Raw genomic sequence first — 72089 nt, forward strand, 5'->3', positions numbered from 1 at the left:
TTACCCGGGGACTTCGGCATCGCTCCAGCGCCGTGATTGCAAAGTGTGACCGCAGTCTACGACGCTGGAGCGATATTCATACGACGCTGCGACGTCACGAATCGTGCCGTCGCAGCGATGGAAATTTCACTGTGTGACAGTACCCTAAGGCTAAGTGCACACGTTGCAGAATTGCAGCGGAATTTTCCGTGGCAATTCCGCAACTCCTGCCGCGTGTATATCATATGCGGAATTGGCATGTGTATTCCCGCTAAACACTAGCGTTTTGCAAGAGTAATTAGCTTGCAGAATGCTAGCGTTTTTCAAGCGATCTGTAGCATCGCTTGGAAAACTGATTGACAGGTTGGTCACACTTGTCAAACATGGTGTTTGACAAGCGTGACCAACTTTTTACTATTGATGCTGCCTATGCAGCATCAATAGTAAAAAGATCTAATGTTAAAAATAATAATAAAAAATAAAAAAAATGGTTATTCTCACTTTCCAACGGCCCTTGATCTCCTCAGCGGTGCACGTGGCGGCTTCCATTCCCAGGGATGCTGTGTGCGAAGGACCTGGGATGACGTCATGGTCACGTGACCGCGACGTCATCGCAGGTCCTTCACACACAGCATCCCTGGGAATGGGAGCCGCCGTGTGCACCGCTGAGAGGCGGGAGGACTCCGGGGGCCATCAGAAGGTAAGTATATCAATATTTTTAATTTTAATTATTTTTCTTAACAATTATTGGTTCCCAGGGCCTGGAGGAGAGTCTCCTCTCCTCCACCCTGGGTACCATCCGCACATGATCCGCTTACTTCCCGCATGGTGGGCATAGCCCCATGCAGGAAGTAAGCGGATCAATGCATTCCTATGTGTGCGGAATCCCCGTGATTCCGCAAATTAATGAATATGCTGCTTTTTTTCCGGAATGCGTTTCCACTCAGGAAAAATGCAGCATATGCATACAAAATGCAGATTGCATTCTTTTAATAGGATGCTTAATGTGAGCGTTTTTTTCGCGGTTTATCACATTTTTATCGCGAAAAATCCGGAACGTGTGCACACAGCCTTAGTCTTGGGCAAACTATTTGTCCAAGGCAGATTTAGGGAAAACCTGCTCTTGGCTTTTGTGTTTTGAAACAGACTACAGGACTGTAGTGGTGCAGTGCATTTCATTCCTGGCCGGGTTTTCCACAGATTCTAGTTAAAAATACTGCAGTAAAGGGTTTGGGTGTGTCAGGTACAGAGTCAGTGTCAGTCTGGTGTTGGCAGGAGTACAGAGCAGGAAGCTCTGCAGAGCTCCACCTATGTGAGGCAACACAGGCAAGTGGAGCCAAACAGCCAAGGCAGCTGAAAAGCCGGGCACCCACAGCGTACACAGCGGTGCAGTCGTCCACAGCAACTAGTCTCAGGAGGAGGACTGGCATGTTTATCAGTTGCAATCCAGAGGATTTGGTTCCCGGCTGTGATCCAGAGGATATCGTGCACTGTATAATGCTGTGAGTTGGACATTAATGCTGTGAGTTGGACAATAATGCTGTGAGTTGAACATTAACACGGTGGTGCAGTCGGCCATGGCAACCAGTCATGAAAGTGGACTGGCGTGTTTATTGGCTGTTATCCAGAGGATATGGTTCCTGGCTGCGATCCAGAGAATGTCTTGTGCTGTGTTTTTGTGAGTTGAACATTAAAGATACGTTTTGCTTTGAACTTTCCTGGGTCCCTGGCTTTTCACTGCACAGTGTGGATAACGCAGCACTACATCCCTTAACAATCTTAGAAGTGCAGGCCGCACACCATTATCTCCCATATGCTTCTGTGCCTCTAGTAAATTGACATTGCGGATGGCACATCTCTTAAGTTACCGTGAAGCCTCCCTGGTCTTCTTTTAGGTGCTGAGACTGTTGCAGTAGAAGCTCCCCTGTCCTAAAAATACATAGAATGGGTACACTAAGTGTAAGGGTCTCCAGGGATAATAACCCACTATTAATTACTCACATGTACCAGGGTCTGCTCTGATGGGGTGTCCAAACAGCCTGAATCTTCCATTACCCCTGTCAGGACTCTGAACATTTTTTATTACCTTTTTGTGCATTACTGCACTTTTCCAAGATGGCGTCTTTGGTCTCATGTGCACTGTGTCTTCCTGCTATAAAACTCCACCCCAGCCTTCAGTGTGCTAGAGTATTCTGCCTTGCATCCAGCTCCTGACCTCTGGTTACTCCCTGGCTATATACCTGCTCCTGTAAACCTGTGAGGTTATCCTGCTACTCTGCTCTGAGTTCCTGCTGCATACACCAGTTCCAGTAATCCTCCTTCATCTGCTGCTCATGTTTGCTTCCATTTGCATTTGCTGGACATGTAAGCTGTTTCTGCTCTGCAAGAACCTGAGACTATTACCCAGACCTCCCTGGTTGAGCTAAGATATTATTTGAACTGCCTTATAAGCATATCTATCTGTGTTGTGGACTAAGCAAGGACTTATTCGTGTCAAGTATCCTCAAGAATAATTGTGCTTCATAGACTTTCTGCGTGATTGCATTTCCTCTGCAGTTTGCTATAGACTCCTGAGCTGCATTTGATAGTTGCACCAAGTGTTGTGGACTTGAGTTTCTCTCTGCACCTGTTTGAATCACCGTGTGATTATATAGACTTTACCACTTATAAAACTGTGTCCTGTAGTTGTCTTGTTCCACGCAAAGAGTCTCCTGAGTTATCCCCTATAATTATTACAGGATACTCTAGCCTAAAAAAAAAGGAGACTGCTGGAACAATGACTGCAGAAAGCAGACTAGAGCAGGTGTTTTCCATAATTAGATAACTGCAGAAAGATGTGGAAGGTCTGCAAAAGAAGTTTGGAAGCTTTGAACTCAATCAACAAGTGTTTGGACAGACTTTGCAGGACTTAAGCACCCGCATGGCAGCCCAGGAAAACAAACTTGCTGGCATAGAGTCCCAGTATGGACGGGCTGTTCAGGACATAAGCACACAAATAGCTGCACAAGCGACTTTTCCCTCTGGGCAACCGCCACCAGCTAGCCCACCTAAGTTGCCCCCATTCAGATTTAATGGTGATCGCGACAAATTTTGTGGCTTTGTGAATCAATGTATGCTATATTTTGATGTGCATGTGTCACGGGAGTACTGGGTAGACTAAGGCTGGTTACCCGGGCCCCTGCGATATCCCTCAGGCTAGGGAAACCCTCTCTCCCTTTCCCAGAAGTTACACTAAAGGTGTGCATGTCTGGGCCGCCAGGCCTGACCCTGTCTCTTGTTTCAGCCCTAAGCTGAAACCACCACCCGCCACCCAGTGAAGAGACCACACACCAATCCCCACAGAAAGCACAGACAGGGAAAACTGAAAAACGCACCACGCCGCAGACACACCGGAATACACTATAATTTGCACAGGGCAAAACAAATACAAATATAGGAAGGAGGAATATGACAAAGGATAATACACCACAAGATACGATATTCCTACAACAAGACCACCACTCCAGACCGGAATCGCTAGGCACAAAGCACAACCTATAATCGGCGATGCCCAAAGTCCAGCACGACTATTTGAAGGCCGTGGGCGTGACCCAGCCTCCAACCAAATTACCAGCTAGATTAACCCCGAGCAAGCTGGATAAAGTCTAGCCAACGCCACTGAGCGTGTAGTGGACGTATGTGGAATTACCGCTGTCTGTCAGACGCCCTAGTGTGAACAGCGTCCGACATGACAGCATGCTGACCGTTTTCCTAATGATAGATCCAAAGTATTGTGTGTAATAATGCTGCTGACCGCATGAGCGCTCGCCTGGGCGAATACGATGATTGAGTCTCGTGACCCACGGTTAAATAACTTGGATGATTTCTTGGCCGCTATGGCATTAATGTTTGATGATCCTAATCGCTGGGCAACCGCTGAATCTGCTTTATTGTCTTTACGCCAGGCAAAACGTTCTGTTATTGAGTATGCTACTGAATTCAGGAGATTAGCGGTAGATACCAATTGGGACAGTTATGCACAATTGCCTATTTTTAAAAGGGGTCTGTCTAGTATTGTAAAAGATGAACTAGCTCGCTCTGAGTCACCACAAGAGCTAGAGACATTTATACAGCATTGTGTGCGCATTGACATTCGCCTTACTGAGCGTAGGCAGGAGAAGTTTGCTGCATATAACCGTATTTCTAACTTTTCCCTTCCTTCCAAAGAGCCTGCAGGTAAAACATCTCGGGAGGTGGAAGAGGTGCCCATGCAAATTGATTTTGTTCAGAGGCGTGAGACCAATGAGCGCCGGGAGCATCGCCTTCGTGAAAGTCTATGTTTCTACTGCGGACAGTCTGACCATTTCTTGATCAATTGTCCTAAGTGTCCTAGACGGCCTAACAAGGTGCTAGCAGCAGTAGGGGAGTATGACAACTGTGATGATGAATCTGACATCTCTGAATGTAGCCTGCCTTTAAGCGCTGTATTCCATTCACTTTCTATGACTTCACCCCCCAAGGAGCTTAAGGAAAAGAACTCAATGTTCTCTCCCTATTAAGATCCTGTGTTCAGGACAGTGGATTTCCAGTGCAGCTATGATTGACTCTGGTGCAGGTAACAATTTCATGGATATCGCATTTGCCAAGGAATATGGTATTGCAATTCATCAAAGAGCCTCTCCAATTACCATGGAAACAGTGGATGGGTCACCTTTAATCTCTGGGCCTGTGGATCAGGAGACCGTACCCCTTGAAATTTTTTTGGAGCCTAATCATCAGGAGCAACTTTCTTTCTTGCTAATTTCTTCTCATTTTTCTGTGATTTTAGGCATTCCTTGGTTGCGTTCTCAGAACCCAATTATCAACTGGGAGACCAAGGAGATTATCTTTCCAACAAGGAGCAACTCAGCGTTAACAGAAGCTGTCCCTGAGTCCACGGCTACGGAACCACATGTACAGGTATTTTCTTTACCTCCAGCATATAAAGAGTTCTCGGACATCTGTGACAAGAAGAATGCAGATCCGCTTCCTCCACACATGCATTATTACTGTCCCATTGAGTTGCTTCCTGGGGCAGCTATTCCTTTTGGTAACGTATACCCTTTGGCGGCACCTGAGCTTCAAGCCTTAAAGGAGTATATTGATGAAAATCTGGCCAAAGGCTTCATACGTCCTTCTTCCTCACCAGCAGGGGCACCTATCTTTTTTGTAAAGAAGAAGGATGGGACCCTGAGACCCTGTGTTGAATATCGGGAACTCAATAGGGTAACCGTACGAAACCGTTACCCTTTGCCTCTTATTCCGGAATTACTGGAAAGAGTCCGCCATGCTAAGGTGTTCTCTAAACTGGATCTTCATGGGGCTTATAATTTGGTGCATATTCGTCCAGGGGATGAGTGGAAGACAGCATTCAGATGCCGGTATGGACACTTTGAATCTCTTGTGATGCCCTTCGGGCTTTGTAACGCCCCTGCAACATTTCAACACCTTGCTAATGATATTTTCAGAGATTTGTTGGACCAGTTTGTAGTGATCTATTTGGACGATGTACTAATCTTTTCTGACTCTCTACAGGAACATGAAGAACATGTCAAAACTGTTTTAAGACGTCTGAAAGAGAACCATCTGTATATTAAGCCGGAGAAATCCGAGTTCCATTGTTCTGAGATACAGTTCTTAGGTTATATCATCTCTCCCCAGGGGCTGAACATGGAATCTGGTAAGATTCAGGCTATCCTTGACTGGCCGGTACCCAAGAACGTTAAGGAGGTCCAACGTTTTATTGGTTTTGCAAATTTCTACAGACGCTTCATTCGAAATTTTTCTGATATTGTCCGTCCCATTACTTCCTTGACAAAGAAGGAAAAGCCTTTTAAGTGGTCATCACAGGCTCAAGAAGCTTTTGATCGGCTTAAGATATGTTTCACGTCAGCACCGCTGTTGATACACCAAAGATCCAACACTTTCTTTCATTGTGGAGGTGGACGCTTCTGATAATACTTTGGGGGCTATTCTCTCCCAAAGAACTGGAGAGAAGGGTCTGCTACATCCTTGTGCTTTCTTTTCCCGTAGACTAACCTCAGCAGAGAAGAATTACGACGTGGGAGACAAGGAATTGCTGGCTATTATTGCTGCTTTCAAAGAATTGAGGCATCATCTGCAAGGAGCTGCACAACAGATCATAGTGCTAACTGACCATCGCAATTTAGAGTTCCTTAGATCCGCTAGATGTCTTTCTCCTCATCAGGCTCGTTGGAACTTATTTTTAAATCAATTTAACTTTGTTATCTCGTACCATCCAGGTTCTCGTAATGGGAAGACTCATGCTTTATCCCGAATCCATGCTGCGGATTCCGTACCTGGAGCCCCGTCCAAGACCATTCTATCTGATGCCAATTTCACCGGAGTTATCCATGATCAGGACTTGTGGAAGAAGTGCAGGGAGGCCTATGACGGTGATGTATTTCTGGCCAACCCACCTGTGGATATTAATCTTGTCTTTAAGGGTGGCATGTGGTTCAGAGATCGACGTATCTACGTCTCTGAGGTCGTCCGTCTGCAGATCCTCAAGATGGTACATGACTCCAAGTTGGCTGGTCACAGGGGGGTACAGAAGACACAAGAGTTCCTGAGCCGATTCTTCTGGTGGCCAACTTGCCTGAAGGATTCCAAGGACTATGTTCTCTGTTGCGAGGTATGTGCTCGTTACAAGACTCCTCATGTGGCACCTACGGGTCTTCTACAACCATTACCTGTTCCGTCCCGCCCTTGGGGGTCTATATCAATGGACTTTATTTTGGAGCTGCCTACATCGGGGGGCATGAATACAATCATGGTGGTAGTTGATCGCCTGACTAAAGCTGCTCATTTCATTCCGTGCACCGGCCTCCCCTCAGCTAAAGATACAGTGAACTTGGTTATACAGAATGTCTTTCGGTTGCATGGGGTTCCGGATGAGATCATCTCTGACCGTGGAGTGCAGTTCACTTCAAGATTCTGGAAGGGGTTTTGCTCTGCACTCAATATTAATGTCTGTCTCTCTTCCGCTTACCATCACCAGACAAATGGTCAGACTGAGCGTACCAACCAGACGCTGGAACAATATCTAAGATGCTATGTCAGCCATCTCCAGGATGATTGGTTGGAGTTGCCGAATTTTCATATAACAATTCTCAGAGTGCCTCCACTAAATTTACACCTTTCTTTGCCAATCAAGGTTATCATCCATGTATCTTACCTAGGTCTCCAATTAATTCTCCGGTTCCAGCAGTGGAGGAAAGGCTGACTGCGATGAGGCAAAATCTGAAGGTTCTGAAGGAATCCCTGACCACAGCTCAAGAACGTTATAAGAGATCGGCTGATAGATTCCGTAAATCTGCACCCATGTTCAAGGTAGGAGATTCCATGTGGTTAGCAACTAAGAATTTGAAGTTAAACGTTCCTTCACAAAAACTTGGACAGAAATTCATTGGGTCTTTCAAGATCAACGGTATTGTGAGCTCTGTGGCCTGCCGGCTGTGAAGGTACACCCAGTTTTTCATGTATCTTTACTAAAGCCTGTATCTCCTAATACCTTCCAGGGATGTGTTGTGCCACCTCCGCAGCCTGTGGTGATTGATGGGCAAGAACAATTTGTGGTGGAGGAAATTGTTGATTCCAGGATTCGCAGGAATCGGCTCCAATATCTGATAAGATGGCAGGGATATCCCCCTGAGGAAGACTCTTGGGAACCTGTGGAAAACATCAATGCCCAACAGAAGATTTCTCGTTTTCATCAGAGATTCCCTGAGAAACCAGGTCCAGGATCGTCCTGAGGCTGCTTCTAAGGAGGGAGTAATGTCAGGACTCTGAACATTTTTTATTACCTTTTTGTGCATTACTGCCCTTTTCCAAGATGGCGTCTTTGGTCTCATGTGCACTGTGTCTTCCTGCTATAAAACTCCACCCCAGCCTTCAGTCTGTGCTAGAGTATTCTGCCTTGCATCCAGCTCCTGACCTCTGGTTACTCCCTGGCTATATACCTGCTCCTGTGAACCTGTGGGGTTATCCTGCTACTCTGCTCTGAGTTCCTGCTGCATAGACCAGTTCCAGTAATCCTCCTTCCATCTGCTGCTCGTGTTTGCTTCCATCTGCATTTGCTGGACATGTAAACTGTTTCTGCTCTGCAAGAACCTGAGACTATTACCCAGACCACCCTGGTTGAGCTAAGATATTATTTGAACTGCCTTATAAGCATATCTATCTGTGTTGTGGACTAAGCAAGGACTTATTTGTGTCAAGTATCCTCAAGAATAATTGTGCTTCATAGACTTTCTGCGTGATTGCATTTTCCTCTGAAGTTTCCTATAGACTGCTGAGCTGCATTTGATATTTGCACCAAGTGTTGTGGATTTGAGTTTCTCTCTGCACCTGTTTGAATCACCGTGTGATAATATAGACTTTACCACTTATAAAACTGTGTCCTGTAGTTGTCTTGTTCCACGCAAAGAGTCTCCTGAGTTATCCCCTATAATTATTACAACCCCTCAGCTGTGCTAGCAAGCCTCATAGACACAGGTAATGCATTTATACTACTTTGTCTTCATAGCCAGCCCAGATTCCTCTGCATTCCACCCTGGAATGCAGGTCTCCGTTTCTGGAAGTGTGCACCAGGCCTCTGTCCCACCCACCGCTTGCCTTGATGATGTCACAAGAAGCGCTTTCCTCTGCACATGGTGTTCGCGCATTGCCCGCAACAAGTGGAGTGTCGGATGTATGCACCGTAGCCAAGAGCCTCCCATGGGAGGGAAGGGGCTCAAAGACTAGGGGCTCTCCCCGCTAGACTGGTTTTGGCTAAGGGACCTCTCTTTTAGAGGTGTTGGCCGCTTACCACTTCACAGGGAAAAAGAGAATCCTCCCGATCCACCTGAACCCGAATCCAAGATAATCTTCGTGTCTAAGCACCTTCTCTTGTGCCTGTCCTCATAGAGACAGAAAAAACACAATGGTGTGAAGGACTTTTTAACCTCTCTTGTGTTTCCTGTTCCTATAAGGATAAGAAGGATGACCTCCATTGTGCTGTCAGGAGGGACATCCTAGAAAAAAGGTTTTGTTAATCTTGTATTGAAAAAACGATTTATGAAGAGACTCTGTTCTTTCTAACAGATGTTGGATCAATGATCAAAAAGGAAATAAAAAAATCTCTTAGAGGGAACCTGTAAAATCGTGGGCAGCATGAATCAGCCTGGCTGCACGACTACAGCCAGGTATTTTACGATCTGAAACGCTCCAGCCTTTCAGAGAAAATAAACTTTGAAGCTCTTCCCAGCGCTAGTAGGTGTTTGAAAGGTCTCTCCCAATGTAAGTGATAGGAAGAGACCTGTCGTTCTCCTCTAGCAACATTGGGAAAAACCATCTAGTCATCGATTATGGATCTTTAAAGTTGATCTTCTCTGAAATGCACCTCATTAAATGCATAGGTGCCTCGTGTTTCCATTAAATCTTATACACTTTTCTTGAACTATTAAACACAATAGATTTTCTGCAGAAAAGAAAGCACTGCAGAAAAAAATGTTTCCTCTATGTGATAACGGGGGCTAAATGTAGTGGTGAATTTCCTGGTCATATTATAAATAATTGCATGATACAGTTTAATATGCTAAAAGCAAAAAATATATTTATTATTTTGTAACACAAGGATTCACATATTAGTTCAGTGAATTGAATGTAAATCCATATACAACCTACACCCTGCATGAGAGGTTACAGAGCAGTGCCATTGTCCTTAGTATTAATGGCGAAAGTCAATGAAACACTCATCGGAAGGAACTTTGATGATTCTGTAGTCATAGATCTTTCTCATCATGTGCACCTAAAATATTTCCTATTATTACATTGCCAGATTGTTGCCTTGATGCACTGAAAATTAAGTCTATAAGCATTAATGTAATAGAAGCCGGAATGTTGAAGAAAACTCCTTTGTGCCAAGGCAGATGCTCATGTATGATGGCTATATTAATTACAGGCTTTTATCGCTTGATAATATTTTACGTGTTCTCTTTGTTGTGATGCTGAACAGTGTGAATAACTACGAAGAATTTCTGTTCTTTTTATTAGAAATCTGTATTTGTATGCAATTGCTAATATAGCACATATGGATCATGTAGCAAGAAAAAAGCAATGTATATTATATTTTTAACAGCAAAGCAGAATTAGACCGATGAAAGTTCTTGCAGAAAAGATCCGTACAATTTTGTTCCTTCAATGTAGTTGTACCTAAAAAGAAAAATATGTGTTATACAATTTAATTAACAGATCAGAAAAATGTAGTCTAATCTGCAGACACCATGGTATAGAGCAGGAGGAACGTGGCAGTGTGATCTATAGTTTTGTGAAAAGTGATTCAGTAGAACTTGGGGTCACTTATGGGAAGTTTCCACTGTTTAGGTACATCAGGGGCTCTCCAAACACGACATGGCGTCTGCTCTCGATTCCATCCAATTTTACGTTCAAAACCACAAATGCGCTCCTTCCCTTCCAAGCCCTGCCATGCGCATAAAAAATGGTCTTCCTCCACACATGGGGTATGGGTGTACTCAGGAGAAATTGCACAAACAAACATTGTGGTTCATTTTTTCCTGATACCACTGAAAAAATAAAAAAAAATTGTGTCCGAATAAAATTTTTGTGAATAAAAGTTAAATGTTCATTTTTTCCTTCCACATTCCACAATTCTTGTCAAGCGCCTGAAGGGTTAATAAACTTCTTGAATGTGCTTTTGAGCATCTTGAGGGGTGCAGTTTTTAGAATGGTGTCACTTTGGGGTATTTTCTGTCATATTGACTCCTCAAAGTGACTTCAATTGTGAGGTGGTCCCTAAAAAAATGGTTTTGTAAATTTTATTGAAAAAATGAGAAATCGCTGGTCAAATTTTAACCCTTATAACTCCCTAACAAAAGAAAATTTTGTTTCCAAAATCATGCTGATGTAAAGTAGACATATGGGAATTGTTATTTATAGAGTATTTTGTGTGACATATCTCTCTGATTTAAGGGCATACAAATTAAAAGTTTGAAAATTGCAAAGTATGAAATCTTTTTACCATGTTTCTGTTTTTTTCATAAATAAACGCAAGTCACATCGAAGAAATTTTACCACTAACGTGAAGTACAATATGTCACGCAAAACACTCTCAGAATCAGTGCGATCCGTTGAAGCGTTCCAGAGTTATAACAGCATAAAGTGACAGTGGTCAGATTTAAAAGTTAAGGCCTGGTCATTAACCTACAAAGTGGCTTGGTCCTAAAGGGGTTAGACCTCTGATCTTTCTCGGATTTTTGGTCCAATGTGCAGTCTTTTCAGTGAATGATAGCTTTCTTTGACAGATATTGTTGTATGTACTCTTATGCAATCACTGATAGATTTGGAAAAACCCATGCTTAAAACACAGTTAAAGCCCTTTCACACAGCCGTTGCTGCTATGTTTAGTGGCCCCATCAAGGCTTACGTCTGAACCCCAAGCAAAATGCGATGAGGCCATATGCGCCGATGGGGTCATTGACTAGAATGGTGCAGATGGAGTCACCATGTGCTTTGTCGTGCATCATTTTTGGCCATGTAAACTTATTGGAGGTGGATGCTTAGAAGTAGTCTACTAGCCAGTAGTGGTCTTCATGTAAAAATTGTTGCCAAAAAGCCATACTTTCAACAAGAAACAAGACCAAGAGAGAGATTCAACTACATAACCATGGGAAATGGGGTGCAGAAAAATATCAGCAGGCGCTCTGGACTGATGAGTCAAAGTGTGCAATATTTGGCTTTAACAGAAGGCACTGAAGGCTGGAGAGCTGTAGAAGAATCAGTGTCTGCAATCAACAGTAAAGAATGGTGGAGGTTTCTTGCAAGTTTGGGATATTTCAGCAAATGAAGTTTGGCATATGGTCAGGATTAGTCATGCCCTCATTGCTGACAAATACATGCCAATACTTTTCCAACATACAATGAAATCAGAGAGGCATCTGATTGACTCCAAATTTGATTAAGTATACCTCCGAAGGAGGAGACAGTGATGCAAGCGCTGATTGGGCACAGGGGTCATGTGTCATATCATCACTTCCAGGCCATACCAAATATAGATGTAATTTTGATCTATTGTTTTGTTCATTCGCTTTGCACTTTGTTAATTGCTAAATAAACCAGTTACACTTTTATTTTTGAAAGCATTCATACTTTGCAGCATTTTTTCCACATCTACCTAACATTTTTGAACAATACCGTACATGTGAAGAAATCGCTTATAAGACACTTCATATCATGCTTTTTAAAAAAAAACATCACTTTAACATGTATAAAATCCCAAAACTTACAGGCTTATCTTCTCATTCTGGCCATGAGGAGCATCATCTGGTCCCCCAACGCCAAGTAACATGACACTTTTTCCTAAAACGTCCTCAAAATGTTTTGCTATTGGAATGGTGCCTCCTGCCCGGATCATGTCCGCATCAACGTTGAACACTAGCGGACAGATTACAAAAATTGAACAGAACTTTAAGCGTTCAGCAGTGTGAAATGTGATTACACTAGTGCGCTGCAGCTATGATCGTTACAGTCGTTAAAGGGATTGCCCCAAGAAGCATTATAATGTCACTGTCATACAGTTTAAAAGTGAATATTGCTTATATTCAACTCTTAAGGCTAAATAATGGTGTATTGCTAGGGTATGTTATATAACTCTGCCATTTCTGGGAATAAAAGGGTTGCAGCATTGATATAGCTTATAGTATTTTCTCCAGAGTAGCGCTCCTGGATAAACACAGAGTCTACAGCTCTGGCAAAATTAAGAGACCACTGCAAAATGTTCAGTTTCTCTGATTTTTCTCTTTACAGGTATATTTTTGAGTACAATGTAAATTGTTCATTTATTCTATAAACTACTGACAACATGTCTCCGAATTTCCAAGCAATAAATTTTGCATTTTTTTTCTGAAAAGGTGAAATGGTCAAAAAAAAAAAAAAACCCCAGTGCTTTCAGACCTCAAATAATGCAAAGAAAACAAGTTCATAATCATTTAGAAACAACAATACTAATGTTTTAACTTAGGAAGAGTTTAGAAATCAATATATTGTGGAATAACCATGATTTTGCTTTCATGCATCTTGGCTTGCTTTCCACCAGTCTTTCACACTGCTTCTGGTGCAAAAGTTTAAGCAGTTCTTCTTTGATGGCTTGTGACTATCCTTCATCCTCTTGATTACATTCCAGAGGTTTTCAATGGGGTTCAGGTCTGGAGATTGTGCTGCCCATGACAGGGTTTAGATGTGGTGGTCTCTTAATTTTTGTCAGAGCTGTATATTATTAGAGCATAAATACCTCTACTATGTCTATAACATTTTTATCTTATGTATCAATTGTGATGCAGCGATGTCCTTGCTGTGCAGTGAGTAGGCAGTGACCCATATAAAGTTCAAAATAAGTCTTGTTTATTTCATAGCATACACACAAACCGGAAAATAAGCAAACACGTCCTTCGGTATGCAGCCGGGAAAAGTAAGGGTACCGTTACACTAAACGATTTACCAACGATCACGACCAGCGATACGACCTGGCCGTGATCGTTGGTAAGTCTTGTGTGGTCGCTGGGGAGCTGTCACACAGACAGCTCTCCAGCGACCAACGATGCCGAAGTCCCCGGGTAACCAGGGTAAACATCGGGTTACTAAGCGCAGGGCCGCGCTTAGTAACCCGATGTTTACCCTGGTTACCATTGTAAATGTAAAAAAACAAAACAGTACATACTTACATTCCGGTGTCTGCCACGTCCCTCGCCGGCGGCTTCCCGCACAGTGCCAGCCGTAAAGCACAGCACAGCGGTGACGTCACCGCTGTGCACTGCTTTTACTTTACGGCCGGCGCTCACAGTCAGTGCGGGAAGCTGATGGCGAGGGACGTGGCAGACACCGGAATGTAAGTATGTAGTGTTTTTTTGTTTTTTTTTTACATTTACAATGGTAACCAGGGTAAACATCGGGTTACTAAGCGCGGCCCTGCACTTAGTAACCCGATATTTACCCTGGTTACAAGTGAACACATCGCTGAATCGGTGTCACACACACCGATCCAGCGATGACAGCGGGTGATCCAGCGACGAAATAAAGTTTCAAACGATCTGCTACGACGTACGATTCTCAGCGGGGTCTCTGATCGCAGTAGTGTGTCAGACACAGCGAGATCGTATGTATATCGCTGGAACGTCACCAAACGCGACCAAAGTGCCACTGTGAGACGGTACCCTAAAGACAGTCCACAATCTGTTGCCGTGAATGTATTACACCACCATGTACGCTGGGATGTCAAGCTTTTTAGGCTCTGCCTGGCCCGTGTTGCTCCACACGGAAAGAGCTCCTCATAAGCCTCCTGCTAGGTCTGACTCCCAGACCAACACTGACACACCCAAGCTCTCTTGCAGGGTTTTTTTTTCTTTCCTCCAGATTCTATGGCCATGGGCCACTATAAGATCTGGGCTGGAGGAAACGGACCGGCCCCACTACCTTCCTGCAGTCCGTTTCAAAAATAAAAGCCCATACCGGGTTTTCCTGAATAATTTCTGGGTCAAATAACTTGACCCAGTTCACACTCACTTTTATTCTTCCTTGTGTCTCACAGGCAAACCTGCTGTGAGCACAGGGCACTCCAGCGGATCTAATATGCTTCTAAGCACATCCTGGGGGATACATAGCGACCCTGACATATGACACTGGTCACTGCCTTACACAATGTACTACTTTATAATTATTAAGTACTAGATGGTGGCCCGATTCTAACGCATCGGGTATTCTAGAATATGTATGTCCACGTAGTATATTGCCCAGCCATGTAGTATATTGCCCAGCCACGTAGTATATTGCCCAGTTATGTAGTATATTGCCCAGTTACATTGTAAATTGCCCAGTGACGTAGTATATTGCCCAGCCACGTAGTATATTGCCCAGCCTCATAGTATATTGCCCAGTGACGTAGTATATTGCCCAGTGATGTAGTAAATTGCCCAGCCACGTAGTATATTGCCCAGTGACGTAGTATATTGCCCAGTGATGTAGTATATTGCCCAGCCACGTAGTATATTGCCCAGTTATGTAGTATATTGCCCAGTGACATAAGTATATTGCCCAGTAACATTGTATATTGCCCAGTGAGTGACGTAGTATACAGCACAGAGCCACATAGTATATTGCCCAGTTACGTAGTGTATATTGCCCAGTGACGTAGTATATTGCCCAGTGACGTAGTATATTGCCCAGCCACGTAGTATATTTCCCAGTTATGTAGTATATTGCCCAGTTACATAGTATATTGCCCAGTGACGTAGTATATTGCCAAGTGACGTAGTATATTGCCCAGTGACGTAGTATACAGCACAGAGCCATGTAGTATATTGCACAGCCCAAGTAGTATATTGCCCAGCTACGTAGTATATTGCCCAGCCACGTATGACACAGGTTAAAAAAATAAAAAATAAACATATACTCACCTTCCGCAGGCGGGTTGTAGCTCTGTCGCCTGTGTGGGGTGCAGGTGGCAGCTTCCGGTCCCAGGGTGTGATGATGTCGCGGTCAGGTGACCGTGACGTCACGGCAGGTCCTTGTCGCGCATGACCTGTGATGACGTCGCGGTCACATGACCGTGTAGCGGTCACATGACCGTGACGTCACGGCAGGTCCTTTCCGCGCAGGCGCGCAGGACTTGTGATGATGTCGCGGTCTCATGACCGTGACATCATGGCAGGTCCTTCTACCAGACCATCCTTGCCACCGGAACGTGCCGCTTGCATCGCGAGGAGCGGGAAAGGCGGCATAAGTGAGTATATAATCATTTTTTATTTTTTTATTATTTTTTAACATTAGATGTTTTTACTATTGACGCTGCATAGGCTGCGTCAATAGTAAAAAACTTGGTCACACAGGGTTAATAGCGGTAACGGAGTGCGTTACCCGCGGCATAACCCGATCCGTTACCGCCGGCATTAACCCTGTGTGAGCGGTGACCGGAGGGGTGTATCCGGGCGCCGGGCAGTGAGTGCGGGAAGTAAGGAGCGGCCATTTTCTTCCGGACTGTGCGCGTTGCTGATTGGTCGTGGGCGTTTTGCCACGACCAATCAGCGACTTGGATTCCATGGCAGACAGAGGCCGCGACCAATGAATATCCGTGACAGACAGAAGGACAGACAGACAGACAGAAAGACGGAAGTGACCCTTAGACAATTATATAGTAGATAATTAACAATATGTATGTTGCTTTACATTCTATTAATTCTATTATAATGAACACCTTTACATTTTTTTATATTACCTCTTTTCACTGCATTCCGAGCAGCCTGATATTGGGGTTCATTCATATTTGCTAACCAGGGCTGTGCACCTATGACCATGGTAACCTTCATTTTGTTAGGGCTCTTCCGCTCTGCAAATTTGGTTTCCAGGTACTCAGATACCTGGTAAATTGGTACAAATATTACATTGTGAATGGCAGTTTGTCAGAGATCACTTTCATTTGTAGAAATTTGGACTGGATCCTACTTGTAGTGCTATAAAGTATTAGATCATTTTTTACCCAAACTTTTCTAGTTCATCACCTATATATCTATAAGTAATTATATATTCTAAGAGAATCAGATATTGTGGTGTTCTGCGGGTAAATCACATTTAAATTATGTCTGGCAGGCTTATGTACTTTATTATACTCACTACTATAGCTGTTATGACCCCAGTGGACAGGGTCTCAGAGGAACGTGTAAGTCTGCAAGATACAAAAATCCAGCTCATAGGGCTGTGGTAACTGGGTTGACCAAATAGCTACTCCTAACGCCAACACTAGAAGTAGCCGGGGATCATGCCTACGGTGATCGCTAGATGACTCGCGCCAGCCGGAGAATCTAACTATCCCTAGGAGAAGAAAACAAAGACCTCTCTTGCCTCCAGAGAAAGGGACCCCAAAGCAAGATACAAGCCCCCCACAAATAATAACGGTGAGGTAAGAGGAAATGACAAACACAGAAATGAACCAGGTTCAGCAAAGAGAGGCCAGCTTACTAATAGCAGAATAAAGCAAGATAACTTATCTGGTCAACAAAAACCCTATAAAAATCCACGCTGGAGATTCAAGAACCCCCGAACCGTCTAACGGTCCGGGGGGAGAACACCAGCCCCCTAGAGCTTCCAGCAAAGGTCAGGATACAGATAGGAACAAGCTGGACAAAAATACCAAACAAAACAAAAGCAAAAAGCAAAGAAGCAGACTTAGCTTGAAAAACAGGAACCAGGATCAGAGGACAAGAGCACAACAGATTAGCTCTGATTTCAACGATGCCAGGCATTGAACTGAAGGTCCAGGGAGCTTATATAGCAACGCCCCTGAACTAACGGCCCAGGTGAGGATATAGGAAAAGACAGACGCTCCAGAGTCAAATCACTAATGACCACTAGAGGGAGCAAAAAGCAAAATCACAACAGTACCCCCCCCTTAGTGAGGGGTCACCGAACCCTCACCACGACCACCAGGGCGATCAGGATGAGCGGCGTGAAAGGCACGAACTAAATCGGCCGCAGGAACATCAGAGGCGACCACCCAGGAATTATCTTCCTGACCATAGCCCTTCCACCTGACCAGGTACTGAAGCCTCCGCCTGGAGAGACGAGAATCCAAGATCTTCTCCACCACGTACTCCAACTCGCCCTCAACCAACACCGGAGCAGGAGGCTCAGCAGAAGGAACCACAGGCACAACGTACCGCCGCAACAAGGACCTATGAAACACGTTGTGGATAGCAAACGACACAGGAAGATCCAGGCGAAAGGACACAGGATTAAGAATTTCCAATATCTTGTAAGGACCAATAAAACGAGGTTTAAATTTGGGAGAGGAAACCTTCATAGGAACAAAGCGGGAAGAAAGCCACACCAAATCCCCAACACGTAGTCGGGGACCCACACCGCGGCGGCGGTTGGCAAAGCGCTGAGCCCTCTCCTGTGACAACTTCAAGTTGTCCACCACAAGATTCCAGATCCGCTGCAACCTATCCACCACAGAATCCACCCCAGGGCAGTCAGAAGGTTCCACATGACCCGAAGAAAAACGAGGGTGGAAACCAGAGTTGCAGAAAAACGGCGAAACCAAGGTGGCGGAACTAGCCCGATTATTAAGGGCAAACTCAGCTAACGGCAAGAAGGTCACCCAATCGTCCTGATCAGCAGAGACAAAACACCTCAAATAAGCCTCCAAAGTCTGATTAGTTCGCTCCGTCTGTCCATTAGTCTGAGGATGGAAAGCAGACGAAAACGACAAGTCAATGCCCATCCTACTACAAAAGGATCGCCAGAATCTGGAAACGAACTGGGATCCTCTGTCTGACACAATATTCTCAGGGATGCCGTGCAACCGAACCACGTTCTGGAAAAACACAGGAACCAGATCGGAAGAGGAAGGCAGTTTAGGCAAAGGAACCAAATGGACCATCTTGGAGAAGCGATCACATATCACCCAGATAACAGACATGCCCTGAGACACCGGAAGATCAGAAATGAAATCCATGGAGATATGTGTCCAAGGTCTCTTAGGGACAGGCAAGGGCAAGAGCAACCCGCTGGCACGAGAACAGCAAGGCTTAGCTCGAGCACAAGTCCCACAGGACTGTACAAATGACCGCACATCCCTAGACAAGGAAGGCCACCAAAAGGATCTGGCCACCAGATCTCTGGTGCCAAAAATTCCTGGGTGACCTGCCAACACCGAGGAATGAACCTCGGAAATGACTCTGCTGGTCCACTTATCAGGCACAAACAGTCTGTCAGGTGGACAAGAATCAGGCCTATCAGCCTGAAATCTCTGCAACACACGTCGCAGATCTGGAGAAATAGCTGACAAGATAATACCATCCTTAAGAATACCAACAGGTTCAGCGACTCCAGGAGCATCAGGCACAAAGCTCCTGGAAAGAGCATCGGCCTTCACATTCTTTGAACCTGGTAAATACGAGACAACAAAGTCAAAACGGGAGAAAAACAATGACCAGCGGGCCTGTCTAGGATTCAGGCGTTTAGCAGACTCGAGATACATCAGATTTTTGTGATCAGTCAAGACCACCACACGATGCTTAGCACCCTCGAGCCAATGACGCCACTCCTCAAATGCCCATTTCATGGCCAACAACTCCCGATTGCCCACATCATAATTTCGCTCCGCAGGCGAAAACTTCCTAGAGAAAAAGGCGCAAGGTCTCATAACAGAGCAACCAGGGCCTCTCTGCGACAAAACGGCCCCTGCTCCAATCTCTGAAGCATCCACCTCAACTTGAAAGGGAAGCGAGACATCAGGCTGGCACAAAACAGGCGCCGAAGTAAACCGACGTTTCAACTCCTGGAAAGCCTCCACGGCAGCAGGAGCCCAATTAACCACATCGGAGCCCTTCTTGGTCATATCCGTCAAAGGTTTCACAATGCTAGAAAAGTTAGCGATAAAACGACGGTAGAAGTTAGCGAAACCCAAGAACTTCTGAAGACTCTTAACTGACGAGGGCTGAGTCCAATCAAGAATCGCTCGGACCTTGACTGGGTCCATCTCCACAGCAGAAGGGGAAAAAATGAACCCCAAAAAGGGAACCTTCTGTACACCAAAAAGACACTTTGAGCCCTTGACAAACAAAGAATTTTCACGCAAAATTTTAAAGACCATCCTGACCTGCTCCACATGCGAGTCCCAATTATCAGAAAAAAACAGAATATCATCCAGATAAACGATCAGAAATTTATCCAGATAGTTCCGGAAAATGTCATGCATAAAGGACTGAAAAACTGAAGGGGCATTAGAGAGCCCAAAAGGCATCACCAAGTACTCAAAATGACCTTCGGGCGTATTGAATGCGGTTTTCCATTCATCCCCTTGCTTAATGCGCACAAGGTTGTACGCACCACGAAGGTCTATCTTGGTAAACCACTTGGCACCTTTAATCCGGGCAAACAAGTCAGACAACAGCGGCAAAGGATACTGAAATTTGACAGTGATCTTATTTAAAAGCCGATAGTCAATACAAGGCCTCAAAGATCCGTCCTTTTTAGCCACAAAAAAGAATCCCGCACCAAGAGGGGAAGAAGACGGACGGATGTGTCCTTTCTCCAGAGACTCCCTGATATATGAACGCATAGCGGTATGTTCAGGTATCGACAGATTAAACAGTCTTCCCTTAGGAAACTTACTGCCTGGAATCAAATCTATTGCACAGTCACATTCCCTATGAGGAGGCAATGCACTGGACCTGGACTCGCTAAAGACATCCTGATAATCAGACAAGTACTCCGGAACTTCCGAAGGCGTAGAAGAAGCAATAGACACAGGCAGGGAATCCTCATGAATACCACGACAGCCCCAACTAGACACTGACATAGCCTTCCAGTCAAGGACTGGATTATGGGTCTGTAACCATGGCAGCCCCAAAACAACCAAATCATGCATTTTATGTAGAACGAGAAAACGTATCACCTCGCGGTGTTCAGGAGTCATGCACATGGTAACCTGTGTCCAATACTGCGGCTTATTTTCTGCCAATGGCGTAGCATCAATACCCCTAAGAGGGATAGGATTTTCTAATGGTTCAAGAATAAAACCACAGCGCTTAGCAAATGAGAGATCCATAAGACTCAGGGCAGCACCTGAATCTACAAACGCCATGACAGGATAAGATGACAGTGAGCAAATCAAAGTTACAGACAGAATAAACTTAGGATGCAAATTACCAACGGTGACAGGACTAACAACCTTAGATATACGTTTAGAGCATGCTGAGATAACATGTGTAGAATCACCACAGTAGTAGCACAAGCCATTCCGGCGTCTATGAATTTTCCTCTCATTTCTAGTCAGGATTCTATCACATTGCATCAAATCAGGTGTCCGTTCAGACAACACCATGAGGGAATTTGCGGTTTTTCTATCACATTGCATCACATCAGGTGTCTGTTCAGACAACAACATGAGGGAATTTGCGGTTTTGCGCTCCCGCAACCGCCGGTCAATTTGAATAGCCAGGGACATGGTATCATTCAGACCTGTGGGAATGGGAAAACCCACCATAACATTCTTAATGGCCTCAGAAAGGCCATTTCTAAAATTAGCGGCCAGTGCACACTCGTTCCAATGTGTCAGCACGGACCATTTCCGAAATTTTTGGCAATACACCTCTGCCTCGTCCTGGCCCTGAGACATAGCCAGCAAGGCTTTCTCTGCCTGAATCTCAAGATTGGGTTCCTCATAAAGTAAACCGAGCGCCAGAAAAAACGCATCAATATCAGCCAATGCCGGATCTCCTGGCGCCAACGAAAAAGCCCAATCCTGAGGGTCACCCCGTAAGAATGAAATAACAATTTTTACTTGTTGAGCAGAGTCTCCAGACGAACAAGGTTTCAGGGACAAAAATAATTTACAATTATTCCTGAAATTCCTAAACTTAAATCGGTCTCCTGAAAACAGTTCAGGAATCGGAATCTTGGGTTCAGACCTAGGATTTCTGGTAACATAATCTTGTATACCCTGCACACGAGCGGCAAGCTGGTCCACACTTGTAATCAAGGTCTGGACATTCATGTCTGCAGCAAGCTTAAGCCACTCTGAGGTAAAGGGGAAAAGAAAAAAAAAAAATAAGAGAGGGAAAAAAAAACCTCAAAATTTTCTTTCTTATAATCCCACTTCTGCAATGCATTAAACATTTAATACTGGCCTGGCATACTGTTATGACCCCAGTGGACAGGGTCTCAGAGGAACGTGTAAGTCTGCAAGATACAAAAATCCAGCTCATAGGGCTGTGGTAACTGGGTTGACCAAATAGCTACTCCTAACGCCAACACTAGAAGTAGCCGGGGATCATGCCTACGGTGATCGCTAGATGACTCGCGCCAGCCGGAGAATCTAACTACCCCTAGGAGAAGAAAACAAAGACCTCTCTTGCCTCCAGAGAAAGGGACCCCAAAGCAAGATACAAGCCCCCCACAAATAATAACGGTGAGGTAAGAGGAAATGACAAACACAGAAATGAACCAGGTTCAGCAAAGAGAGGCCAGCTTACTAATAGCAGAATAAAGCAAGATAACTTATCTGGTCAACAAAAACCCTATAAAAATCCACGCTGGAGATTCAAGAACCCCCGAACCGTCTAACGGTCCGGGGGGAGAACACCAGCCCCCTAGAGCTTCCAGCAAAGGTCAGGATACAGATAGGAACAAGCTGGACAAAAATACCAAACAAAACAAAAGCAAAGAAGCAGACTTTGCTTGAAAAACAGGAACCAGGATCAGAGGACAAGAGCACAACAGATTAGCTCTGATTTCAACGATGCCAGGCATTGAACTGAAGGTCCAGGGAGCTTATATAGCAACTCCCCTGAACTAACGGCCCAGGTGAGGATATAGGAAAAGACAGACGCTCCAGAGTCAAATCACTAATGACCACTAGAGGGAGCAAAAAGCAAAATCACAACATATAGCGTCATTAATTGCCACAGCGCTGTACAGACAATGTCATCATTATCCCCATTGTTGCTCTCAGTCTAAATTCCCTATCAGGATGTCTTTGGCCTTCTGAAGTAGCGGTTATAGGGAGAAAATGAAATTATATTCTCCCTGTAGGCACTCACCTCCAGTCATCAGGGCGGTGCCAAAAACTATTAGTCACCATTCTCTACATAGTGAGTGCACAGTAATCACTCCCCTGTACATTTATTGACAGTCTGCTCTGCACACACACACTACTGGGGAGTGATTACAGCTCCCTTACTGTGTGACTGGAAGCAGGTGGCTGCAGGTAGAATATAACTCTATTTTCTCCCTGTAGCCGCTGCTCCTGACAGACATGATTTAAACGCTATTTACGTGCAGATCACCACTATATCTGCAGGTAAGTAGTGCTCTCTCTCAGTGCTCATATGTAAACCCGTTCTTCTCAGTTAGCCATACAACAGCGCATAAAGACTAATTGAACTCGAAGGACCGAGGCCAGAGAAAAATAGCTTATTCTGCTCACTTCGCCGAGGACCTGTCTTTTTTGTCTTCTTTTTCTACAACCCTGCTTTATGGCTGAGTGAGTAGATCAGGGGTAGATCAGGTCAAGGTGCTGCTCCTCTGACAGTTGAGATACATGTCTCGCGATGTTTGCTCACGTGGCAATTATTCCTGACACGTGACTAGAATGGGTTGTAGCTTGAAATATGTTACAGCAGCAATTTTTATCACACTCTGAGGGAATCCCTAGTATCTATCTTTTGATAATATAGATATGGCACATAATGAATGTAATTTGATAAATATTATATTATAAACATACCTGTTTCTCAACAAGAGATGGGTTCATTTTAGGAACTTGACGAATTGAGAACTTCCCAATAACCTTTGCAGGTATAACAGTTTTAGTTCCAGATCCAGAAAAAGCTCCTTCAATGCCATGGATTGACAGAGAAGGAAACCGCCATCTGTACATCAGTAAATCTTCCTGAAAAAGAGGAATTATTAAATTTGCATTGTGGATCCAACACAGGCCACTCCATGGTTTGCACCATCACTGCGAGTGATAACATCACTGTTTCCTTCCCTGCCACTGGACCACTGCTGCCTGTGACTAGCTGCAGTGGTCAGTTGACTTGACAACCCTTTTAATGTAAATTTATAATATAAAAAATGTAATTTTTATGCCACATATTCTTACTACATTTTGCAACTTGTTTATTTGCATGTAATTAGCTTTTTTCCTCTTGATAAACTGTATATTAATTAAGATCTAGAAATGCCACTTTCTTACCTTTGTGCTGTGTAAAAATGTATTTACTCCTGTGTCTCTTTTCAGATCTTTCAAATCAAATACAAGATCTTTGTATAATTCCTTTTCTTTTTCGGTAACGGGTAAAACATCGTCATAAATACCTGGAATCAGGATTTTGCCATTCACATCGGCCAGCACACCTAGAAAAAGGCAAGGACAAATTTGATCGTGCCATACCTATATCGATTGTTAAAATAATTAACCCCTTCCTAACTGGTGGTCGAATTTTAGCATTTGCATGGTTTTTTCCCCTACCCTTCTTCCAAGCACAATATAGAGACTTGCTTTTTGAGAGCCTGAATCGTAAAATGCTGCGGAATATGATGGCGCTATATAAATAAAGATTACACTGGTCAACAGCATTTTTGGTGCCAAAGATATTTCATCGAATTTAGGGTATTTTTGGGGTGCTGATTCTGAACATGTCATCAGTTTTGCCAGATTGGCTCAAGTTTTTGAGATTTTTGGTATCTTATTTATAGCACTTGTTGGTAAATGCGACGCATCATCTCATTAATTTCTTTGGATTAGTACTTGAACTGAGCAGTTCTCAATATAGTTTTGTGTTAATTAGTGTTCTAAAAGTTTGTTCATAGCTTGATTTTTGCACTAACTTTATGTTGTTGTCTGTTTTCCAGTGAAAAGCATGAACTCATCAAGAAGAAGTTGTCTTAACGATCCAGACTCATTCTGTTACATTTGTGGTGAATACACACTGCCAAAACATAGAAGAAACATAACAGACTTCGTAAAAAAAGTGTATTTTGCCTATTTTGGGGTTATGCTTGGGGACCAAGACAAGTTTTGGGCACCACACATAGTGTGCAAAGCATGTATCGAATTATTACGAAAATGGAGCAAAGGACAAAGAAAAAGCTTCAAATTTGGTGTTCCAATGGTGTGGAGAGAGCCAAAAAATCATCATGATGACTGTTATTTATGGTAAACACAGGTACAGGCACATCTTCACAATGAGGGACAGGCCTTCTTGCAGATTCCATGTTACTCCCATTTTCGTTTCTTATGCTTATTGAATCCTTGCACTTGCACTGCACAGAAATAACAGTCATCATGATGATTTTTTGGCTCTCTCCACACTATTGGAACACCAAATTTGAAGCTTTTTCTTTGTCCTTTGCTCCATTTTCGTAATAATTTGATACATGCTTTGCACACTATGTGTGGTGCCCAAAACTTGTCTTGGTCCCCAAGCATAACCCCAAAATAGGCAAAATACACTTTTTTTACGAAGTCTGTTATGTTTCTTCTATGTTTTGGCAGTGTGTATTCACCACAAATGTAGCAGAATGAGTCTGGATCGTTAAGACAACTTCTTCTTGATGAGTTCATGCTTTTCACTGGAAAACAGACAACAACATAAAGTTAGTGCAAAAATCAAGCTATGAACAAACTTTTAGAACACTAATTAACACAAAACTATATTGAGAACTGCTCAGTTCAAGTACTAATCCAAAGAAATTAATGAGATGATGCGTCGCATTTACCAACAAGTGCTATAAATAAGATACCAAAAATCTCAAAAACTTGAGCCAATCTGGCAAAACTGATGGCATATTCAGAATCAGCACCCCAAAAATACCCCAAATTCATTAAAATATTTTGGACACCAGAAAAAAAATTTTTTTTTGTTGACCTGTGTTATTAGTAGTAGTAGATATAGTTTTGAAAAACATCATTCACGTTTAAAAAAATCCAAGTTTGGTAAAATAGGAAGAAACACATAATGCCTCCATTTCTTTTTTAGATTTGTATTTTTTGGGTGTTCATTGTGCGGTAAAAATGACCTGGCAGCATGATTCTTCAGGTCAATTATTTTGAAATAAAAGATCAATAAATGTTCTGACCTACATTAATTAATCAAAAATACCTAAATTCCGCACTCATAGCCTGGTAGCTGTCACTTTTATTTTTGTTATGATGAGGCATCATACAAATTTGGATTTTTTTGCAATTTAGGTGCTGTTTTATATTTTTATCTTTATTGGTTTTTCTATCATGGGGCTACCAATATTTTGTATATTATTTATTCTTTTAGGCTGTTTATTTAAAAGGTACCTAATAAAAAAAGACTTCTGTCCTGTCATGAAATGAAATGCCAGAAGTTTTTATTGCTGGGGTGGTGTTTTATCCATTAACCCCTTCACCTGCTGGCCATTTTCCTTTTTTTTCTCATTTTTGTTTTTTCCTCCCCTTCTTCCAAGATCCATAACTTTTTTCTATATTTCCATCAATATAGCCTTAGGAGGGCTTGTTTTTTGTGGGATTATTTGTACTTACTTTTGAATGACACCATTCATTCTACCACATAGTGTACTGGAAAACGGTAAAAAAAAATCCACATTGGATTCTTTCATTTACCATGTTCACTATAAGTCACCTTATGGTAAATCTTGTCTGGCAGTATGATTCTCCAGATCAGTAAAATACACAGATACCAAACATGTATACTTTTTTTTATTTTTTATTTAAGTGGTTAAAAACAATTTGGAAATTTGTAAGAAAACATTTTCCGGGGTTGGGTGGGAGCTTATCTTTTGCGCCCAGAGCTGACGTTTTTACTGATATCATTTTGGGACAGATACAACGTTTTGATCTCCACAGATTGCATTTTATTGCCTTATTGCAGAGGCCAAGAAAACGTAATTCTGGCGGTTTTAATTTTTTTCCACTGCACTGTTTACAGATCGGATTAATTTATTTTGTAATTTGATGGATCAGAATTTTACAAACACAGCAGAACTAAATATGTGTGTTTTTTATTTTATTTTTTTCAATGGGGCAAAAGTGGGGTGATTTGAACTTTTGTGGGGGCTGTCTTTTTTTAAATATTTTTATTACTTTTTTTTTTACTTTTCACTGTATTTAATAGTCCCCTTAGGGCAGAGGTCCCCAACCGCCGGTCCGCGGACCAGGACCGGGCCGTTGGGGTTTTTCAGCCGGTCCGCGGCGCCGCTGACAGACTGTGTGGATTTATAATGTTTTCTGCCGTAGCCGTGACAACTCGCAGCTCCCGGCAGAGAACATTATGCAGGACGGGGTGGGGCGTCGGGCGGGTCTTAGTGACGCAGCCCTCCACATCCACAGCACAGCATGGGGCGGGTCACGGGGCGGGTCTTAGTGACGCGGCCCTACTGCACAGCGTGGTGTGTTCCTGACGGGGTGGGGCGGCAGGCTCTCCTCACTGGCACGCCCCCGGCATAACATGTTATGTGGGGCTTGCTGGGGCAGCAGACTGGCTTCAGTGACGCGGCTCCCGGTACCGGTGTTCAGTGTGTAGCGCTGCTAAGCAGCAGCGCTTGTATACACTGACGCTCAATGTACAATGCTGCTACTTAGCAGCGCTGTAAACCGAGGTCCCGCCAGCATCCTCCCCATACAGCGCTGCTCAGGCAGGAGCAGGGACAAGCAGGTCATGTGTGTCCAGCGCTCCTTCCCCTCCTGCTAGCTGCGAGTTGGAGGGGGAGGGGCCATATGACCAAAGCCCCGCCCCTGCCCCACCCCCACCGGGCCATGGAAAACTGGTCTTGCTTAAAGCCGGTCCCTGGTGCAAAAAAGGTTGGGGACCTCTGCCTTAGGGGACTTGCAGCTGCAATCATCTGATCGCTTGTGCTACACATAACAGTGCACCATCTCTTCTATGTATAGCTAAAATCATTATCTCCTATGATCCTCAGGAGGATCAGTATGGCAACTATGAGACCTGCAGACCCCCGGCTGTCATGACAACCCATCGGTGCCCCACAATCATGTCACTGGCGCGCTGATGGGAGCGTGGAATAACATGTACCTTCAGGTAGTGTGTCAAGTCACTCTGTCAGAGATTCACAGCGGGATTTAACAAGTTAACGGACGCAAGCTCTGCTTTTTGGCTGATAAAGGGACATGATGACTGATTAAATCAGCTGTCATGTGCTGGAAAAGAGGCAGGCTCAGCGTGTGAGCCCGCATCAAAGGCAGGGAGACAACATATTACTTAAATGTACGTCATATGTTGTGAAGGAGTTAAACAGCCAAAATAGAAGGTTTCTCACATTTTGACCAACTGTTGCACCCATTGAAGTGAGTAGCAAGCCTCCATATTTTAGCCAAAATATTAACTAATACCTCATATTTTTCATCTTTTCAGGATGCAGCCAGGGCCAGTAGTGCTGTTGGGGAGAATAGGATGTTTGTTCTTGTGGGCTGCACTCACATAGTGCTGGCAACCCACCTGATCTAGCGTGGGCATTACTAATATCTGTATAACAACATCAACCCCTTTTATCATGGGAGCCTGCTGCATTCTGCAGTGTACATCTACTGTGACCAGGTATTGTAATGGCTGCCTTTTGTGCTTGGATTTGATGTCCTTTTTAGTGAATTGCCAGCTGTTTTACCCCATACAATCCCTCTAATCTGTTCATACACATAGAAATGTGAGAATTGCCATTAGCTGTCTGTGTAAGTTTGCAGAAAGAAGGCCAAGGACTGAGTTGTAAAATCGTTGTTAAAGCAAAGTCTTTGTACATTACCAAGTAAATATACTAAATCACTCATAGCTTCATGTACTGTTCCTCCAAAACCGCCAGAGTGGAGGTCCCGTCTTGCACCTTCAACCTGCACGATGATAGGAGACAAATAGAGATTGTATTGTAATAATTGTGCATGATGTAACGTTTCGCTTACTACGTGTCTTGGGGGACAGTCACTTGGCACGGGATTCAAGCACTCAGGCACGGTTTCCTCATATAAATCAGTCTGTTTGGTTTATTAAACATCATAAACCACATAACGTAAAGTTCATTTCAATACATCCAAGAACATGTCATGACCCCCAGTCTGTTCATGTAGCAGATAAACTTTTCTCAGGTATATTACAATCCCCTTGTCCAGGGTTACCTTCCAGGAGCTCCTGCTTCACAGGCTGACTCCTCGTCAGTCCAAGGTCCTCAACAGGACGGTGTCTTTCTCAGCGTAGGGCCAACCCAGGCTCTACACACACATGTGGCCTCTCCAGATGCTATTCAGGACGCTCGTCCAACACCCAGGCCACCAGGTCCAAAGCCCCAGCATCTGCTATTCAGGGAGACCGCACTCCCAACACATAGGCTTTTCCAGGACCTACAGCACAGACCATTCAGGTCCAAACACTTTTAACTATGTGACCCACACCCTGGTTACATTACATACTTGTAACCACTCCCATAGGTGGGAGGTGTGTGTGTGGCTAGTTTGACCTGCCCAGCTCTCAGAACTAGCCCTGCAAGCCTCCCTTGTTAAACAATACAATTTACTTGTAGGACTACAGGTCCCAAAACATCCTTACTTCAGGCTGACAGTGCAGAGTGTCTTCCTCTGCGACACACATATCAGCCATTCACAATAACGCCAGACTTTTGTCTTATCACCAGTTATGACTGTGACCGCCATGCATTCCTATGACCTCAATACACCTCCATGCGTATTCTGGGGAGATCATGCAGCGCCCCCTACCTGTAACAGGGGTCACTGCACCACAATGGTTACACATAAGCTATGGCACAGAACAATAAAGCACCAGTTCATTAATGGTGGGTTTTTAAGGCCCTTTCTCTCCTGTGGTTTTTGTTGCCTTTTTGGTGCCAAACTTTTCCAAATTCATGAATTTTGCTCAAAATCAAAGACGCTCATTTTGTTGTTTTTGACCCATTTTGGACATAGGTCCATGAAATTCAGTCTTTCTCCACCAGTTATACATTTCGATTGCTAGATTATTTATAACCCACAATGCTATTTGTTGTGAGAAAAGCATCCAGCCCTCTTTTTAATGTTGTTATAGTATCTGCCATTACTACCTCGTGTGGAAGTGCTTTCCACAGTCTGACTGCTCTAACTGTGAAGAACTCTTTCTTATTAAGCTGCGGGAATCGTCTTTCCTTCCACTCGTAATGAGTGCCCCCTGGTCCTTAGTACGATCTTCCTTCCATCTTTTTTCTAAACTAAACAAATCCAACTTTTCCAATCTCTTATTATAGTAGATGCCTTTCATCCTAGGTAATAATCTAGTTTCATATTTTTTAAAACATTTTTTAAAATATTTAATTGCATTTGTTAGTCCCTTTAGGGGACTAGATTTTGAAAATGATCTGATCCCTTGTGCTATATACAGCAATACTACAGTCACCTTGCCTGTCACGGCAACCCATAGGTGACCCACAAAAGCATCACGGGAGCACTGATGGGCAGATAGAACAGCACGCCCTCCCTGCAGACACATTGTAAATGCCAGTGTCACAGATTGAAGGCATATAAGAGGTTAACAGCACCATATGATGGCTGAATAACTCAGATATCATCTGCCGGCAGAGATGCAGACTCCGCATCAAAGTCAGGGAGCCAGCATATGACACACTAGTCCATCTTATGATGGTAAGGGGTCAAAGGGAATCTTTAGAGAGCAGCATAATATAGAGACAGAGAGTGCGATTCCAGACATGTGTCACTTACTGGGCTGCCAGGTAGTCCTCCATATTCAGGAGCAGGGCTCAGCATTCAGAAAACTGATAGAAATGCAGCAGATAAAACACTGTTTTTATCAAAACTACAGCAAGCAGCCCAGTAACAGCGATACATCGCTGGAATCGGGTTCTCCAGTCCTGCATTATGATGGGATAACAAGCACTGGTGACAGATTCCCTTTAAATAGATGCCATATGTCTATTTTTGTACCGGCCAGTTCTTTTTTTGTTCTGTATTGTTATTTTTGCTTGACAAAGGCCACATTTTTCAGAAATGTCATAACATGGTTTTTAAAAAGACGGTATAAATACAGATTACATTTTTAAGCATAGTTTCTGGTGCCTCTGATTCGGCTATACACATTGTGTAGGATGGGCGCAGGTAGACAGGTGGCGCACAGGGGAATCTTACATGTGCTTGTACCTTCAGTCTGATGCCACTTTTACAGGCATTGTTATACATCGGTATTTGTAAGCTAAAAGCATGAGTGGGCCCAACACACGAAAGATGCCCAAATCCATTCATTATCATTTGTGTCTTATGGGCCATTCCTGGAATTGGCTCACAAATATGGGAGCAAAACACAGACCAAGGTACTGTACATGTGTATTAAAGTGGCACTATAGTGACAAAGCTGAGGATAAGTTGGATTCTGTCATTTAAAGGGATGAACAAATATTACCTCTATTTGTCCTATTCATAGAATGTAGCATGAGTAAATTTGACATACTTATAGGATAAAATCTCAGCTTTCTATCTAACACATGCGGCTATATTGTTTAAGAATAAACATTTCATGTTGTCACTTCCTAGTGTTATTAATCGCAGACAGAATGTATGGAATAATATACCTCTATAAAAAAGTAGCAATTCCCCCTGGCTCCATAGGTGATGCCTGGTTTTGTGCTAAGCCAGGGGGTATCCGTTACCACAATATAGTCAACATTGGAGAAAAACGTGTCTTTTTGCTCTTCCACAAGTCGTTCAAGACCATTTGACCCCACTTCTTCCATTCCTTCGATGAACAACTTCACATTTACAGGAAGACCCTGAAACATTAAGTATATATCAGTATACATAACGAAAAACATTCAACCATACATTTTGCAAACATCCTAAAAAAGAAATCCTTATTTTCCGGGACTAATATGTGTCTATGATTAACTGTAAAAAAAGTCATTCACCTTTTTACTATAATACATCACTTTTCTAAATGATCAGCTAAAAAATATACTTTCTGAGGACATATACTTGTAAGTAAGACTTGCTGTGGGGTGAATTTCCACATCTGCCAACAACTAATGAAGAATAAAGACCCCCATGCACATTAGATAAAAGACGGCTGATTTTGGGGGATCGGCCAACTAATGTGTATGGGGCCTCCTGAATGTCCTCTGACAGATTGTGTTGGGGGGGACATGAGAATCGGGTAGTTGGAATATAATGGTCTTAGCAGCGGTTCTCCCGCAGAGAAGCCAAGCATTCCTATATATGGGGGAGTCGGGAGAGAGCTTTTCTGTATGGTTTCTATCAGGAGCAGGCAGCTTTCCAGTGTGTCATTGAGGAAAATGGCGGAAGGATTTGGAGAAAAAATAAACCCTGATGTTTTAAGTGTTAGTTCAGCAAATTGGATGTTATGGAGCAGAGCAAAATATGCATGTTAGTGGGGACTCGGGCATGAAGTTCTGTCATTATTCTACAAATCTTGCCTTGGACACCAACAGAGATCATCCCATCTCCGAGCAGCAGTAATGAAGACCTACAGAAGAACTGCCATTGGGAATCAGATTAGATCTTGGGGTCCATTAGATTCGAGCATGGGATTACAGACGTCTGATATATTAGCCCATTACCTCCACATAACTCAGTACTGTTATATTTCCCTACAGTATATTCTAATATAACAGGCTGTAAAGGAACCAAATGACATACAAATTTCAGAACAGATTCCACAGCATGAAGCAAGGCCAAAACTTGTCCTTTGTCATCAGAAGTTCCTCTGCCAAAAAGATTACCTTTAAAATAAGAGGAGATATACATGAGTAATCAGGAAGTACAAAAACAATAGGTCTCTAACAATATATAGTACTTTCTATTAACCTGAGCTCCAGCATTATCGGGGATGCCCACTACTATGATAAAGTGGGCCTACCTCTAGGGTGGGTCTTCAGCATCAGGGATATGTGGGTCTGGTACTGATCAGCTGTTCCCTACCGGCACAGACCAGTCGTAAAGAGTGCACAGAGTGGAATACTATCCGGCCGTACACTGTTTAGTGACGTCTGCCGGGTACTCAAGCTCCTATTTAATTGAATATTTAATCAATACCGTAGTAAAGGAAAACCCCTTTAAATCATTTGTCTCATCATCATTAATGGGTAAAATTGCAAATTGCTTAACTTTACAGTTACCACTTATTAACAGCCCTCCCTGTTCTCAGGATCAGAGGGATTTTTTATTTTATTGAGAACAAATTATTGCCAGGTTTACAGGCCTCTATGCTTGCCACCTGCAGGTTTTAGGGTTTTCAAGCATAGGTAGAAAGCTGGCCGGACCACTGACGCTGCCCCTGTGCTTCTCTCATGCTGCAGAGGCAAAGCCGCTTGACAGCACTCATTATGGGCAAGCAATGCCACCATACGGCTTGTACAAATAGACAGTATTCATTGCCTCCCCAGGCAAACAGGAAACCGGAGGCAGAGGACTTGTGCGCTCCTGATAAAGGATGAAGCAAACCTTTCAGGAATATATGCTGTGATCTCTTAGCATAGAGACTAGATGTGGGCTAATAGAGTCTATGACAATTCCTAAATTTTGCATGACTTGCCATCTTTCTCTGTGAGGGTGTAAGGTTCTGTACTCCAGCCATCATCTTTCTTTGCAGGTTGTACATCCATATGTCCATAGAAACAGACAGTTGGCTTGTTGGTGTCATTTCCAAACTCTGCAAGAATCACTGGTGGCAGAGGAAGCTTTATTCCAGGTGAATACTGAAATAAATGTAAGTAATAATTAGATGAACCATTATTAGCATTGTCCACTAATGGCAGATGGCAGCATACTGACCTCTTGCTCTCCGAGTTCTGCCATCTCTACTTTTCCACCTATCTTCAAGATGTAATCCTTTGTCACTTGCATCATGTGGTCAACCTTGTCTCTTTTGGATGGGTCACTGGAATCACTCTCTATTGCCACCCATTCCTTCAATCTCTGGAAGAAATTTAGATTAGTAAAATGTTGGTCTTGTTCTTGGTGTAATGTTCTGGCTTTGTTATTGATTTTTATGATTAGGACATAGATTATACTGCATATAACATCAACCACACTAATACTAGGTCGTATGGTATTCCCCATTCTCAGCGGTCATTATTCAATTTCAGGTGGAACCTCAGACAAAAACTGAGCTTTAGTCAGCTTTAGACAAAGAGTCATCCCTAGTACCTAAACATGGAGGTTGCCGAGATCTTAAACTGTGTTAGACTGTAATTATTTGCTTGAAAGTCCTTTCTAGGAAATACTTAAGCTGCAAATTGTCCTGGAGGTTGGAATATTTCTAATATATTGCAGTCAGGCCATTTGATAACTACTTCTGAACTTTTCATGTCTTCTCCAAGCTCCTTTGTAGGTTTTACATGCCTTTCTTATATACATAGACTATGTAATACGTTTTATATGCTGCCAGCCTGGTGATTTTCCCACATGGCCATTGTAACAAAGGGCCCCCAATATACAGTAGCATTTTCCACATGGCCAGCAATAAATAATGTCTTCATCGTCTATTCCTATCGCTATACAGTCCGGCAGGGTTCCTCCACTTCTGCTAGTCTAATAAATGTATATTTAGAGATAGGGGACAAATATGCGGAAGTATGACTGTGGGAGCAGATTATGGGGGGTGTTTGTCATCTGTTACTGTAATTATGGGTCCACATGTGAGTAGATGACACAAAGCAGTGGGGGTAATTGCTGTAGGTTTGTGGTTCAACCTTTGTACCTCAATTTAGTAGCAATTTTTGAGTAGTCTACTTGTGGATGGGGTTTTCAATATCTAATTCCCAGCAAGGAGAAAAGCAAAAAGTTGTCATCATGCAATGCAGAGAAAATCATCAGCATGTAAAACAAGGATTTTATTGTGGAAAACCCACTATATTTTTACACTGCAAAATTCTCTGCTAATTCTGCCATGTCTGAACATGGCCCAACTGATAACTTTGTCCTTAGATTGCATTTTGTTTATTTTGTTTGTGGACAGCGATTATTGTGTTATGTGCGACCAGAACAGTCTTATGAAAATAAATAATAATTAATAAAAAAAAGTGACCATAACAGTCACTTAAGAGGCTGACTGACTGCGATCTACACTAGCTAAGTATCCCCCTTCGAAGTATGTACATGGGCTGTGTTACAGAAGGGGGCTGGCTTAGCTATTGAAATTAGCAGTCATCTGGCCACCTTCATAAGGCGGCCAGGTTACAGAAACAGGCAAAAAATAGTGTCACCGGGGCTATCAGGACTATATTAGTGCATTATCTAACTTACTATGTAGGGATTATTTCGCTATACTTTTATTTACTGGAAAATCCCTTTTAAATCTATGAAAATATAATAGTATAGCCTAAAAAGAGATTCATGAACCAAACCACTTACATGAATATATTCATCCTTATGATTGTCAATGTGCTTAAATAATGGATCACTTGGCACAGGAGATAAGAATGCGTGACCAGACAGCAAACATACCATGTACAGGAGAAAAAGCTGTAAAACAAGAACAAAGAAGCCCCCGAAAGTGTGAGAATTGTCACAGGTAAAGAGCTATCTCCTACTTATAGGATAGGGAATAATTTACTAATTGGAGGTCTGACCACTGGGACCCAGCAGTCCTGAGATTGGGGGTGTGTAGAGCATACTCCACCTCCACTCCAGTCACTGTCTATGTGACTGCTGGAGACAGCCAAGCCCTATGAGACCCCCAGTAATTGGGAAGTTATCCCTTTTATTATGGATAGGAGATAACTTACTATCTTGGGAAAAACACTTAAAGGGAACCTGGTGCCTGAAAAAAATGCTATTAATCTGCAGGTTAATAAGTGTTCTGAACCTGTCCGGTGCCCGCACCTTGGCCCCGCTGCAGGGAGGAAATGAGCTTTATTGCCCCACGGCAGCATTTGGGTTTCAGTCATAGGGTAGATGCTGGTTCAGTCACCGCCCGTATAGAGTGGTGACTGTAACTGCGCCCCCGGCACTGACTGACAGCGTGGTCTAATGTTAAGCTGCTGTCAGTCAGTGCTGGGGGCATGGTTAAAGCTGCTACTCTCTACACAGAACCTGCACCGGCACTGCCCCCGTGACTGGAACCTGAACGCTGCCGGGGAATAAAATTCATTTCTTGTCATTAGTGGCAGTCTATGTGCGGGCCCTGGGCAGGTTCAGATTAATCCCGTATCTGCAGGTTAATAGAGTTTTTTTCAGGTGAAAAGTTAGTTGGATAAATTGCTGAGTTATTGTAGTCATTATCGCTGACTGTATAGTTGTAAAGTTTACCAATGGCTAACCAATGGGGGTCTGGTGCTAACCAATGGGGGTCTGGTAGATAAACGGTTTTTGGATATTGACTAAACAGTAGTCAATATCCAAAAACTGTTTGTCTACCAGACCCCCATTGGTTAGCCAATACTATAAACATCATTAGTCAGCTTATGTCCTTTTTAACTCTTTTTACCCATGCTCACAAAAGGCACTTCAGATACCCGTGTTCCCACTGGAATCTGCCATGCGTCCGTGTTCACATGTGCGTTTGTTAATTCCTATGACGTAGCAGGACAACTGTTAGAGGAACATGTATCTCTATGTAGTCCGGAACTCCAACGCAAATGTGAACCAACCATAAAAAAAAAATCAGGACATTTTTAGATGGTCTTGTATACACAAGAATATTATGGAAATAATTTTATAGGAATTTATTAAATAAAATAAAAATAAAAAGTTGCAATTTGTAGCCGGTCTATGCTCCATCATAACAAAAGAGACAGAAGATCATATGTATACAGTATATTGTGCTGGGAGAAAATATCTGTAAGTGATGATACAGACAGCAGCGTGCTACTAGCTAAGGCACTGACCAGGAGGACACACGGGGGATTCTCTTACCATGGCTGGATGTTGTGCAGTCTTGTCCGGCAGAGATCCCACTGGGTGTCGGGGAGAGATTTGGGGCTTATATGCTGCGGGGACAAGCCACTCCTTGTGCCAGTCCTCTCTGCCTGAATCAGATGTTGTAGCAGAGTGAGATAGTGTTAGCAATACTAAATACTTGGTTAATAATCTCCGAAAAGTAAATATTCATCTGGCAACACTCATGTATTACCAATATTGTATTGCAGTGGCTTATAAGGTGCTGAGAAGGGATTACCTTTGCAAATATTCATACTTCTAAATACATATTGTTTTAAGATGTAAGAACCAAATCTTGAACATACACACATGGTCAAAATTGTTGGTACCCCTCATTTAATGACAGAAAAACCCACAATGGTCACAGAAATAACTTGAATCTGACAAAAGTAATAATAAATAAAAGATCTATGAAAATGAACAAATGAAAGTCAGACATTGCTTTTCAATAGGGGGATTGCCATTTTGTACATTTCTGGTATATTCACTGGATATGCCATAAATCTACATTAGATGCATGTCCCACCAATGGCGGGATAGGTGGTCAGAACTGCCATCCATTTGTATGGACCACGTCTCCACTTAAAGCAGGACATGTTAGGCCCCGATCTTCAGATAGAAGTGGTTCCCATTCTTGGGAGCCACATCTATATATTTGTGACATACCCCATGAACATACTATAAATGTATGAGATGAGAATATTTATTTAACTATAAACCTCTATTTAGCTCTGCTTGCTACTAGTGTAGACTTCATTAGGGGACTGGAAAGGAGCCAGGGTGACAAATCATTTCAGAAGCTAAGCCAGCCCCCTTCTCCGTCTCTGTGTCTGCCTGCGGCAGAGGTGGCACCTTGGGCCCCTGATGTTTGTGTAAATGTAACTACATACCACTGAACAAATATCAAACATAGTCATAATAATCTATGAACACAATGTATATTTTATGTTTAAAGAGGTTTTCTGAGTTAAAAAAAACCCTGTCCCTTGGCTGCAGTTTATTTTAAAAAAACACACAAAAAAACAAAAATTGTGCTTCACTGACTCTCCCCAGGTCCGCCGCTGAGTCTCTGCAGCTGTTCAGCTGGCACTGTCATTGTCTGCAGCGTTGACGTCATGTCAACAGAACTGTAGCCAATCAGTGAGCTCAGCAGCTCTGAGTGACTGTATTGTGTTATCAGTCAGAGCTACTGAGCTCACTTATTGCCTGACGAGCTGCCGACATATCATCAGTGCTTCGGACAATAACAGACACCGGAAGCAGCAGCGGAGACTCAACATTGGACCTGGGGAGGGTGAGTAAAGGACGGTTTATTTTTGTAAAACACACTGTAGCTGGGGATAGACATTTACTGGAAGCTGGAAAACCCTTTGAATGGTTTTATAAACATATAACAGGCAGCATCCTTATATGTTGGGGCCTTACATCTGATCTTTAATGTAGATGATTTGCTGGTCACATGCACTGTAAGGCCTGCAGAACTGCAGAGTGAGGCTTTATCTGGTTCTCATCAGCCAAGGCTTAGCTTACACCATTGACCAACCTTTGAGTCTGCGTACATGGCAGATATTCCCCTAACCGGTCTTGTTTCACATCTGAACAGTATAATGTGGGCAAACTGATAACAATATGGAGAGTGTGTGTTTGGGATCAGTGGGTGGTGGCAGGTCTGTTTCTGCAGATATGTAACAGCTTCCTATCAAAGATTGCTTTTTATGATGCTTTATACCTATATTCATAAAACCTGGATGGATATGAAAAATAGAAACATTTCTGATTTCTAGTATAACATTTCCTGTTCCATCACACGTGATGCCATGTGTCCCCAAACAACGCTGCCCTACAATATCCAGAATAAACCCTTATTTTTTCTGTGGTGTGATTCATTTTGAAGCCTTTCTGATAGACAGAAGTTATTACTAGTGTTGAGCATTCCGATACTGCAAGTATCGGGTATCGGCCGATACTTGCTGTATCGGAATTTCCGATACCGAGATCCGATATTTTTGTGATATCGGGTATCGGGTATCGCAACAACATTAATGTAATAATGTGTAAAAAAGAGAATTAAAATAAAAAATATCGCTATACTCACCTGTCTGACGCAGCCGGGACCTCAGCGAGGGAACCGGCAGCGTTGTTTGTTTAAATTTCGCGCTTTTACTTGGTTACGTGAAGTCCCGGCTTGTGATTGGTCAGGGCGGCCATGTTGCCGGGACGCGGACCAATCACAGCAAGCCGTGATGAAATTACGTCACGGCTTGCTGTGATTGGTCCGCGTCCCGGCAACATGGCCGCCATTAACCAATCACAAGCCGTGACGTCACGGGAGGCTGGACATGCGCGTATTTTGAAAAGCGCGCGTGTCCAGCCTCCAGTGACGTCCCGGCAACATGGCCGCCATTAACCAATCACAAGCCGTGACGTCACGGGAGGCTGGACATGCGCGTATTTTGAAAAGCGCGCGTGTCCAGCCTCCAGTGACGTCCCGGCAACATGGCCGCCATTAACCAATCACAAGCCGGGACGTCACGGGAGGCTGGACATGCGCGTATTTTGAAAAGCGCGCGTGTCCAGCCTCCAGTGACGTCCCGGCAACATGGCCGCCATTAACCAATCACAAGCCGGGACGTCACGGGAGGCTGGACATGCGCGTATTTTGAAAAGCGCGCGTGTCCAGCCTCCCGTGACGTCACGGCTTGTGATTGGTTAATGGCGGCCATGTTGCCGGGACGCGGACCAATCACAGCAAGCCGTGACGTAATTTCGTCACGGCTTGCTGTGATTGGTCCGCGTCCCGGCAACATGGCGCCGTGACCAATCATAAGCCGGGACGTCACTGGAGGCTGGACACGCGCGCTTTTCAAAATACGCGCATGTCCAGCCTCCCGTGACGTCACGGCTTGTGATTGGTTAATGGCGGCCATGTTGCCGGGACTCGGACCAATCACAGCAAGCCGTGACGTAATTTCGTCACGGCTTGCTGTGATTGGTCCGCGTCCCGGCAACATGGCCGCCCTGACCAATCACAAGCCGGGACCTCACGTAACCAAGTAAAAGCGCGAATTTTAAACAAACAACGCTGCCGGTTCCCTCGCTGAGGTCCCGGCTGCGTCGGACAGGTGAGTATAGCGATATTTTTTATTTTAATTCTTTCTTTTACACATTAATATGGATCCCAGGGCCTGAAGGAGAGTTTCCTCTCCTTCAGACCCTGGGAACCATCAGGAATACCGTCCGATACCTGAGTCCCATTGACTTGTATTGGTATCGGGTATCGGTATCGGATTGGATCCGATACTTTGCCGGTATCGGCCGATACTTTCCGATACCGATACTTTCAAGTATCGGACGGTATCGCTCAACACTAGTTATTAGTTATTACCTATCCACTAGTGATGAGCGAGCAAGCTGGGATAAGGTGTTATCCGAGCACGATCGTGTGCTAATGGAGTGTCTTCGGTGTGCGGAGTACTATGTTTGAGTCTCAGTGGTTGTTCGACAGCCACAACACATGCAGGGATTACCTAACAAACAGGCTAGCCTTGCATGTGTTGTGGCTGTCAAATAGCCGTGGCCCGTGAGACATCCATCCGCAGTGACTCGAAAATAGTATAAGAGCACGCCAAAGATACTCTAGAGCACGAGCATTCTCGGATAACACATTATCCAAGCTCGTTCGCTCATCGCTACTATCCACAAAATAGATTATTACTTCTAGATTGGTGGAGTTGCAATGATTAGTGCCCCCGATGATTGTCAGAACAGGGAACTTTTAGGGTATGTGCACACGTCAGGATTTCTTGCAGAAATTCTGCTGACAAAATCCGGACATTTCTGCCAGAAATCTGCATGCGTTTTTTTTTTGCGGTTTTTGCGCGTTTTTTACGCGTTTTTTGGGCGGTTTTTATGCGGATTGTTTGCGTTTTTTTCCGGACACTCCAATTTAATGGGAAATCTGCAAAAAATAATGAACATGTTGATTCTTTTTCCGGAATGCACAAAAAATGCGGAATGCATTCTAAATGATAGGATGAATAATGTATGCGTTTTTTTATGCGGTATTATAGCGTTTTTATCGGGGAAATCCGCAAAAAACGCAAAAAATCCTGAAGAAATCCTGACGTGTGCACATACCCTTATCACCCTAGAATGCAGCAGCAGTGCACATACTCGTCCACAGCACCATTCATTATTTATTGAACTGAGAAAGCGATGTACTCTGCTGTCTCCGGCAGTCCCATTGGTAGTGAATGGGTTGGAGGTTCAGCATGTGCACTGTTGAGGTTGAGCATGTGCACTGTTTGGCATGTTGAGGTTGGGAATGTGCACTGTTGAGCAAGTTGAGGTTGAGCATGTGCACTGTTCGGCATGTTGAAGTTGAGCATGTGCACTGTTGGGCATGTTAAGGTTGAGCATGTGCACTGTTGAGCATGTTGAGGTTGAGCATGTGCACTGTTAGGCATGTTGAGGTTGAGTATGTGCACTTTTGGGCATGTTAAGGTTGAGCATGTGCACTGTTGGGCATGTTGAGGTTGAGCATGTGCACTGTTGAGCATGTTGAGGTTGAGCATGTGCACTGTTAGGCATGTTGAGGTTGAGTATGTGCACTTTTGGGCATGTTGAAGTTGAGCATGTGCACTGTTGAGCATGTTGAGGTTGAGCATGTGCACTGTTAGGCATGTTGAGGTTGAGTATGTGCACTTTTGGGCATGTTGAGGTTGAGCATGTGCACTGTTGCGCATGTTGAGATTGAGCATGTGCACTGTTGTGCATGTTGAGATTGAGCATGTGCACTGTTGGGCATGTTGAGGTTGAGCATGTGCACTGTTGGGCATGTTGAGGTTGAGCATGTGCACTGTTGAGCATGTTGAGGTTGAGCATGTGCACTTAGGCATGTTGAGGTTGAGCATGTGCACTGTTAGGCATGTTGAGGTTGAGTATGTGCACTTTTGGGCATGTTAAGGTTGAGCATGTGCACTGTTGGGCATGTTGAGGTTGAGCATGTGCACTGTTGAGCATGTTGAGGTTGAGCATGTGCACTGTTAGGCATGTTGAGGTTGAGTATGTGCACTTTTGGGCATGTTGAAGTTGAGCATGTGCACTGTTGAGCATGTTGAGGTTGAGCATGTGCACTGTTAGGCATGTTGAGGTTGAGTATGTGCACTTTTGGGCATGTTGAGGTTGAGCATGTGCACTGTTGGGCATGTTGAGATTGAGCATGTGCACTGTTGTGCATGTTGAGATTGAGCATGTGCACTGTTGGGCATGTTGAGGTTGAGCATGTGCACTGTTGGGCATGTTGAGGTTGAGCATGTGCACTGTTGGGCTTGTTGAGGGTGAGCATGTGCCCTGTTGGGCATGTTGAGGTTGAGCATGTGCACTGTTGGGCATGTTGAGGTTAAGCATGTGCACTGTTCAGAATGTTGAGGTTGAGCATGTGCACTCCTGCACTATTATAGTGGGGATAAAAGTGCCTCATTCTGGCAATTGAGGGGGGAGATGTTTAGGTGAAAAATTCTTCCTACCAAAATACTACATTAAGCTTACATTTTACAAGGGACCTTATCATTTATGTTCAAGCATTAAATAACAGTAGATAAAGGGAAATATATTGAGAATTGCCCTACCAGGGATCACATTTTCCAGCTGCAATATCACACATTCCTTTTTGGATATTAACAATGAGACTGGCAGGGGATTCAGGTCTGATCCCTTAATCAGCTTTTTCCTACCCAATAAATGTATTACTTATGAAGTTAAGCTGTTAGGCCACTTATTCCACTTATTCTGAGTGAGGTATTTCACACGGCGGTTAATCTTATTTTTATGATTTATTAGATTTGTTTATACATTTAACCCATTTCACTTTACAAAATGTTTTCTTTTTATTGTTTATAGTTAGTAGGTTTTATTTTTTACTAATTCACCATGTCAGTCTTTCTAACATATTTTTTTTCATCTGAAATTAAAAGTAAAACCACTTTGCAAGACGCCTTGCTTAAAAAATATATACCGTATATATTGTTTCAAGGCAAGTTCTACACACATCCATTAATGAGGCAAAAAAAAATAATTTATTAGGCCGGTTTCACATGTCAGTGCCTCCAGTACGTGTAGTGACAGTTTTCTCACGTACCGGAGACACTGACACACGTAGACCCATTCAAATGAATGGGTCTATACACATGTCAGAGTATTTTGACGGACCGTGTATCCATGTGCAAAACAAGCAGACATGTCCGTTTTTACGCTTCTTTTACACTTGCTGTGATTTTAGCGTCCCGTTTTCGCGGGCCGTATCTCTGTAATTTTCCCAGTCTCCCGCAAAAAACGGGCCACAAAAATCTTGCGAATCGCCGTTTTTCTGGATTAGAATAGTAGGGAAAAAGTAGGGACCAAAAAAAATGGCGATCTACAAAAGCGGAATTCACGGTACACTGCAAAACAAGCTTCCGTTGTTTTTGCAGCCCCATTGATTTTCAATGGGGGCCGTGTCCGTATGCCGTGAAAAATATCGAGCAGGCTCGATATTTTTTCACAACTGTCAATATGGCCCTCACAGCCATACGGCGCTCCGTGGAATTATTTTGGCCCGTTTTTGTGGCCCCATAGAAATCTATTGGGGCCGCAAAAACGGGACGAAAAACCACACCAAGTGTAAAAAAAAGCCTTGCCCGGACACACGGGCCGCCAAACATGCCACACACGTGCACACAGAGAACAGCGTACACTGTACTCCTCGTGCGCGGACGGCCGCAGGGGAAACAGCGCTACTGTAAGCCGCTGTTCCCCTGCGTGTGATGCTGAATGCTGAATACGGCTGTCATCCATTGTCCCCTGCTCTGCCTGCAAGCAGCGCAAGCAGGGGACAATTAATGAAAGAAAAAAATGACCTGGAGTCCCTCCTATATTTGTAAACCCACCCATCAAAACTCACAGCTGCGGACTGCTATTTTTAGGCTGCTAAGGGGCCTAAAAACAGCAGCCTGCAGCTGCCCAGAAAAGGTGTATCTATTAGTTGTGCCAATTCTGGAGCTTTGCCCGCTTCTTCCCACTTGCCCTGTAGCGGTGTCAAGTGGGGTAATGAGGGGTTAATGTCACCTTCCTATTGTATGGTGACATTAAGCTGGCTTAGTAATGGAGAGGTGTCAATGAGACACCTATCCATTACTAATCCTATAGTTGTTAAAAGGTTAATCAAGCACCACACAGTAAGAAAAAAATATTTTAATGAAATAAAACAATAAACACAGTTTTTCCATCTTTATTAGTTTGCTATTCCAAGCAAAGCCCTCAATCTCCTATAAAAAATGTCAAGATAATAAACAAACAATATACCATACCTGTCCGGCATACAGTCAATCCCACGCAGTAATCCATATCTAGGGGAATGTAAGTTTAAAAAAAAAATCAAAAAACACAAATGATCTACCAATCAAAAACAAGATGTATGCAGCAAGGTAAATTTGTCACAAGTTTAAAACGTAACTTTTAATAAAGGCTATAACAGCTATAAAAAGTCCTAAGGACCATTAAATCACCAACACACAAAAATTAAAGCAACGCACAAATCACGTATCAGTAAGTGCTCATGTAGAGCGCCACAATTCCATATGGCATAGTGGAAAAAACACAACCCTTTTTTTTTTTCAAAAAAATATACATAAACCACCATAGGAAAAAAGTATTAGGCGCCAATAAACAATCGTCTTGCTGCCATTTTATAGTATATTTCACATTTGGACAGAAAGAAACAGGCAAACCATCATTTGTAACTTGTTGCCTGAAATAATAAAGAGGAACAATCTCACCCAAGTGTCGTTCCTTCCTTCACACAGCGGGGACATGCGGCCTCCAAACGTCCATACAATACCCCGTTAGGCTACTTTCACACTAGTGTCGTACGGCGCACGACGAATTGCGTCGTTGCAACGTACAGACGCAAGCAGTGAAAGCGCCGCACAATGGGGGCAGCGGATGCTGTTTTTCAACGCATCCGCTGCCCCACTGTGAGGTGCGGGGAAGAGGGGGCGGAGTTCCAGCCACGCATGCGTGGTCGGAAATGGCGGACACGACGCACCAAAAAACATTACGTGCAACGTTTTTTGGTGGAGACGGTCCAACGCAACCGTCGCACGACGGTTGCGACGTGTGGCAATGCGTCGCACTGCGTCGCTAATGCAAGTCTATGGAGAAAAAACGCATCCTGCAAGCACTTTTGCAGGATGCGTTTTTTCTACAAAACGACGCATAGCGTGAAAGTAGCCTTACTCAGATCTATGCAGGACCACAATCACAGCAGTCCCCAACACGTATATCTCCCAATGCGTTTCTCTTGGCTTGATCATCAGGGGAGAAGCCGTTCGTTAACCTCTTTACCCCCAAGGGTGGTTTGCACGTTAATGACTGGGCCAATTTTTACAATTCTGACCACTGTCCCTTTATGAGGTTATAACTCTGGAACGCTTCAACGGATCTTGGCGATTATGACATTGTTTTCTCATGACATATTGTACTTCATGATAGTGGTAAAATTTCTTCGATATAACTTGCGTTTATTTGTGAAAAAAACGGAAATTTGGCGAAAATTTTTAAAATTTCACAATTTTCCAACTTTGAATTTTTATGCCCTTAAATCACAGAGATATGTCACACAAAATACTTAATAGGTAAAATTTCCCACATGTCTACTTTACATCAGCACAATTTAGGAACCAACATTTTTTTTTTGTTGGGGAGTTATAAGGGTTAAAAGTTGACCAGCAATTTCTCATTTTTACAACACCATTTTTTTTTCAGGGACCACATCTCATTTGAAGTCATTTTGAGGGGTCTATATGATAGAAAATACCCAAGTGTGACACCATTCTAAAAACTGTACCCCTCAAGGTGCTCAAAACCACATTCAAGAAGTTTATTAACCCTTCAGGTGTTTCACAGGAATTTTTGGAATGTTTAAATAAAAATTAACATTTAACTTTTTTTTACACAAAATTTATTTCAGCTCCAATTTGTTTTATTTTACCAAGGGTAACAGGAGAAAATGGACCCCAAAAGTTGTTTTACAATTTGTGCTGAGTACGCTGATACCCCATATGTGGGGGTAAACCACTGTTTGGGCGCATGGCAGAGCTCGGAAGGGAAGGAGCGCAATTTGACTTTTCAATGCAAAATTGACTGGAATTGAGATGGAACGCCATGTTGCGTTTGGAGAGCCCCTGATGTGCCTAAACATTGAAACCCCCCACAAGTGACACCATTTTGGAAAGTAGACCCCCTAAGGAACTTATCTAGATGTGTGGTGAGCACTTTGACCCACCAAGTGCTTCACAGAAGTTTATAATGCTGAGCCGTAAAAATAAAAAATCATATTTTTTCACAAAAATTATTTTTCGCCCCCAATTTTTTATTTTCCCAAGGGTAAGAGAAGAAATTGGACCCCAAAAGTTGTTGTGCAATTTGTCCTGAGTACGCTGATACCCGATATGTGGGGGTAAACGACTGTTGGGGCGCATGGCAGAGCTCTGAAGGGAAGGAGCACCGTTTGACTTTTCAATGCAAAATTGACTGGAATTGAGATGGGACACCATGTCGCGTTTGGAGAGCCCCTGGTGTGCCTAAACATTAAACCCCCCCACAAGTGACACCATTTTGGAAAGTAGACCCCCCTAAGGAACTTATCTAGATGTGTTTTGAGAGCTTTGATCCCCCAAGTGTTTCACTGCAGTTTATAACGCTGAGCCATGAAAATAAAAATTCTTTTTTTTTCACAAAAATGATTTTTTGGCCCCCAGTTTTGTATTTTCACAAGGGTAACAGGATAAATTGGACCCCAAAAGTTGTTGTCCAATTTGTCCTGAGTATGCTGATACCCCATATGTGGGGGGGAACCACTGTTTGGGCGCATGGCAGAGCTCGGAAGGTAAGGAGCGCCATTTGGAATGCAGACTTAGATGGATTGGTCTGCAGGCGTCACGTTGCATTTGCAGAGCCCCTGATGTACCCAAACAGTAGAAACCCCCAAAAGTTACCCCATATTGGAAACTAGACCTCCCAGGGAACTTATCTAAATGTGTTGTGAGAACTTTGAACCCCCAAGTGTTTCACTACAGTTTACAATGCTGAGCCGTGAAAATAAAAAATCTTTTTTCTCCCACAAAAATGATTTTTAGCCCCCAAAATTTATATTTTCCCAAGGGTAACAAGAGAACTTGGACCCCAAAAGTTGTTGTCCAATTTGTCCCGAGTACGCTGATGCCCCATACGTTGGGGTAAACCCCTGTTTGGGCGCACGGGAAAGCTCGGAAGAAAAGGAGCACTGTTTTACTTTTTCAATGCAGAATTGGCTGGAATTGAGATCGGACGCCATGTCGCGTTTGGAGAGCCCCTGATGTGCCTAAACAGTGGAAACTCCCCAATTCTAACTGAAACCCTTATCAAAACACACCCCTAACCCTAATCCCAACGGTAACCCTAACCACACCCCTAACCCTGACACACCACTAACTCTAATCCCAACCTTAATCCCAACCGTAAATGTAATCCAAACCCTAACCCTAACTTTAGCCCCAACCCTAACTTTAGCCCCAACCCTAACCCTAGCCCTATCCCTAATGGGAAAATGGAAATAAATAAATTTTTTTAATTTTATTATTTTTCCCTAACTAAGGGGGTGATGAAGGGGGGTTTGATTTACTTTTATAGCATTTTTTATAGCGGATTTTTATGATTGGCAGCCATCACACACTAAAAGTCACTTTTTATTGCAAAAAAGTTTTTGCGTCTCCACATTTTGAGACCTATAATTTTTCCATATTTTGGTCCACAGAGTTTTGAGAGGTCTTGTTTTTTGTGGGACGAGTTTATGTTTTTATTGGTAACATTTTTGGACACGTGACAGTTTTGATCGCTTTTTATTCCGATTTTTGTGAGGCAGAATGACAAAAAAACAGCTATTCATGAATTTCTTTTGGGGGAGGTGTTTATACCGTTCCACGTTTGGTAAAATTGATAAAGTAGTTTTATTCTTCGGGTCAGTACGATTACAGCGATACCTCATTTATATCATTTTTTTATGTTTTGGCGCTTTTATACGATAAAAACTATTTTATAGAATAAATAATTATTTTGGCATCGCTTCATTCTGAGGACTATAACTTTTTTATTTTTTCTTTGATGACGCTGTGTGGTGGCTCATTTTTTGCGGGACAAGATGACGTTTTCAGCGGTACCATGGTTATTTATATCCGTCTTTTTGATCGCGTGTTAGTCCACTTTTTGTTCGGCGGTATGATAATAAAGCGTTGTTTTTTGCCTCATTTTTTTTTTCCTACGGTGTTCACTGAAGGGGTTAACTAGTGGGACAGTTTTATAGGTTGGGTCGTTACGGACGCGGCGATACTAAATATGTGTACTTTTATTGTTTTCTTTATTATTTATGTAAAGAAATGTATTTATGGGAATAATATATTTTTTTTTCTTTCTTTAGGATTTTTTTTTTTTTTTTACACGTGTGGAAATTTTTTTTTTAGCATTTTTACTTTGTCCCAGGGGGTACATCACAGATCGCTGATCTGACAGTTTGCGCAGCACTCTGTCAGATCGGCGATCTGACTTACAGTGCTGCAGGCTTACCAAGCGCTTGCTCTGAGCAGGCACTCGGTAAGCCACCTCCCTCCCTGCAGGACCCGGATGCCGCGGCCATTTTGGATCCGGGTACTGCAGGGAGAGGAGGTAAGAGACCCTCGGAGCAACGCGATCACATTGCCTTGCTCCGGGGGTCTCAGGGAAGCACACAGGGAGCCCCCTCCCTGCGCGATGCTTCCCTGTACCGCCGGCGCACCGCGATCATGTTTGATAGCGGTGTGCCGGGGGGCGGTCCGTGACCGCTCCTGGCACATAGTGCCGGATGTCAGCTGCGATAGTCAGCTGACACCCGGCCGCGATCGGCCGCGCTCCCCCCGTGAGCACGGCCGATCGCGCTGGACGTACTATCCCGTTGGTGGTCATACGGGCCCACCCCACCTCGACGGGATAGTACGTCCAATGTCAGAAAGGGGTTAAAAAGTGTGGACAGAGTGTGTGATATCCATCACACACCAAGTGAAGGAGCTGGCCTTCATAGATCTGAGTAACGTTGTATTGTTTGGATGTTTGGAGGCCTCCCCTCTAAATATGGATCTATCTGGATCAGCATATCCCTGCTGTGTGAAGGAAGGAACAACACTTGGGTGAGATTGTTCCTCTTTATTATTTCAGGCAACAAGTTTCAAATGATGGTTTGCCTGTTTCTTTCTGTCCAAATGTGAAATATACTATAAAATGACAGCAAGACGATTGTTTATTGGTGCCTAATGCTTTTTTCCTATGGTGGTTTATGTATATTTTTTTGAAAAAAAAAAAAAGGGTTGTGTTTTTTCCACTATGCCACATGAGCAAGTGCAGCGCCCCAGAGTCCTGGTCGTGCAGTATTGTCGCTCTTCCACCAGGGGGAGTGATGGTACGTCTGATTGTACTAAAGGAGTTCACCTGACCAGGTATCACAGTCACACACTACACTTCACACTCCGGCCACCAGGGGGAGCAAAGGGTTCTATCTATTAGGCCACTCCTCACACTCGGGTAAAACTGGGGGTTGGATAGGAAGTTAGAGGAGAACGCTACTGGGTGAGACCCAGGGAAGACCTGTCAGGCAGACAGGGAGAGAAGGATGAACATCTGAGCTGCAGACAGAGGTCCCTGTCAGGGGTGGGATCCTGGCAGAGACTTAGCAAGAAAAAGAACGTTACAGAGCTGCGCCTGCACCTCATTGCGGCAGTATCTTAAGAAAGGACACGAAGCAAAGTACATTGTGGAGAAGTGAGAAAAGAGATCATAGCAAAAGGAGATAAATACCAGGAGGAGTCCTGCCTTAAGATCGGCAACATCCTTCTGAGGCGCGTAGCCGGTGGCCAGAACACCGAGGGAGTAATAAGCTCTACGCATTAATTCAAACTACGGCAGGACAGTTAATTCCAAGTTGGCTGCCCAACCTTTAACCTAATGAAGACAACGGAGGCAAATTGTGGGAGAGGGGCGTCTCTAGGGTCCCTATAAAATAGCTCCAGGCCTACCCCGTCATATGGGTCGCCCTATCCATACCATCTGGGGGACGGAGAGAGAGAAACAGAAACATAAACGACAGTTGTGAGGACTATCCCGTGGTGCTCAGCAGGGAGGTACTACAACACACAGGCGCTAGTAGGAAGGCTACTGATTTCCACCTGTAAAGGGAACTCTGGATGTGCCTTCAGACCGGCCGGATTCAGCCAGCCCTGTTAGCAGTGCTCTGGATTGTGGATGCTGAAGTCTACAGTAAAAGGTAAAGAGACTGCAACCCTGTGTCCTCGTTATTTACTGCGACCTACACTATTACCATCTACTCATCAAGGGAAGCCCTGGGGATATACTTCACCTGTGGGAAGGTATACCATCTAGCTGCCATAACATCACCCCAGCGGACCCCTAAGCAGCGTCGGTCACCCTGACCGAACACCACAGGTGGCGTCACGAACACTTGACAAACTCTCATCTACACCTTTAATTGGGCGCCCCTTAGCAGGGTCACGGACCGGGTCGGGACACCGTGACATCCCCAGAACCGAGACAGAGCGGCCCGGTACCAAGTACCCCACTGCCCTGTGCCTGGGGGCGATCTACACTCACTGATACGTGATTTGTGCGTTGCTTTAATTTTTGTGTGTTGGTGATTTAATGGTCCTTAGGACTTTTCATAGCTGCTATAGCTTTTATTGAAAGTTACGTTTTAAACTTGTGACAAATTTACCTTGCTGCATACAGAATGTACAGTTTACAACCGGGAGTGCTGCTAATGCGACCTCTCCCGGCTGTAAACTACTGGTGAATGTATGAAATGCTGGGAGCAGGGCTTCAGTGACTAGTGGTGATGTCACCAAAGCTTAACTCCCTGACGGCCTGAACTAAAATTAACTCTTCAGCGTGGGAACATTTTTTCTTACTGTGTGGTGTTTGATTAACCCTTTAATAACTATAGGATTAGTAATGGACAGGGCAAGTGGGAAGAACCAGGCAAAGCTCCAGAATTGGCGCATCTAATACATGGGCAATTCTTGGGCAGCTGCGGGCTGCTGTTTTTAGGCTGGGGATGGGCAAAATCCATGGCCCCTTACCAGCCTGAGAATAGCAGCCCACACCTGTGAGTTTTGCCTTGTTGGTTTACAAATATAGGGGTGTCATGATCTCTGCAGGCAGAGATCATAGCAAGCCTATAGAGGGACAAGCTCTCGGAAGATGGAACTATACTGACCATGAACTAAGCCTGCCGCGCAACTAGAAATAGCCAGGTAGCATTTCCTATTTATTGCTAGATGCCCAGCTCTGGCCTAAGACCTAAATAGCTAGCAGAGGGAAATATAAGACCTGGCTCACCTCTAGAGAAATATTCCAAAGAAGACAGTAGCCCCCCACATATAATGACGGTGAGTTCAGATGAAACAACAAACGCAGCAGGAAAATAGTCTTAGCAAATTTGAGGTCCGCTTACTAGATAGCAGAAGACAGATAGTATACTTTCATGGTCAGCAGAAAAACACTAACAAAACACCATCCAGAGATTACCTTAAACTCTGGCATTAACTCATAACGCCAGAGTAGCAATCCCTGATCAACGAGAGCTTTCCAGACACAGTAACAAAACTTCAGCTGTGAACTGGAACAAATAGGCAAAACGAAACATGGACAAAAGTCCAACTTATCTAGTAGTTGTCAGAAGCAGGAACAAGCACTGAGAGGCATCAGATAACATTGTTGACCGGCAAGAAACCACCAGAGAAATGAGCTTAAATAGCGACACCCACTACTGATGGAACCAGGTGAAACAGGAAAGAGGATGACAAGTCCAATTCCACAAGCGGCCACCGGGGGAGCCCAGAATCCAAATTCACAACAGTACCCCCCCCTCAAGGAGGGGGCACCGAACCCTCACCAGATCCACCAGGGCGACCAGGATGAGCCCTATGGAAGGCACGAACAAGATCAGAAGCATGAACATCAGATGCATTGACCCAAGAATTATCCTCCTGGCCGTAACCCTTCCAGTTGACCAGATACTGGAGTCTCCGTCTGGAAACACGAGAGTCCAAAATTTTCTCCACAACGTACTCCAACTCACCCTCAACCAACACCGGAGCAGGAGGCTCAACTGAAGGTACAACAGGTACCTCATACCTGCGCAATAACGACCGATGAAAAACGTTATGAATGGAAAAGGACGCAGGGAGGTCCAAACGGAAAGAAACAGGATTAAGAATCTCCAATATTCTATAAGGGCCGATGAACCGAGGTTTAAACTTAGGAGAAGAGACCCTCATAGGGACAAAACGAGAAGACAACCACACCAAATCTCCAACACAAAGCCGAGAACCAACACGACGATGACGGTTGGCAAAACGCTGAGTCTTCTCCTGGGACAACTTCAAATTGTCCATAACCTGCCCCCAGATGTGATGCAATCTCTCCACCACCGCATCCACTCCAGGACAATCCGAGGATTCCACCTGACCGGAGGAAAATCGAGGGTGAAACCCCGAATTACAGAAAAACGGGGACACCAAGGTGGAAGAGCTGGCCCGATTATTGAGGGCGAACTCTGCCAATGGCAAAAAAGCAACCCAATCATCCTGGTCAGCAGAGACAAAACACCTCAGATATGTCTCCAGGGTCTGATTAGTCCGCTCGGTCTGGCCATTAGTCTGAGGGTGAAAAGCAGATGAAAAAGACAAATCTATGCCCATCCTAGCACAGAATGCCCGCCAAAATCTAGACACAAATTGGGTACCTCTGTCAGAAACAATATTCTCAGGAATACCGTGCAATCGGACAACATTCTGAAAAAACAGAGGAACCAACTCAGAAGAAGAAGGCAACTTGGGCAGAGGAACCAAATGGACCATTTTAGAGAAACGGTCACAGACCACCCAGATGACAGACATCTTCTGGGAAACAGGCAGATCTGAAATAAAATCCATCGAGATGTGTGTCCAAGGCCTCTTAGGAATAGGCAAGGGCAACAGCAGTCCGCTAGCCCGAGAACTACAAGACTTGGCCCGAGCACAAATGTCACATGACTGCACAAAGACTCGCACATCTCGTGACAGGGAAGGCCACCAGAAGGATCTTGCCACCAAATCCCTGGTACCAAAAATTCCGGGATGACCTGCCAATGCAGAAGAATGTACCTCAGAGATGACTCTACTGGTCCAATCATCCGGAACAAACAGTCTATCAGGCGGACAACGATCCGGTCTATCCGCCTGAAACTCTTGCAAGGACCGCCGCAGATCAGGAGAAACGGCCGACAAAATTACTCCCTCCCTAAGGATACCTGTGGGTTCAGCATTACCAGGAGAGTCCGGGTCAAAACTCCTAGAAAGGGCATCTGCCTTAACATTCTTAGAACCCGGTAGGTATGACACCACAAAATTAAAGCGAGAAAAAAATAAAGACCAGCGCGCCTGTCTAGGATTCAGGCGCCTGGCAGTCTCAAGATAAATCAAATTTTTGTGGTCAGTCAATACCACCACCTGATGCTTAGCCCCCTCTAGCCAATGGCGCCACTCCTCAAACGCCCACTTCATGGCCAAAAGCTCCCTATTCCCAACATCATAATTCCGCTCTGCGGGCGAAAATTTGCGAGAAAAGAAAGCACAAGGCCTAATGACGGAGCAGTCGGAACCTTTCTGCGACAACACTGCCCCAGCTCCGATCTCCGAAGCGTCAACCTCAACCTGAAAAGGCAGATTCACATCAGGCTGACGTAACACAGGGGCAGAGGCAAAACGGTGCTTAAGCTCCTGAAAGGCCTCTACAGCATGAGGGGACCAATTAGCAACATCAGCGCCATGTCTGGTCAAATCAGTCAGTGGTTTAACGACATCCGAAAAACCAGCAATAAATCGGCGGTAAAAGTTGGCAAAGCCCAAAAATCTCTGAAGACCCTTAAGAGAGGAGGGCTGAGTCCAGTCACAAATAGCTTGCACCTTGACGGGATCCATCTCAATGGAAGAGGGAGAAAAAATATACCCCAAAAAGGAAATTTTCTGGACCCCAAAAACGCACTTAGACCCCTTCACACATAAAGAATTAGACCGCAGAACCTGAAAAACTCTCCTGACCTGCTGGACATGAGAGTCCCAGTCATCAGAAAAAATCAGAATATCATCCAGATATATTATCATAAATTTATCCAGAAAATCGCGGAAAATATCATGCATAAAAGACTGGAAAACTGAAGGGGCATTAGAAAGACCAAAAGGCATGACCAAATACTCAAAGTGGCCCTCGGGCGTATTAAATGCGGTCTTCCACTCATCCCCCTGCCTGATCCGCACCAAATTATACGCCCCACGAAGATCAATTTTAGAGAACCACTTAGCACCCTCTATACGAGCAAACAAATCAGTAAGCAATGGCAATGGGTATTGGTACTTAACAGTGATCTTATTCAGAAGCCGATAATCAATACATGGTCTCAAAGAGCCGTCCTTTTTTGAGACAAAGAAAAACCCAGCTCCCAAGGGAGAAGAAGATGGACGAATATGTCCCTTTTCCAAAGACTCCTTTATATATTCCCGCATAGCAGCATGTTCCGGCACAGACAGATTAAACAAACGACCCTTTGGATATTTGCAACCCGGTATCAAATCTATGGCACAATCGCACTCACGGTGCGGAGGTAACGACCCAAGCTTGGGTTCGTCAAAGACGTCTTGATAATCAGAGAGGAACTCAGGGACTTCAGAGGGAATGGACGACGAAATAGAAACCAAAGGTAAGTCCCCATGAATACCCTTACATCCCCAGCTCAACACAGACATTGCTCTCCAGTCCAAGACTGGATTGTGAGACTGCAACCATGGCAATCCCAGTACCAAATCGTCATGTAAATTATACAGCACCAGGAAACGAATAATCTCCTGGTGATCCGGATTGATACGCATGGTTACTTGTGTCCAGTATTGTGGTTTATTATTAGCCAATGGGGTGGAGTCAATCCCCTTCAGAGGAATAAGAGTCTCCAAAGGCTCTAAATCAAAACCACAACGATTGGCAAAGGACCAATCCATAAGACTCAGAGCGGCGCCAGAGTCAACATAGGCGTCCGTGGCAATGGATGACAAAGAGCAAATCAGGGTTACAGACAAAATAAACTTAGACTGAATGGTGCCAATGGAAACAGACTTATCAAGCTTCTTTGTACGCCTAGAGCATGCTGATATAACATGAGTAGAATCCCCACAATAGAAGCACAATCCATTCTTCCGTCTAAAATTCTGTCGCTCGCTCCTGGACAGAATTCTATCACACTGCATACTTTCTGGCGTCTTTTCCATAGACACCGCCAGATGGTGCACCGGTTTGCGCTCCCGCAGACGCCTATCAATCTGAATAGCCATTGTCATGGACTCATTCAGACCTGCAGGCACTGGGAACCCCACCATAACATCCTTAACGGCATCAGAGAGACCTTCTCTGAAAGTTGCCGCCAAGGCGCACTCATTCCACTGAGTAAGCACAGACCATTTACGGAATTTTTGGCAGTAAACCTCAGCTTCGTCTTGCCCCTGAGATAGTGCCATCAAAGTTTTTTCTGCCTGAAGTTCCAAATGAGGTTCCTCATAAAGCAAGCCCAAGGCCAGAAAAAACGCATCCACATCGCGCAACGCAGGATCCCCTGCTGGTAATGAGAAGGCCCAATCTTGAGGGTCACCCCTGAGCAAGGAAATCACAATCCTAACCTGCTGAGCAGGGTCTCCAGCTGAACGAGACTTCAGGGACAAATAAAGCTTACAATTATTTCGGAAATTCTGGAAGCTAGCTCTATTCCCTGTAAAGAACTCCGGCAAAGGAATTTTCGGCTCAGATACTGGAGCATGTACCACAAAATCTTGTAAATTTTGTACTTTCGTGATGAGATTATTCAAACCCGCAGTTACACTCTGAAGATCCATTATTGTCAGGTGCACACAGAGCAATACAGAGATTAGGAGGAGAGAGAGAAAAAAGACTGCAGCAAGGCAAACTGGAGGAAAAAAAAAAAAAAAAAAAAAAAAATTCCAGCAGACTTCTTATAACTCTCCTTTCTCAACCTGGGTCTTTAACACTTTATTGGCCGGTCAAACTGTCATGATCTCTGCAGGCAGAGATCATAGCAAGCCTATAGAGGGACAAGCTCTCGGAAGATGGAACTATACTGACCATGAACTAAGCCTGCCGCGCAACTAGAAATAGCCAGGTAGCATTTCCTATTTATTGCTAGATGCCCAGCTCTGGCCTAAGACCTAAATAGCTAGCAGAGGGAAATATAAGACCTGGCTCACCTCTAGAGAAATATTCCAAAGAAGACAGTAGCCCCCCACATATAATGACGGTGAGTTCAGATGAAACAACAAACGCAGCAGGAAAATAGTCTTAGCAAATTTGAGGTCCGCTTACTAGATAGCAGAAGACAGATAGTATACTTTCATGGTCAGCAGAAAAACACTAACAAAACACCATCCAGAGATTACCTTAAACTCTGGCATTAACTCATAACGCCAGAGTAGCAATCCCTGATCAACGAGAGCTTTCCAGACACAGTAACAAAACTTCAGCTGTGAACTGGAACAAATAGGCAAAACGAAACATGGACAAAAGTCCAACTTATCTAGTAGTTGTCAGAAGCAGGAACAAGCACTGAGAGGCATCAGATAACATTGTTGACCGGCAAGAAACCACCAGAGAAATGAGCTTAAATAGCGACACCCACTACTGATGGAACCAGGTGAAACAGGAAAGAGGATGACAAGTCCAATTCCACAAGCGGCCACCGGGGGAGCCCAGAATCCAAATTCACAACATAGGGGGAACCCCACGTCGGTTTTTCTTTCATCCCTTCTCCCCTGCTCACTGGCCGAGCAGGGGAGAATTGATGACAGCCGGCTTCAGCACCACACGCAGGGGAACAGAGCTTACTGTAGCGCTTCTTCCCCGGCGGCCGTCCGTGTGGTACTGATGCGGCACACGGTTGCCCCACGTGTGCCGCATGTAGGACACACACAGACATGGATATCTCCGGTACCGTTTTTTCTGGTACCAAAAATATCAGGACGTGTGAAACCGGCCTTAAAAGGGGTTGTTCAGGCTTGTGATGAAAGTCTGTAGTCACTGCATGTGACTGCAGACTTCTGAATCCTTGCGGTGAGCGCACTGCATGCTCTCAGGATTCTCCAGTGTCAGCAGCGAGAACAGTCGTTCATGTGACCATAAGTGTACAATTTGTGTACATGCGGTCACGTGCCGACTAGACGTGCAAGGCTCCGCTTGTCTAATCATAGACGTTCTGTATTTGGTCAGTATTTTACATCAGTATTTGTAAGCCAAAATCAGGAGTGGGTGAAAAATACAGAAGTGGTGACTTGTTTCTAGCATACTTTTCCTTTGACTTTTCAACTCCTGATTACTGAAGAAAAATACTGACCAAATACTGAACATGTAAACGTGGCCTTATATAGCTTTATTGCACTCATAGGTTTACTAACTTTATAATATATGGTACTTTAAATGTAGTAAATCCATCCAGAACAGAATTTCTATATCTGTGTGATTTGGACTTTTGTGAATTGCCGCACTTCTAAAGTTGTCATTTAGCCTTCATCTAAGGCTACAGTCACATGATCAGTATTTGGTCAGTATTTTACGTCAGTATTTGTAAGCTAAAACCAGGAGTGGGTGATAAATACAGTGGTGACGTGTTTCTATTATACTTTTCCTCTGATTGTTCCTCTCCTGGTTTTGTCTTACATATATTGATGTGAAATACTGACCAAATACTGAACGTGTGAACGTGGCCTAAGGCCCCCTTCATATGTCTGTGTTTGCAGTACGTGTAACATTTTTTTTTTTCACGGATGCCACATGTACCCATTACAATCTATGGTGCTACACACATGTCCGTGTGTCTGTATAAACCACAAGGAGAAATGTTCGTTTTTTTACCAGCAGCACAGGTGACAATGGCCAATGCAAGTCGATGGGTGTGGGTAGAATATGTACAGCACACGGATAGCATCCGTGTGTCATTCATGTTCCGTTCTTGTGCTCTATGTGTTTAACATTGCAAAGTATAGGAGAAGCTTTGAAATTGATTTTTCTTAAGCCATAACGGAAAAAGATGGCACACTGATCCAAAACACTGAAGACACGGTACCGGTATTATACAGACGTGTGAAGGGGGCCGAGACTGTTCCTTATTAAGAGAAGTTGTATTATTACTTTCACCAGTAATATACAGTATATAAACTAAGTCACATGTTATTTGGAAGATGGCCCTGACTGATCGTAATCAATCGTCCTGCACAAATTATTCCCATATCTGTTAGATAGATGGATAAACATTCCTACATGGGAACAGTGGAGGATAAGAAGTAGGATAACCTATAAGGATAACCGGGAACTGCCCTTTGGCATGATACATGGAGGAACCTGGTAATTGGAGTAACTGTCCCTGTCAGTGGGTAGAATCAATCACTTAAAATGAAGCTAATTCCTAAAATACTAATAAAAATGCACCTATCTGCGTGATGTATATCTGTATACTGTGTGATGACTCTCCTCCATCAAATATTATCCAACGATTGCTTTCATGTGTACTGCTTTGGGTTCAGAGAGCAACCTGAGCACCTTATAGTTGCCTGACCCCTGTCTCCCGAAAAAAATAAAAATAAAGGCTAATTACACCTTTGCACAGAATTGCTGTTTTTTTAATTGTTGATTTGCTTCCCAACTTCAAAGTTAAGCAACTTTTTTAATAGTCTTTGTCACAGTGGGGTCCTCAGTCCGTGATGTGGAATGGGGGACTATAAGGAGTTCACGTCACGCTACAGCCCAATCTCACACTAGCCCCTCACTTAGGCTACAGATTGAATCCAGAATATACCCCCAACCAGTTTACACACCCAAGACACTGAATGTGCCCCCACTTACCGAAAGGGCGATGAGTCCCAATGTCATGAACTCAATGTACACACAGGTCACATGCACAAACTACCCCTTAGTTTTTTCAGAGATACTTAGGTTCTTTAGAGAAACAAGGCAAAGCTATTAATGTTTTAGGCCTTAACACACCAAAGGGTGCAGTGCCTTATGTGTATATGTATACAAAAAGGAAAATAACAGACATACATAAAAGGGGCAAAAACAGTTATAAAAATAAAAGGTTAACAACAGGAAAGTTCCATACTTAGCAGTCCTTTGTAAGAAAGTCCTTTGCTTCTCCAGGGGCTTGGGTAAGAATGTGCAGAAGTCCAATTACCTTGGAGGGTCCCCAACTTGTGTTAACAAATGGGAAACAGCCCATTCATGATATACTGTCCATCCTTAGGGATGATGTGGAACATTAGTCTCCTCCCTGGGCCCACCCATGGGTGGGTTCTTCTCTACCCATGCACGCCTCTCCCTACCCCCATCAACTATGATATATTACACATAAGATATGACTCTTTCCTGAAAGATGTGGCAATTACACAATGTCTCTCATTTGAGGTATCCATATGCCCCCACTAGACCACACTCTGAATTTACATAGTAAAGGTGGGGTGTGAGGTGTCCCAGGTGGAAGTCATGTGTGAATTGTGTTTCCCCACAATGAGAGACACATTTACATTTCACAGAGATCAATAGACATTCAGGAGTCAGTGGAAGATATGGAAAAAGAGCAAAATAGATTACAGATAAGGAGGAAACACATGGAAAAGAAACAAAAGTGTAGGAAAGACACTGTGCTGTTATATGCTAATTAAGACAGCAGCACCCTGGGACCCCCACACCTTCAATCAGCACCCTGGGGACCCCCAGACCTCCAATCAGCACCCTGGGACCCCCACACCTTCAATCAGTCCCTATTACTGGAAGAGAAGAGTCATAGACAAACTGATAGGGAATTTAGATTGTGAGCCCCATCGAGGACAGCGATGATAATGTGTGCAAACTGTAAAGCGCTGCGGAATATGTTAGCGCTATATAAAAATAAAGATTATTATCATTATTATTATCATAAACTTGGATCAGGCTGCAAACTGCAGATCAGAGGCGGCTGAAAGACTGGAGTCGCACGATTGGATTAAGAATCGTTCCAATTTTCATCCAGGAGAGTGGGACAATTTTTCTCACTTGTCATCCGTGTGCTCTCTGTATACAATCCGTTTTTTTTACTCAGCAGTTATTAATCCCATTTACAGTTTCCTGTGCTACAGAATAATAACGTATCCGTTAAAATCGATTGCCATACTGTGGTATCTGGGTTTTTTTCTTGTGTCCATCTGACTTTGGAGTGAAATCGCAGCACATATTCTGTCAGTGAAAAAAAAAAGTCATCAGCTTTGTCCCATTAAATAACATTGGTCCGATAAAAAATGGGATAACACTCGTCCGATTTATACGGTGGTGTGAGCGAGCCCAAATAATGAAGATTGCAATCTGAATATTAGGGCAATTGTATGCACTAAAGGTGACGATTAACATAAATAATATTCATGTTTTACAAGCCAAAGGTGTCCGTATCTGTAGGTTATCCCATATCACAGAAGCACCAGGTCCAATCAAGTCTCCTTTGTGACACATTTCTTTACTCTGGAAATATCTTCTGTTTCAGAAGTAAACAATGAATAGAAGACAGGTCTTCCTTCCATGTATTTGTACAGAGAGTAAACTGATTCAGGCCTCATTCAGACCTCCCTGATTTTTCAGTTATAGTGTCATCAGTGTTTTCCATCTCAGTTTCAACGGTGTTTGACCTGTGTGTCAGTTTTCACCATCAGAATTTCATCAGTGATTTTCATGTAGGAAAAGAATGGCTTCCGTGTGCTATCCATGATTTTTACAGATCCATAGGTTTGTATTGGTAATTTGATCCATGACTCCAAAGATACATGGTCGGTAAAAAAACACAGACATGTGAAAAGCACCATAGACGTTAATGGGTATTTATTATATTACTCGAAAGAGGAGAATATGGAGAAAGAAATTCCTTTTTCTTCTCCATTCTGTCAGTGCACGGAAATCGGACCGCAATCAGATGTCATCCAAGTGCAGTCCCATGTTTTCTACAAACTTATTGACTTGCATGGCCAAGTAAGATCCCAAAATTTGATTAAACTCAGCCATGGTGCAAAGTTTTCCCCCATACCAGCTCTGTCTGAGGAAAAAAATTGTCATATGCATGACCCCATAGAATAACATTAGTCCGAGTGCGATCTGATGTTCTGTCTGCACGAGCCCTAAAACACTTTAATGATGAGGCGGAGGGCGAGCAAATTGGTTCCTCTAAGTGCGTGTATGCGCCAGGTAGAAACTGTCCTATATAGACACTGCGTTTGATGACATCCAACACCCAACTTTCAGTTTTGCACGTGCTTCAAAATGAGGGTATTTTGTTCTTCTTATACAGTTGCAAAATAACTAGCGAAGAGGCAATCATAGGGTTATGGGACAAGGGAAAGTGAGACCACATGAAGGCTCACCATATTGAATTGTGCTAAAGTGGGCACAACTCCAATGAGGGCTATGAAACAGAAAAGCTGCCAGCGTCCAGGACCCTCAGTCAGGCTGGGATGCTGGTGGTACTTCAATCGATGTAGCATGGTATAATTTGACCACTATGGAAGTTGCAGATACCAATATATGATAACCTGGAATTCCTTTTATTGATACTGTCTCCAACAACTTATATTGAGGCTCACTGGCCTCTTTTTCAAGTACAAGAGTCATGCATACTATCACAACACATTAAATGACATTACATACTTTCAAAAAAGGTACCACTCTCGCCAACATAGTATTAAACTTGGGGGAAAAACTACCCATGGACAATAAAAATACATAATACAACATGTATGAAATAACTAGATTATAACGTGTACACTGACGAGCAAGATGCACCAGGTTTGGGAACATGTGGAAGAGACCTGGAATCAGATTTAGGCCGGAGTCACACTGCCGTACAATAAGGCCAAATGCTTTGCGATAAAACATCACACAGCCCAATGTTACTCTATGGGGCAGCTCACATCTGCGATTATTTTCTCATTCCAAATCGGCATGTGTGAACAATGGCAGCATGCTGCTCTTGGCTCCGAGACTCTGCTCACTCGCACCCATATAAGTCTATGAGTGCGACTGACAGCATGCACAGCACTGGAATATCATCCAAGTGTGGTGCAATATACGCGACATCGGCAGCAGAGGAGATGGAGAAATTAATTTCTCTGCCTCCTTCGCAGCTGTGCTCCGATCTGCCAGAGCACAGTAGCATGACACTCTGCTCCCGCTTGCAGCAGAGCAGGAGCTGTGGGTCATTAGCATATTGCATTACATGTAATATTCTAGTGTGACTCCGGCCCTGAGTCAAGACATGCTTGAATCTGATTGAGAGCATGACCAGTAGGAATCAGGCAATGTTGAAAGCCAAAGGTGGATTTACAAAATACTAACAAGATAGTAAAAATTCAAATTTTGATTTTTAGGAGCAAAACAGTAACAATGCAATGACATGACATCTGCATAACTAATCATATGCTAAATAGTTGCAAGTCAAATTTATGTTTGAGATAGCCAAGATGATTCTCTATAAAAATGATGGCAGTATCACGTTCGAGGCAGTAGAGGTGAGATATGAAGCCTGAAAGTCAACAGTTCAAAACATTGTTACCCTTTCGCTCGTCCGTGTATCTTATATGATGCATTGGTGCGTCTGGTGCATAACCCTGGAAACTGACCGCACCGGTAATAACTAATGATGAGCGAATATACTCGTTACTCGAGATTTCTCGAGCATGCTTGGGTGTCCTCCGAGTATTTTTTAGTGCTCAGAGATTTAGTTTTTCTTGCCGCAGCTGAATGATTTAAAGGGAACCTGTCACCACGTTTTTGGAAGATGGGATAAAAATAGCGTTAAATAGGGGCAGAGGTGGGCGTTACATTAGTGTGTGTGTTATGCGTTTATTACTCACCTAAGTTGCCGAAATAACTTTGCAAAGTCTCCGTTTTCGCCTGTCAATCAGGCTGGTCAGGTCACATGGGCGTGGTGTCTTCACCCAGATTTGGCGTAGTTTTCCGTTGGTGGCGTAGTGGTGTGCGCATGCCCAAAGTCCGGAATCCTCTTCCAGGGGATTTAAAATAGCGCGGTGTTCGTTATTGCATTGGTGATCGGTGGGCGCGGCCATCTTCCTTTGGCCGCGCGTGCGCAGAAGCGGCGCTCTGCTGGCCGCGGCTTCAGGAAAATGGCCGCGGGATGCCGCGCGTGCGCAGATGGATATCGCGGCGGCCATTTTCCTGAAGCCGCGGCCAGCAGAGCGCCGCTTCTGCGCACGCGCGGCCAAAGGAAGATGGCCGCGCCCACCGATCACCAATGCAATAACGAACACCGCGCTATTTTAAATCCCCTGGAAGAGGATTCCGGACTTTGGGCATGCGCACACCACTACGCCACCAACGGAAAACTACGCCAAATCTGGGGGAAGACAACGCCCATGCGACCTGACCAGCCTGATTGACAGGCGAAAACGGAGACTTTGCAAAGTTATTTCGGCAACTTAGGTGGGTAATAAACGCATAACACACACACTAATGTAACGCCCACCTCTGCCCCTATTTAACGCTATTTTTATCCCATCTTCCAAAAACGTGGTGACAGGTTCCCTTTAAATCTGTTAGCCAGCATAAGTACATGTGGGGGTTGCGTGGCTGCTAGGGAATCCCCACATGTACTTATGCTGGCTAACAGATGTAAATCATTCAGCTGCGGCAAGAAAAACTAAATCTCCGAGCACTAAAAAATACTCGGAGGACACCCGAGCGTGCTCGAGAAATCTCGAGTAACGAGTATATTCATTTATCACTAGTAATAACCCATGGGTAGTGTCACACTGCCATGGAAAAGTGATGTCTCCATTAGGAGATGCGCTTGCTCACCAATTGGTTGCCTACTTCATGACAGATCCGGAACTGTCGGGGCTGTCACACAGGTTGTACAAGGGAAAGCACAAGGCCCCGGACCGACCTTTACACTCAGGAGCAGGGGGCGCGGCTAAGATAAGAGAGCTGCAGCGCGCAGGAAATCAGTCAGTCTTGGCAGGAACTGGCAGTACGCAGGAGGGCAGTGTCAGGACTCCTACAGAGCAGGCCCAAGCCAGAAGGGTCTGAGAGCCATGACCAGAGACTGCCAACAAAGACTCATCCGGTCCCCGCTGTTACCGCTGACCGTGACAAACCCCGCAGACAGGACATAGATGCGCACATGCATCTACAGCGAAGCCGGGTCACCTGCTGTGAGTGGTTTCCCATTCTAGCTGCTGACAACCATTTATTGTCTCTGGACTCTGACAAGTTAGGCAAAGGCAAAGAGATCACAGAGCTGGAGCTGGACCCAGAGGAGGACTACTCTCGGACAGGGGGTGTCCACCTGGGTAAGAGAACACCATCATTGGCTGCAAACGCTACATCGCCTGGTGCAGACCTGGTCTCAAGAGTTGGAACATTCTGAGGTGACTCCTCTATGAGGGACAGCTCTACAGGCCGGAGACCGGGTGTTAGTATGGGAGAAATGCCCTTGAGATTAACTTGACTATCGATGGGAGAAAACACCGTACCTGGTGAAGTGGCGAGTCAATCCTGAAGGGCCCGTCTATGAAGTCCAGCCTGAAGGAGAAGATGCCCCTACTCGCACAGCACACAGAAACATGCTCCGCCACTGCGTATACAGAGACCCTGACTTAGAGAAGGAGGAAGAACCCAGCGTTGCTGAGAACTGTCCCTTTGTCAATAGCGAATGTGAAAAAAAAATATTTGAGGCTACCGCAAGTGGGGCCGGAAGGAGAGCAAATACCTGAAACTCCTGAAATTTTTCACCAAAACTGGGCACGTCCCCACCCCCGTCAGTCCAACCTGATTCAACTACTCAACTGGATTCGACAGAAACCTCTAGTTTATGACGTTCTGAACGTACAACAGCAGGAAAACCTCCTAACCGGTTTGATCAGGATTATTTTGTTTGGCAACAAATCATTCAAGGGATGGGAGAATGTCAGTGCATACTGCAAGAACTCTCGCCTGTGGAATGGCAAGCACAAAGAGGGGCAATGAAAAGAGAAGACCTGCATCAGGCGTCCCTACTCCTTGATGGATCCGGAACTGTCTGGGCTGTCACCCAGGTTGCAAGGGGAAAAGCACAAGGCCCCGGACTGACCTTTACACTCAGGAGCAGGGGGCGTGGCTAAGATAAGAGCACTGCAGAGCATGGGAAATCAGTCTTGGTGGGTACATGCAGCACGCAGGAGGGCAGTGTCAGGGCTCCTAATGCAGAGCATTCAGACAGAGCAGGCCCAAGCCAGAAGGGTCTGAGAGCTGTGACCAGTGATTGCCGACAAAGAATCATTCGGTCCCCGCTGTTACCGCTACACGCATCTACAGGGAAGCCGGGTCACCCGCAGTGAGTGGTTTCCCGTTCTAGCTGCTGACAACCGTTTATTGTCTCTGGGCTCTGACAAGGTAGAAGACTGTGCTCTTTATCGTTCGTCATTTCTCAACTCACCGATCATCGATCGGACCATGAGGAAACACCGCCGCCGCCAGGATCCAGGACGCCATCTTCTCCAGGACTACACCGGACACCTTACGTGCCATGGCCTTGGCACCAACACTCACATCCCGAAAGCCGCATCATGATGTCATTGGACTGATAAGTTTGCTATTCTTGAACTGCCTACCCTATTCACTACCCCTGTTTTCCCTGAGTTCCAAGCCCCTTGTTCAATTGTACTGTTTTACTCATTTTCTCCCTGCGAGGAGTATACCTGTTAAAGTAAACCCCACGTTAACTGTTATGAACTATACTTTTTGGCTCCCTCTTGTGGTCACTAGCGGTATGGCTTTTGGATGTTCTTTCCCCAGGTTGGTAGTCATCCGATTCGTTAGTCCCTGGGTGTTCCTATTTAAACTTCCTGGATTCTTAGTCCATTGCCTGGCATCAATGTAATCAGTCCTTGTCTGGTTGCTCCTGTCTACTGGTCCTGATTTTTGGCAACATAAGCTAAGTCCTGCTTTCTGGTTTTTTGTTTATTTGTATATTTCTGTTTTTTGTCCAGCTCGTTCATAATGTGATTCCTGATTTTGCTGGAAGCTCTAAGGGGGCAGATATTCTCCCCCCACACCGTTTAGTCGGTGCGGGGGTTCTTGGATACTCTGCGTGGATATTTTTGTAGGGTTTTTTGCTGACCACATAAGTTCGCTTTCTATATTTCTGCTATTATTTAGTGGGCCTCTCTTTGCTGAATCTAGTTCATACTTACGTTTGTCCTTTCCTCTTACCTCACCGTCATTATTTGTTGGGGGCCTGTATCTACTTTGGGGTACCTTTCTCTTGAGGCAAGTGAGGTCTGTATTTTCTCTGAAAGGGTTAGTTAGATCTCCGGCTGGCGCGAGACGTCTAGAACCAACGTAGGTACGTTCCCCGGCTGCTATTAGTTGTGGGCTAGGATCAGGTATGTGGTCAGCTCAGTTACCACCTCCCTATGAGCTAGTTTTTATGTTTGCAGACTTTGTTGAAGACCCTGAGATCCTTTGCCATTAGGATCACAACAGTTAACCCTTTCTCTGCCTCCGACCCGTTACTGCATCGTGCAACCTGGTTACACTTACACCAGGCTGACCGGCGCATGCACAAGTTCCATCTAACAAAGGTGTATAACCAGAGAGACATAACGTCTTTAATGTCATTTAAAGTGTTGCAATGCATATCTCTTTCACTTGAAAAAGATAATTATGAGCCTCGAAGTGCCGCGTTGGAGACTTTCATAATAACACGAATTTCTGATTGTCAGCTGCAATTTCAATAGCATTTTTAAAGTAAAAATGCTATAGTGTAATTTTGCTATTTTTTGGTAATAACATATGTTTATCCTGATATTTTTTAAAGATTTTGTTTGTGAACGCAGTTTTTTTTAAGCGCATTAAAATGTATGAAAAAATGCCCTACAAATCCTTTACAACGACTGTATATACTCGAGTATAAGCCGACCCGAATATAAGCTGAGGCACCTAATTTTACCACAAAAAAAAGTGGGAAAACGTATTGACTAGAGTATAAGCCTGGTATGCATGGCACCCTCATCCATATCCTGGTATGCATGGCCTCCTCATACCTATCCTGGTATGCATGGCCTCCTCATCCCCATCCTGGTATGCATGACCTCCTCATCCCCATCCTGGTATACATGGCCCCCTCATCCCTATCTTGTATGCATGGCCCCCTCAACTCTATCCTGGTATGCATGCCCTCCTCATCCCTATACTGGTATGCTTCACCTCCTCACCCCTATCCTGGTATGCATGGCCCCCTCATCCCCATCCTGGTGTGCATGGCTTCCTCATCCCTATCCTGGTATGCATGGCCTCCTCACCATCATCCCCATTCTGGTATGCATGCCACCCTCATCCCCATCCTGATATGCATGGCCCCCATCAGAAAAACATTTAAAAAAATATAAACCATCCTACCTATCTTCCCTGTGCTCCCTCGCAGCGCCTTGTTCTGATGCCAGTAGCTGATTTATGCTTGTAAGCAGCACATGCAAGTGATGTCATGCGCTGCTTACAAGCAGAGGACAGCTGCCGGAATACTCACTGCTCTCCACACCAGAGCTGTGAATATTCATTGATCTTTAATAGCGGGCACAATAACCTCAGCTGCTGGCTTGCTGAAGCGACCGGGCAATCACATGTGCCCACTACTAAAGGGAATGAATATTCACTGGTCTCCACGCCCATGAAAGTGGAGAGCAGTGAATATTCAAATATTCATTCCCTTAAGTAGCGGGCACACATGCTCACCTGGCTGCTGTAGGAAGCTGGCGGCTGTGACTACTGTGCCCGCTATTAAACAGAAATAAATATTCACTGATCTCCACACCCATGGAAGTGGAGAGCAGTGAATATTCATTCCCTTAAGTAGGGGGCACGCTGCAGAGCCCAGCAGCTGCAGGAAGCTGGCTCTGGGACTAACAACATTTCTGCTGTTAAAGAAAAATGAATATTCACTGCTCTCCACTTCCATGGGCATGAAGAGCAGTGAATATTCATTTCTCTTTAGTAGCGGTCACAGGTGTTAGCCACAGCAGCCGGCTCCTGCCTCCTGTGACCCCCTGCTCTGCCGCTGCCACTCCCCCTCCATCTTATAATCTGAAAAATACCGTAAGTGGGACCCCACTCGAGTATAAGCCGAGGGGGGCGTTTTCAGCATAAAAAATGTGCTAAACAACTCAGCTTATACACGAGTATATAAGCTATATAAAAGTACATACTAGATTCAACAACCCAGAAATAAACCCTGTGCTATTTTAGTCTAAAATACCAAACCTGGGAATGTGTTGAGTTTTCTTTTTATTTGGCCTTGTAGCAATCTTTCTAAATTAAAAATTGCAAGCCTTTTAATCCTAACTGCAATTTTTAATTACTAAGCTTATTTGTACTGTTGCTTTACCAGCATGCCTATTTAAGCTACTGTGCCATTTGGCCTGGCTACAGATCATACCTGTTGGCTACAGCACAAAGTTAGCAGACGAACTTAGTCATAAATGGAAAGATAGCTATATTTACAGATTGCAAGATTTTTTGGATCACGGTATTCAAGTTGCTATGTGTGCTATTCATAGTAGCTCACTTTTTTGGCCTTTGCAGCACTAGCCTATTTTGTTGACCTATGTTCATCAGGACAAACACATACAGTTATGAGAAATAGTAAGTGCTACCTCTTTGAATTCTATTGTTTTACATATCAGGATATAATAGAAAATATTTGGTCTTTGGAAGATATTAAAATGAGGTAAATACAACCTGAGATGAACAACATATGGAAGATAGGTCAAAATTAAGCATGGGTATGTGAAAAATTAAGCACAAAACCTACTGCTTTTATAGGAATTAAGAGTAGCATCCAGGTGCGGCTAATTGAGTGGCCTTGATTGATTATTCATCAGCAAATATGACCACCTTTATAAAGCAGAAGTCTTGAGCCTTCAGGAATGTGCTAACAAATGCAATGCCAAATGGGAAAGACGTGAGCAATGCTCTTAGAGAAATAATTGTTGCTGCTCATCTAGGAATTGAATAATTACAAATTAATTTCTAAACAAATTGCAGTCCGTAATTCTGCAAAGAGAAACACTATTCACAAATGGAAACATTCAAGACAAGTGACAATCTTTCCAAGAGTGGACATCACAGTAAATTCACCCATTGCAATAGTGGTGGAGGGGCGATGATTTTGTATTTTTTCCAGCCCCAGGACCAGGGTAGCCTAAAGTCATTGAATCTTTCATAAACTTCTCTATGTACCAAGGTATTCTAGGGTCACATGTTATGTCATCTATGCAACAACTAAAGCTTGGCTAAAACTGGGTCGTACAACAGGACAAGGATCCCAGTATGTCAGCAAACTGATATCAGAATGGGAAAAAATCAGGTAGTTGCAATGGTCCAATCAAAGTGGAGACCTCAACCCAATTAAAAATGCTGTGGCGGGACCTTAAGAGAGCTGTGCATAAACTAATGCCCACAAATATCAATGAACTTAAGCAGCATTGTAAATGTGAGAGACTTTATCTCTTACAGAAAGCCATTACTTCCAGCTATTGCTGCTAAAGGTGGTTCTACAAGATATTGTTTCATGGGGTGATTCCTAATTTTTTACTTACTGATTCTGCATTTTGTCCAAGTGTAATATTCCAGATTCTGTGGTCGATGTCTCTTCCCGCTGAGCCAACGCAGACAAACGACAGATACACGACAGATATACCTTTACCTTAGGTGTTTTAGTTCTGTTATCTATGCTTCCGTTGTCTTTGGGTAACAGGTATTTTTCATTTACTCTGTGTTTCTGTCCTATCACCTCTCAGGTGCAGCTTTAAATACTTTCCCCTACTGGTGTTTCCTGCTGGTGATAGACTTTGATGGATTCGTTCACTTTGCTCTAGTTTGTGTTGGTTGCAGATGTTTTGTGTGTGATTCTCCTTTTGTGTGTGATTCTCCACAGGGAACTGCTATTGTAACACTCCTGGGAGCTGCTAAGGACATTCAGGGGCCCGGGTTCCAACACTATACTGCCACTATATCATAGTGCATCATTGGATGCATTTTGTATATCTCTCACTTTGTAAGAGCCCAGCAGCTGCAGAAAGCACCACTCTTTAGTGTAGAGATTTTTAGGTTACACACATTTGTGTTTATACACTTTTTATTGGATCTATTTGTATCTACGTGTACTGGTGTGTAGTGTTTTTCCCCTCATCTTTTGGCACTCTGCTTCATTACATGCTGTATTTAAAATCTTTTTGATTATTTTAAATATTTTTCAATAAACTATATTTTTGTTTGCCGCTTCATTGCAATAAAATGCAATAACGGGCGATCAAAAGATCATAGCTACACCCAAATGGTATCAATAAAAACATCAGCTTGGCGCGCAAAAAATAAGTGCCCACCCATCTTGAGATCACGAAAAATGGAGACGCTACGGGTCTTGAAAAATAGATTTTTTTTTTTACCAAATTTTGGATTTTTTTTCACCACTTAAATAAAAAAGAATCTAGATGTATTTGGTGTCTATGAACTTGTAATGACCTGGATAATCATAATGGCAGGTCAGTTTTAGCATTTAATGAACAAGGTAGAAAAAAATCCAAAACACAACTGCGGAATTGCCCTTTTTTTTTTGCTATTTCACCGCACTTCGAATTTTTTTCCCATTTTCCAGTACAAGATATGTTAAGAACAATGTTGTCATTCAAAAGTACATCTTGTTCCACAAAAACTAAGCCCTCACATGGCCATTTTGACTGAAAAATAAAAGAGTTATGGCTCTGAGAAGAAGGGGAGCAAAAAACGAAAATGCAAAAACCGAAATACCTCTGGTCGTTAAGGGGCTAAAAACCACCGGGGACAGAGCCGCACAGGAAATTAGTCAAATAGGTGGGTCTCTTGTGGTTTCTTCATACACGCTTCCCTTGAGTGACAGGTCTTTCTCTGAATGCTTCTAATACATTTATTTGCTGCATTGCTTTCTCATGGCATTGGGCCTCATACATCAAAAATATTCAGTTAAAAGATATCTGTTGCAATTGATTAGAGAACGTCTTTACTTCTTTCATTTTACTTGTTTTCAGGTTTTCTACCTTCATTTCGTACTATCATGCTCCCTCCAACTCTCAATATGCCACACAGTCACAAGTGTACTTGAGGAAGATGGACTGAAGATGACAGAATACAGGAACACTAAATAAACTGTATTAAAGGGAATCTGTCACCTACTTTTTCATATATAAGCTTCAGCCACCGACATTCTGTAATGCTGTAGATAAGCCCCCAATGTAACTTGAAAGATAAGAAAACCAAGTTATATTATACTCACTGGGGGGGGCAGTCTGGTGCGGTCCGGTCCAATGGGCAAAGGTGGCTATATTGGTCACTAATCTCTCGGGGTTTTGTTTTTGCATGTCAGAAATGTTTATGTCTAAATTTTGTGCAGTTATATTGGTTTACCTGGTGAAAATAAACAAGTGAGATGGGAATATATTTGGTTTTTATTAAGTTGCCTAATTCTGCACAGTAAGGCTGCCATCACACTAGCAGTATTTGGTCAGTATTTTACATCAGTATTTGTAAGCCAAAACCAGGAGTGGAACAAATAGAGGAAACCTGTAAAAGAAACATATGCACCACTTCTGCATTTATCACCCACTCCTGGTTTTGGCTACAAATACTGATGTAAAATACTGACCAAATACTGCTAGTGTGACGGCAGCCTAATAGTTACCTGCACAAACAGATATCCTCCTAAGATAGCCAAATCTAAAAAAAAACCACTCCAACTTCCAAAAATATTAAGCTTTGATATTTATGAGTCTTTTGGGTTGATTGAGAACATAGTTGTTGATCAATAATAAAAATAATCCTCTAAAATACAACTTGCCTAATAATTCTGCACAGTGTATACACAAAAAAGTAGGTGACAGATTCCCTTTAAGAGTTGTCAAAAAAAAAAACATGGCTGCTTTCTTCTGGGAACAGTGCCACACATGTCCATGGGTTGTGCTTGGCAGAGCATGTACACAGGTTTGAGCTCCAACAGCAACATGTGAACAGTTGTGGTGCAATTTTTGGATGTAAAGGGCCAGGTAATTATGTTAAATGTTATAATAGCCAATGATATTAGCCCATTTTGTTCATCATCTAGATCCAGCCATGATTCTTTCAACCACACTTCTTTTATAAAAAAAAAAACAGCCACAGTGCCACAGAGTGACTGCCAACAGGGATACCATACCAGTTACAGATCCACAGTACTCCCATTACAGAGCCAGCAATTGATCATTTAAATTTGTGGGTGGTGCGAGAGTGTTAGAGGGGAGGACACAGAGCAGGAGGTTGCAGTAGTCAAGGTGGGAGGTGATGAGGGCTGTTGTGAATTCTGCTTTTGGGTTCCCTCCGGTGGGGTAGTAGGTGGTAATGCAGTTGTCCCTGG

At 43.8% G+C, this 72089-nt stretch overlaps 1 protein-coding gene across 1 annotated transcript; it reads right to left on the minus strand.

The window, feature by feature from the left end:
* Positions 1-9586: 9586 nt before the first annotated feature.
* LOC143782548 (cytosolic non-specific dipeptidase-like) lies at positions 9587-58778 on the minus strand. The gene is made up of 13 exons (XM_077270086.1): positions 58761-58778; positions 36437-36549; positions 34934-35044; positions 33353-33496; positions 33114-33276; positions 32219-32301; positions 31138-31335; positions 28321-28405; positions 23768-23928; positions 23297-23461; positions 16283-16424; positions 12303-12450; positions 9587-10212 (listed from the first exon to the last, which is right to left on the minus strand). Exons 2-13 carry the CDS (start codon positions 36437-36439, stop codon positions 10149-10151), a joined length of 1467 nt encoding a protein of 488 aa, XP_077126201.1. The 5' UTR covers positions 36440-36549; positions 58761-58778; the 3' UTR covers positions 9587-10148.
* Between the last annotated feature and the right edge of the window lie 13311 nt (positions 58779-72089).

The sequence above is a fragment of the Ranitomeya variabilis genome, chromosome 6 (assembly GCF_051348905.1).
Source record: "Ranitomeya variabilis isolate aRanVar5 chromosome 6, aRanVar5.hap1, whole genome shotgun sequence".
NCBI lineage: Eukaryota > Metazoa > Chordata > Amphibia > Anura > Dendrobatidae > Ranitomeya > Ranitomeya variabilis.

Excerpts from the sequence above, each read along its gene's own strand:
- LOC143782548 (XM_077270086.1), bottom strand. Across the intron at positions 33,497-34,933 it reads ATAAGGATGAATATATTCAT|AGATTGAAGGAATGGGTGGC; the intron begins GTAAGTGGTTTG and ends AATTTCTTCCAG. Across the intron at positions 33,277-33,352 it reads CAGAACTCGGAGAGCAAGAG|TATTCACCTGGAATAAAGCT; the intron begins GTCAGTATGCTG and ends CATTTATTTCAG.